Consider the following 72,089-nt stretch of genomic DNA (forward strand, 5'->3'; position numbering starts at 1 on the left):
AGCTGTCACCCAACGTGGAGACAGACATAAAGAGACACTGTACACACAATCACTGTCATGGTCCTGGGCCATGTGGGTCCAGTATTCTTAGTTTCTTGTATTTTTTGTATTTCGTTCCTTATTTAGGCCATGTTTCCTAAGTTGTCCTGTTGTGTTGTTCCCTAAGTGTTTTCCCTTCGTGACTCTTACCCCCTGTGTGCCCCTCTGTGTATTTATGAGCCCTCGTCTCTCTTTGTGTTTATTCCATGTTTCCCCTGCCCGTTATGGCTATGTTCTTCCTGTGCTCTCTCTCTCTCTCCCCTCCTGTCTGAACCCCCGTGTACTTCCTGTTTTACTTTGTGACTCCCGCGCCTGTATACGTCATGTTATGTTCACTCCGCCCTGTCTCGTTATGATTATCAGTGTCACCTGTGTTCCCCATGTGCTCCCACTTCCCTCGTTAACCCTCTGTGTATTTATGTCTGCGTCTCCCTCAGTTCTGTGTCGCGTTCTCCCTCATGCTGTGTGGATCTCCCTGTGTCTCTCTGCGAGTACTTAGTTTGTTGTTCCCAGTTTGGTTTTGTATTTCCTGCGATCTGCCTCTCCAGCATTAAAGCTGTGATTTCTGAGTTCATCCCTTGAGTCTGTGAGTTTTGCACTTTGGGTCCTCATCCTGCCTGCCACACAGCGATCCATGACAATCACACTCCCCAAGCGTACTCTAAGCCCCAGGTCTAGGTACCCTTGCTCCTGGAGGGGGAAACATGCACTCAGACCCAGGTAGTGTTACCCTTTTTCCTGGGGTGGAGAGAAGCTGTGCCAGCTCCCCCGCTGACCCCAGTAGACACCCCCATACTCTGCAACCCACCAGGGAAAGGGGGCCCATGCCCATCCGTGGCCCAGTTCAGCAGCGCCACCCGGCCCCACAGAGCCCGGGACAGCCCACCCGACCCCACCACAAAGAAAACTGCACCCACCCCGTCATCCACTCATCCTTCAGACTACGCAAAACAATAAACATCCAGGCTGAGTTCTTCCTCCACCTCTCCTATATCCCCCATCTCCACCACAAAATGCTTTTGTTTTTTACGATTGGTCCATGGTAAAACAAAATTTAAAAAAAAAGATTTTATTCTTAAAAAAGGACATTTTCTGTGAATTAACTCAAACTTTCTGCTTTAAGCACACTATGACCATGAGCTACAGAGCTATGTTTTCTGTAATTTTCCACATTTATATTTTACAGTTTACACCTAAAGTCTTATGTTGACACATTTCTTTCAGTTACTACATCACTACATTTATTTAGTGTGTGAAAAAACAAAATACTGTTATACCATCACATCTTTTTCTCATATTAAAGCATCTCAACTAAATGTGTAGTTGAAGTTCCTTTCACACTAGAGCAGTTTCACTACTCCAGCACACTAAACAGGCTGTATGTGGCCCCACGATGTAAAATGAATTTAAGTTACCTGGTTTAAGAATTAACCCAGCTGATGCTGAGCGTGTTATGGACTTCTAAAGCAGTTTTTATGGCAATCCCAACTGTGAAGACAGTTCACTGCTGACAATAAATGTTTACTTGTCATATCACTCTGTATACAGCTGACGCATGATGTAATCAGTTTTCCTCACCGGTTGTAGAGTTAACTGTGTCGTAGATTTCCTTTTAAAGGGATGAAGATGCCATTTTTGACCATTTTGTTTGCCTTAGATCAGAGAGTATATTAACTTAACTGTGTGATTCAAAAGGCAGGAATAGTATTACACCAAAAAAAGCTCTTAGCATTCCTCATTTCCAACTATTATTTAGGGTTAGGGCTTGGTTGTGTTTTAGCTGCATGAAAAACAAACACATTTTCAGAAACTAGAAGCAGATTTGCAAAGAATCTCATTTACTGTCCATGTATCTCTAAGCTTTTGCTGCAACTAATCTAATCTAATTCAAACATTTGATACATTTGAAGGATAAAGCTTTATTTGAAATAATTTTTTATCTGTTGTGAATCTTCTTCACCTGATCTTTTTTGGGCCATGTCCTATATTTTTCTGAAGCAGAATCGAAACAAAACAAAACAAGATGTTCACTTTTGTTTTTGGAGAGGAACCATCAATCTCTGGGTCTAAGCTGATAGTGTGCTGTTTCCTGGGCTGCTCTCTCTGGAGACTGTCGCCAAAGAGGGAAAGGTTGATACAATTAATTCACCTCAGACCCTCATCGCCACCTTTGTTTATTTGTCCTTTCTCAGCGTTCTCACCTTACATCCATCCCTCCAACCCCCCTCCCTTCTCTCAGCCTCTCTCTCTCGCTCCCCTCTTCTACTGACCACCTGTTTTCCTTTTCCCCACTGCTACCCGACGCAGAGAGGACCAGCCCACCCCCCCAACCCACTCCTCCTGGTCCCGCAGGTAAACCAGAGACGCCCAAGGCACACCCTGGCCAGGAAAGACCCAGGATCGCCTTACGGCCTAGCTGAAAAGTGCTCTTTCTAAGTAAGTACATCGCGGCCCCACTTTGAACAAAGAGCCAGGGGAGTCAAGGGACCAGACCCTCTTTCAGGGCTTTGTCTCTCTGCCTGCTCTGAGCTCAGAGTCAGACACTGACTTGGACTGAACTCAAGAATTCAGATTGGAGAAAAAAAATCACAAACATGCAGATGAGAAAGTTTAAAGAACTAAGAAAGAGTCTTTAGAGGCCAGGCATTAATTTTACATTTTAATTAATCTGGACATCAGATTCGAAATTCAGGTTTTTAAATACGAAGATTTTAATGGTTGTTTAACAGCTACTGAAACAAATGAAGGATAAATAAAAATTGGAAAATGACAGCACATCACTGAAGAGGAAGCTTTACTAAGGCAGCTATTTCTGTCCTAATGTGGATAGCCAGAAGTTCCCCACATATCAGTGCTTTTAACTAGCTTACAGCGCTAATCTAAGGTCCCACTGACAAACAAAACCCTGCAAAGGGAACCACTTAACACTAGAGGCAGGTAAAATGACCTGACCTCTGTGTGTGTGTGTGTGTGTGTGTGTGTGTGTGTGTGTGTGTGTGTGTGTGTGTGTGTGTGTGTGTGTGTGTGTGTGTGTGTGTGCAGAGCTTAAGTACCTGAAAAACCCTCTCTCTTAACCTTCAGTCTGCTGCTGAACTGCTGCTGACATTCAGTTCAAAATTAAAAAACAGTCACATTGCAGACAACATTCAACTAACTACCACCGTCTTCTTTTTTTTTTTATAATGACACAATAAAGCCACACTGTTTCTGGATTTAATCATGATACATTACAATAACAAAGCATGTAAAAGTCATGTGCACTTTCACTATAACTCAGGTATTATCCATCTATTGTGTAACTTATGGAAACAAATAAATATGTTATAACTTATAGTTATAGCATATTCATAACATACCTTCATACCGTGTACATTGAAACATACCCATAATAGACCCATTTCTGTAATATACCTATATACCTATATTATTGCTAATATATATTTTGTAATATATCTAAATTATGGCTAAAGCACTTCTGGATGGTTGCAAACTGCATTTTGTTGCCCTGTACCTGTGCATGTGCAATGACAATAAAGTTGAATTCTATTCTATTCTATTCAAATGCACACTCAGATATAAATATGCTCTCAGATAGTAAATATGTTCATTTTATTATCTGGCACTGACTTCAATACATGGTGCCTGACAGATGTGTAAGATCAGTGCCACACATCTATTACCATTTGTAATTTGCATTACCATATTTAGGTATTAAGAAATATTTTTAAAAAGAGAAGATTTAGTGAATTTCTGTGAAAAATAAGCAGTGAGTCTGTGATATAGCACTATGTCAGCAGAGGGCGCTACTAAACCTTCTAATAACCATTTCAGGGCTGTGCGCACTTCTGCATACTGAGGGTTGTCAAAGAGGAGCAGGCAATCCAGTGGTGTCATTCCAGTTCTGCCCATCTCCCGCTCAGCTTCCTGTCCTTTAGTCAGTGCCACTATCTCCAAACAATACATCACATCAGACCCAACTATCAGTTTGTAAACCTTCCCTTGTGCTGTTATGCTTCTGTCACAAATCCCCCCTGACACTCATCTCCACCACCTCCACCCTGCCTGCAGCCTCTTCCTCACCTCTCCTCTGCACTATCTGTTGCTTTGGATGGTTGTCTCCAGGTATTTAACCTCACATACCTTCACTATCACACCTCCCTCTCTCTCATTCACACACTTATTCTCTGTTGCTTCGATTGAATTTCATTTCTCTTCTCTCCAGAGCATACCTCCACATCCCCAGGTTTTCTTTCACCTGCTTCCCACTTTCACTGTAGACCGCAGTATCCGGTGTGAACATGATAGTCTATAGAGACCCCTTCCTAACCTCACGTGTTAGCTTGTCCCTTTTTTCTCCATGTCCGCCACAAGCTGTAGTGTTAATAAAACTATTCTGTCTTTGCATAAGCCTCGTGGATGTGCAGAGTGTTGCCAGTAGATGTCACTGCCACCACATTCAACGACTGAACAACTGAAATTCACTGATGGCTGTTGATCTATATTTTAGTTAAAGCTTCTCTTTTTAAAAGGCCTCACAGAAAAATAACCTTTTTTACAAGTTAAAAAATATTTTAACAGATGTTAAAATTTTAGAGGTTTATACTGTTTATATATAATATTTCAGAAAAATTAGAAATGAGTAACATTTATTAACTTTAGAGTTTACAAAGGTAAGCTTAAAAAAACCAAACCAAGTTGGCAAACACATTTTGCTTAGTCTGTGATACTTTGGGCTTTACACAGCTTGATTAATACACCACTGGCAAATCTTACATAGATCAGAAGTGGCCCACACCTGTATCTAACAACAAACAACCTTTATTTGTCACATACACAATTATACAGAGTACAACATGTAGCAAAACTCTTGTGTCCGAGCCGCAGACATAGCCTCGCCATTCCAGGAGTTGGTATTAAGCATGGGGGTCTAGCTAGGACCGGGTGGGAATCGAACTTGTGAACCCAGCGGCAAAGGTGTGTAGTCTTACCACCACACAGGATCCATCGCAGATTGGTTAGAGGGTGCAGACTTGACTTTTTCAATGACAGCTGCAGCTACTGGGGATCGAGCTAGTCTGACTCGCCTCTGGATCTTGGAAGTGACAAGACTTTTGCCCAGTTCTTCCAGGAAAAGCCGACCTTGGTACAATTTGAAAGAACAAGAAACGAAAAAGAAAGGATGACCAGTACTTTGGTCAACACAAAAACTGGAATGGGTCAAACTGATCCTTAACATAAAAGAAGGTCATCCTGAATCACAATCATCAGTTTAGGTTAATTACAGCCCAAGAACAGTATTGATAGGGGCCATATTTAAAGCGAATGTCTATTGCTACTGTGGAAGTGACGTAAAGACATTGATTTTATTTCAAAGGTTTCTGGCATCCTTTGATAAATGGCACTTTACCCAGTAAAAGTTTGCTATTCTGCATCTGTGTGATTTTGAGTGACAATAAAAAACTCCATGTATTAATACTAATTTACACCATACAGCCCTACTCCAAAAAACTGTCATAGATTTAACTGTGAAGTTGGGTTTCAAAAATAAGTGTTTAAGGTTTTTAGAGCATGTTAGCAGTGCCAGCACAGAACAGACCATCATGGTTGCTTCTGATAGACTTGTATAAGTTTATGTTAGCAAACTACTGAAACAAATGATAACTCAGTGTAAAAGAAGGAAACTAAAACAAAAAGGAAGTCTAAGCATGTACATTTTGTTTTAGTTTTATGTTGTTGTTGTTTTAAGTGCTGGATAGCTGCACAGTAATAGGAAAATCCAGCTGTTAGCCCTAATGTTAGGGTTTGTAGAGGACTTTCTTGAACCATAGCTTCCCCTGACTCAAACGGGTTCTCCTCCACACTGTCCTCATTTATAAAATGTTGACAAACTGAAGTATTACGGCTAACAGGTGCATTTTTCCCATTTCAGTGCAGCCAGTATAGGCCTACTGCTAAAGAAACAAACAGTAAAAGTAGATCCTGAGTATTTTCCACTGAGTTAACATAGACCAATTTAAGTCTTTCAGCAGAAACCAACCAACCGGCACAGTGAAGTCATGTTCTGTACTGGAGCAAGATGGTGCTAAATATACTTTGAACACACTTATTTCTTAAAACAGCTTCACAGACGGTGTTAAATCTGTGATAGTTTTTTAGAGTAGGGCTCCTTGGTGTAAGTTAGCTGTAGAGTTTCCTGTCCACCTTAATGCATACATGCCTGTAAGACAATAATCAGGGCACGAGGGTGGCGCTTAAACTAATGGGAGGTATGACATTGCGGAAGGCTATTCCTGTCTGCTTACCACGCCTCTTCACAATAACGTGGAAGTCAGGAAATGCTTGTGTTAATATCAGGAACGGAGTGATCGGGCAGCTCAGAGCCGATCCGGGGAAGTGGACGGAGCCGACCGCTGAGATGGCTCAGGCGAATATCTCGGTGACGGAGAGCCAGTTCAGGTGTCCCATCTGCCTGGACATCTTGAAGGACCCGGTGTCTATCCCCTGTGGACACACCTACTGCATGGCATGCATCAACAGCTACTGGGACCGGGTGGACTCGGGTCAGTTCAGCTGCCCTCAGTGCCGGGACACGTTCAGCCCTCGGCCGGTGCTGCGGAGGAACACTGTGCTCGCCGAGGTTCTCGGCAAACTTAAGCTGAATGAGATTGACACAGCGCCGGAGGTCTACCTGGGGGGAGTCGGGGAAGTTCCCTGCGACTTCTGCACGGCGGAGAGTAAACTGAGGGCGGACAAGTCGTGCCTGGTGTGCCTGGCGTCTTTCTGCAAGCTTCACGTCCTGCCGCACCGTGAGGTCGGTACTTTGCGACGCCACAAGTTGGTGCCAGCGGTAGAATGTGTGGCGGAGAAGCTGTGCGCTCAGCACCGCCTGGGGCTGGAGCCCGAGGGGAGCGGCTCCGAGGCAGGGGCTGCGGTGGAGTGGAGCGGGTACTGCCTGCTGTGCCAGGCCGACCAGGAGGAAGCGCCCAGTGTGGAAGCGCAGAGAGCTAGGAGACAGGTACTGCTGAGAGAAACTCTGAGTATCGTATAATACAGCACAGAGTTAAGACTCTCACATTAAGTCAGGATACCCCGAAAAGTGTGTGTGTGTGTGGGGGGGGGGCCCTCAGTGGGAAAGAGCCACATAAAGTTTCTGTTCACTTCTAAAAAGAAAAACATTGTTCATCAAACAAACAGGAAATACTTTCTTCTTCTCTTTTCTTAAAAATAAACTTAGTAGTGTTGAACTGAACTTACAGAATCCCCACAAAATTTACTGCAGATAATAAGCTGCTAAGTACGACTTTAGTATGTAGGAAGAGTCCAAACAAGAGTGAAATCGATTAACTAAATAGATTTAGATTTATAACTATTGCACTGTAAGGACGCCTTACAGCAGCAGTTGGCTGAGGTGATGCCACAGAAGTTAAATCATGCAAAATTATGTCTCAGTACCTGGACAGAGAAGATAAAACACACTCTGTTCTGTGCCAAACACCATCAGAAATAATAGCTGCACTATTTGTCCTGGCTTCAGATTTAATCATTAAGTTAGACCTTTGCTTGCAGACGGTGCTCACAGCTTCTCTTAATGCTTTCCAACTTTGTGGATAGCAACTACAATAAAATCTTCTTCTTCTTTTTTTGCATTTTAAAATAAGCTGCATCAATGCATCCATAATTTAAAGTTAAACCTGAGCATAATGAGCATACATGTCCTTTCATTATGTCTGCAAATAATTTGATTTGTTAGGTTTAGGAAAATCCTAACAGTATAGTTTGTTGGTTCCCAAACCCAACCCAACCGCACTGAAAACAACCATTATTAATATCAGTTTCACCTTTATCATAGCCATCCATATGATGTTTGTGGGTGTACTGTGGAGTATTTTAGTAGCAATTTCCAAAGCTGCAATTTACAGTAACCATCCAGATAATTTTCAATGGTGGTTTGCAAGCCAACTAATAATTAGTTAGTAATTACCTCTCAGTTTAGCACTTATTAATGATGTTGCTTATGAACAGTTATCAGTCTTTTAAAAGATAAGGCACTTGTATAACAGCTGTGTTATATATGAGATATTTTACGAGCTTTCACCACATGGACAGTAATTCCCCCGAATGCAGTAAAAATGCTCATGCCAAATATCTGAATGGATGTCTTATTCTCTAATTGTTTGTCTGTCCGCCTCCATCTGTTTCTCTGTTTGTCTGTCAGCTCCAGCTCCAGGAGTCTCAGAGGATGGTCCAGGGGAGGATACGGACCGGAGAGAGAGAGCTGCAGGAGTTTCAACAAAACTTGGAGTCTCTCAAGGTGACAAAAACACAAACACACCCAGTATGTCCTGATGATTCTGTGGCCTGTGGGTAGTTCTTGGTACTGGGAAATTAACTGGTACACCAGGAACTTACCTGGAAAATGTTAGCTGTTGTCACCCAATACCTCAGCTTCTCTTACAGAAAGGACAAACTCATAGACACACCTGTGTCACAGATCAGTAGAAAACTGCTCATTGGGTATAGGTAAATGTATGTATCATGGTAATTGGGCTATTAATATCCTTAAAAGATGACTTTTCAAGTAGTAAATGTAATTGTAACAGGACGTCTTTTTAAAGTTAATGACTGGCCGACCAGATGTAACCTAATGTCCATAGATGTCTAGTACTTGTGGTGTATCGCACTAATTAACAGAAACAAACTAATCCATCAGCCTCTAACACGGGCTTGCTGAAACTTTTGACCACTCTTCTGTGATAAATGTCTTCATTTTAGTGGGCTTCAGCTCTCCTGTTCCCACCTTTGGATGATCTAACATGCCTAGGACCATTACCATTGTTGAAAGTTCCACTATAGTCTCAATTTCAAATTTCAGACATGCCTTCAAGCTTTCTTCAAGCAGTTTGATATGATGCCGATAGTTTTCTAGCTCTCCATCCGTTGACATGGCAATGAACTCCAAAGCATGACATTTCCATCACCATGCTTCACAGCAAGTGTGACTTCCACTGGCACATCAGCTCCTGGGCTGAATTTGCTGGAGCAACCAGTCGAATATAAAATTAATGCTGACATCTGTTTGAAATCTATGCAACTTACACTCACTGGACACTTTATTAAGGACACCTTGCCTATAACAGGCTGGACCCACTTTTACCTTCAGAACTGCTCTAGTTCTCCATGGCATAGTTTTGAAAAGCTGCTGCTCTGTTGGCTGCACATCCATGATGTGAATCATCCCAAAAATGCTACAGTTTTCATTGGCTCGACTCATTTTTTTCACACCACCGTGTTGCAGAGCGTAGTGTGAGATGGAAACCTGCTCAGTCCTCTTTGTGTTTTTAACACTGTAATATTTCATGAAACTGACCTTGAAATGAGTGTAGAGAGAGAAAGTTGGAAAGCCATTAAGAGTCAATCAATTCAAAGGGAGACAGGAAACCATTGGAAAGATGCTGAAACAGACACTGTGAAATAACTTGGTGCTCTCCTTTACTTCTTTCTGTTCAGACTTTTGTATAAAAATCCACAATTTTTGTTTGTTTGTTTTTACAAAATCCTGTAAACTAATGATTCATATGTTCTATAATGACACTGAGTCTGCTTTAACTGAGAATTATGTGGGTTTTGAAATTACTAATAATAATTTAATGTCTTTTTTTTTCAATTCCAGCTACTCGTTTGACATTCAGTATTTGTAATGTGTCCTGTTTTTAAAGAAACAGGATATATATATATATATATATATATATATATATATATATATATATATATATATATATATATATATATATGTGTGTACAGTGGGGCAAAAAAGTATTTAGTCAGCCACCGATTGTGCAAGTTCCCCCACCTAAAATGATGACAGAGGTCAGTAATTTGCACCAGAGGTACACTTCAACTGTGAGAGACAGAGTGTGAAAAAAAAAATCCATGAATTCACATGGTAGGATTTGTAAAGAATTTATTCGTAAATCAGGGTGGAAAATAAGTATTTGGTCAATAACAAAAATACAACTCAATACTTTGTAACATAACCTTTGTTGGCAATAACAGAGGTCAAACGTTTACTATAGGTCTTTACCAGGTTTGCACACACAGTAGCTGGTATTTTGGCCCATTCCTCCATGCAGATCTTCTCGAGAGCAGTGATGTTTTGGGGCTGTCGCCGAGCAACACGCACTTTCAACTCCCGCCACAGATTTTCTATGGGGTTGAGGTCTGGAGACTGGCTAGGCCACTCCAGGACTTTCAAATGCTTCTTACGGAGCCACTCCTTTGTTGCCCGGGCGGTGTGTTTTGGATCATTGTCATGTTGGAAGACCCAGCCTCGTTTCATCTTCAAAGTTCTCACTGATGGAAGGAGGTTTTGGCTCAAAATCTCACGATACATGGCCCCATTCATTCTGTCCTTAACACGGATCAGTCGTCCTGTCCCCTTGGCAGAAAAACAGCCCCATAGCATGATGTTTCCACCCCCATGCTTCACAGTAGGTATGGTGTTCTTGGGATGCAACTCAGTATTCTTCGTCCTCCAAACACGACGAGTTGAGTTTATACCAAAAAGTTCTACTTTGGTTTCATCTGACCACATGACATTCTCCCAATCCTCTGCTGTATCATCCATGTGCTCTCTGGCAAACTTCAGACGGGCCTGGACATGCACTGGCTTCAGCAGCGGAACACGTCTGGCACTGCGGGATTTGATTCCCTGCCGTTGTAGTGTGTTACTGATGGTGACCTTTGTTACTTTGGTCCCAGCTCTCTGCAGGTCATTCACCAGGTCCCCCCGTGTGGTTCTGGGATCTTTGCTCACCGTTCTCATGATAATTTTGACCCCACGGGATGAGATCTTGCGTGGAGCCCCAGATCGTGGGAGATTATCAGTGGTCTTGTATGTCTTCCATTTTCTGATGATTGCTCCCACAGTTGATTTTTTCACACCAAGCTGCTTGCCTATTGTAGATTCACTCTTCCCAGTCTGGTGCAGGTCTACAATACTTTTCCTGGTGTCCTTCGAAAGCTCTTTGGTCTTGGCCATGGCGGAGTTTGGAGTCTGACTGTTTGAGGCTGTGGACAGGTGTCTTTTATACAGATGATAAGTTCAAACAGGTGCCATTCATACAGGTAACGAGTGGGGGACAGAAAAGCGTCTTACAGAAGACGTTACAGGTCTGTGAGAGCCAGAGATTTTCCATGTTTGAGGTGTCCAAATACTTATTTTCCAGCCTAATTTACGAATAAATTCTTTACAAATCCTACCATGTGAATTCATGGATTTTTTTTTTCACATTCTGTCTCTCACAGTTGAAGTGTACCTCTGGTGCAAATTACTGACCTCTGTCATCATTTTAAGTGGGGGAACTTGCACAATCGGTGGCTGACTAAATACTTTTTTGCCCCACTGTATATATCAGTTGTATATTTTGAGTTCACTGTGACTGACCAACTCTTTTGTTTTAACGTTAAGTTATTTACAGCTGTAAAAAAAAAAAATACATGCATACGCTCGCTTTTAAATTAGTCAAATGTTATTTTAATTGTTTTTGATTTTCTCTCAGGTCATCATGTTGTTATTGTTATTATGCAATGTAGGCAAGACTCACGCAAATTTTTCCCCTGCACACCAACATCCTGCCCTCTGGGGATCGTGTTAGTTCCAAGTACAGTGCCAATTTGTATTCTAGTTTCTCTAACACCCTTTCAGACTTCCAGGAAAGCTATTTCTCCTCCCTCCCCCGAGCATCGTCTCCTTCCATCCACTCTTGGGAAGTCACTCTATCCGCTCACAGTAACCTCAGACAGATACCCTGCCATCTTGGCTTGTTGCTCTGGAGGTTGAAATTGTAATCGTGTGATTCTGGTTAGTTTGCCTGTTATATTAGCAAATTAAAAAATATTTTTAATTTTAATTTTAATTTTTAAAAATGATAATTTAAATGGTAATGGATCTACTTAAACGTGCAGGATGTTAAATGTTTATATTTAGTGTATTTTTACTCATAAAACCTACAAAGAACTAAATGGGAAAATTTTCCGTTCTGTCCCAAAAGGTTGAAATCTGAACTTCCCACATATCCACAATGTAGTTTTGTAATTTAACAAATATAAAGTGTAATATTCTCTTTAAAGTGCTGAATTGGTCAACATTTTTTGCAGTGAATATATTGGGATAACATTTTCACCATATATAAAGAAAAAAAGAGTCCATAAATTGAGTACTGTGTAATAAAGTGATATGACACAGGGAATAAGAATTGAACATGCTAGCTGAAATGTATTTTATACTTGCTAAAAAAGTCTTTGTTGCTAATGACACCTTCAAGATACCTCCGGTACAGAAAAACTGCACTGCTCCGATGTGATTTTGGTCCATTCTTCCACACAAGCTGTCTTCTGATCTTAAACGTCCACCATCATTTCTTTTTTTTTTTTTTTTTTTTTATTTATTTATTTATTTATTTTTTTTTTATTAATATTTTTGGATGGACAGAAACATTAATAAATAAATATACAACTGCAATAATCATACTGTCAGTTCTCTGTCCGTTTCTAAACAAACAAACAAACTAAGACAAGCAAACAAACAACACACTAACAAAAAAAAAAAAAAAAAAAAAAAAATTACATAAATAAATAAATAAATAAAATAAATAAAACCCAGGAGAAACAAAATAATACACCGCCTCCTGGAAAACATCAGCAAAAACAAAAACGAATAAGGGTAAAACCCCCTGGTGCAAAAAAAAAAAAAAAAAAAAAAAAAAAAGACAACAACCAAAATACCAATGACACATGAAATATCCCTCTAAGAGACCATTTATCATAATGTCTAAGAGACATTGTCAATGTACCGCAAAAAGGGACCCCAGACCTGCTCAAAAATATCTTCTCTTCCCTTCATTCTATACATAACCCGTTCATATGATGCCATCCTAGACATTTGTTCGGTCCATTCCTTGAAAGAACAGGGGCTGGATGACTTCCAATGCCTAAGAATTACCCTGCAACCAGTTATGAAAGCCAGACGCATCCACAATCTCTGTTTTTTTGAGAGAATGTTATCGTCAGGTAGTAGGCCCAGGACGCATATAGCTGGAGATTTAGAAAGATTAAGTTTAAAAATATCATTCACCAAGTTGATGATCCCATCCCACAAATAATCATTTTTCCGACATGTATACAACATATGAACTAGAGTCCCGACTTCCTGCTGACATTTCCAACAAATGTCCTTATCTGCGAGCTTCAACCTGACTAATTTACTGGGTGTCCAATAGTTTCTGTGAAGCAACTTGTACTGGATAAGTTGAGACTGTGTTTCAGGTGAGCAAACATACCATGATGAGATCAGCATCTTCCAACTGTCCTCTGAGATCTGGATACCCAGATCTTTCTCCCAACACCGCCTCAGTCCCCCCAAACTGGGAGCGTGTGCCTCTCTGAAGCTCCCATAAAATTTAGATGCCCTGATTCTGTTATTGTCAGGGGTTGCAAACATCTTCTGAACACTAGATGGAGGGTCTAGATTATTTTTCAAAATGGCTTTAATACAATGTCTTATTTGAAAAAACCTCCAAATTTCCCTTGGATCCAAATTGAATTCTCGTCTGATTTCTGCAAACGATTTCATGCCAGTCTGCCCAAATAGGTCCCCCATCTGATTAATACCTGTCCTAGCCCAGGCCTCCCACCAGACCGGTTTCTTACCTATTAATACTTTCTTATTATACCAAATAGAGGCTCTAGCGGTGAGATAAGGGCTGCTGTTGGTATATTGGTGAGCTCTAAGCCAGGTCTCTTGCATGAAAGACAGTACTGGATCTTTAAACGGTACTGGCCTTCCCTTGTGAGTAAGGAAGGCCTCTAAAGACGAAGGGGCCACAAGACTTTCCTCAATCCCAACCCATGATGGCTTATCAGTAGAGGAATTATGTATCTTAACTAACTGAGAGAGGGAGAAAGCATAATGATACCAGACCATCTTAGACAATGCCAACCCACCACTCTCTTTAGCAGCATATAATTTAGACCGATTGAACAATGGCTTTTTACCTGCCCACACAAAACCCTCTACACATGTATTATAAAGCTTTAGCAAATTATGTGGGACTGCTATCGGTAACATGTGAAGAAAGTACTGAAGTTTAGGGGCAATAATCATCTTCACCAAATTAATTCTGCCCAAAAGGGACAGATTTATTTTAACCCAATTCTGCAACAGCGAACGGATGTTTTGAATCACTGGGGAAATATTTACTTTCATTATGTTGTCTAAACCAGGGGTCAATTTAATCCCCAAATAAGTCAGACCCTCGGGCATCCACTTGAAATGCCATGAACTCCTCATAACAGGCGGACACAATTTAGAAATAGGCATAGCTTCAGACTTAGACCAATTTATAGTGTATCCAGAGATTACAGAGAAAGAATCAATAATTGAGGAAATTGCAGGAACGGCCTGTTCTGGGTTAGTTGAAATCAGTAAAATATCATCTGCATACAAAAAAGTTTTATGTTCTTCTTGACCCAAATCCACCCCTCTAATTTTCTTACATTCACGTAAAGCTATGGCTAAAGGCTCCAAAAACAGAGCAAAAATGAGAGGTGATAAGGGTGAACCTTGTCTAGTACCCCGACTTAACGAAAATGAGGGTGACATTATCCCATTGGTAATAACTGTAGCCATTGGATCTGTGTATACCACCTGAATCCACTGCCTAAAAAAGGGACCGAAACCAAATCTCTTCAAGGTATGAAACAGAAAAGGATACTCAACTTTATCAAAAGCTTTCTCTGCGTCCAAAGAGAAGGCAACGACAGGGTCTAGCTTAGTCCTGCTCTTCCAGAGTATATGCAATAACCTACGTAGATTATCCGCAGAGCTTCTATTTTTCACAAAACCAACCTGATCCCTATGCACCAAATACGGAAGAACTTTTTCAAGCCTAAAAGCTAATATCTTAGAAATAATTTTTTCATCCACATTAATTAATGAAATTGGGCGATAATTCCCACAATGCTGTGGGTCTTTCCCTTTTTTATGTAATAACGTGATCACTGCCGATCGCATACTAAACGGTAGTCTCCCTCTTTGAAACGCATCTTGATATACCGACAGTAGTCTTGGAGCTAGTTCGTCCACAAACACCTTATAAAAATCTGATGGAAATCCATCATTACCTGGAGATTTACCCACTCTAAGGCTGCCGATTGCCTGCTTAACTTCAATTAATGTAATCTTACCTTCTAATATACTTCTTTGATCTTCCGACAGGCTGGGAATTTTAATAGAAGAGAAGAAATCTGACAGCCTCTGTTCCTCCACCAGTCCATTAGAGGTGTACAGTTCCTGATAATATTTAGTAAAAATATCATTTATTTCTTTTTTACTAGTAGTCAACTTATTATTATTACTAGGATCAAAAATAGATGGTATAAGGTTACTAGATTTTATCTGCTTAACCCTGTGTGCCAACATTTTACCTGTTCTCTCCCCTTGTTCAAAGTACTTCTGATTTAGACAAAACATTGCATATTCCACTTTTTTCTCCAATATGCTATTCATCTCAAATTTAAATTTAATTAATTTGTTCCATAAGTCCCTCTCTGGGAGCAACATATGTTGTTTTTCAAGCTCCTTGATATCCTGTTCCAACTTCATCAGCTTATCCCTCTCAGCTTTTTTAATCAAGGAGCAATATTGAATAAGGCGCCCCCTCAAATAGGCCTTAAAAGCATCCCAGGTCATTCCAACGTCGTCAATAGAGCCCTCATTGTACAACCAAAACTCCTTTATCATTTCCCTTATACATTCGCAATGACCCTTATTCTTCAGTATTGAGTTATTCAAGCGCCACCTAGGTGACGGTTTAATATTATCAGTGTCAGTAAGAACAAGGTCAATGGGAGCATGATCCGATATAGCAATGTTACCAATAGAGGACCCAATAGTTTGACTTGCCAAAGAACGGGACACCAAAAAGTAATCTATCCTGGAGTAGGTTGAGTGAGGATGCGAAAAAAAGGTATAATCTCTTTCTTGAGGATGAAGAAGTCTCCATATATCTACTAGACTCAGTTCCTCTGACATCACGTCCACCGCAGCGTTTGTTGGGTCCTTGCTTAGTCCAGTACAAGAAGATTTATCCAATAAGACATCCCTGACCCGGTTAAAATCTCCCCCAATTACAATGTGTGTGTTACCTATAGTCCGCACCATGTTACAGACTTCATGAAAAAATTGTGGCTGAGGAGAATTAGGAGCATATATATTGACCAATGTCATTTTCCGCCCCTGTAAACATGCATCCAAAACCACCCATCTACCCTCCTGATCTGTATAATGCTTAAAGACCTGAAAATCCAAGTTTCTTCTAATCAATATGACCACCCCTCTTTTTCTAGCCGAAAATGCACTAAAATAAACTTGCGCCACCCAGTCTCTTTTAAGCTTTAATGATTCGGCCTCATCAAGATGGGTCTCCTGAATCAGGGCTATATCAGTCTTTTTCTGTTTCAGATATGTGAGGATTTTCTTCCTTTTAATAACATTATGACAACCCGCTATATTCCACGACACAATTTTACATAACTCCATAACACCATGTGAGCCGAATTATTATACAAATTTATCCAGAGGAATATCCCATTTACCCATATAACAACTCTTAGAGCCAGTAACATGAGACAACCCAATGATCCAAAAATTAGGTCTATACAGGACAGTTGGTACCATACCACCATCATTTCATCTTCAGCATCCTGGTTGATGGCAGCAGATTCTTGTCTCTGTACATTGCTCCATTTATCCTTCCTTCAGTTATATGAAGTCTGCCAGTGTCTTATGTTGAAAAACAGCCCCGCACCATGATGTTCCTACCACCAGGCTTCACTGTTGGTGGTTTATGGGTTGATGTGCAGTGCCACAATGCTCTGCGAGTGTAATATGTGGCTACATACTACAGACTGTGTATAAAAGATGGACCTAACCACAGCTGGGCAATGATGGCAACCTTATGTCCATAACAAACCTGTTGGTTTGTGATTTCCACATTATGAAGCCTCAACATTAGATATAAAAGTTACTATAATGGGTGAACTAAGTAATGCTAGCACACTGCATCCGTAAATCGTGCACATTTCATGCACAGTCACAAATAAATGCTAATTGATGCCAAATAACAGACTAATAAAACACTAATTTTACTCACCATGCCCAAGCACTCAGGGAGACACCAACACTAAAATAGACGAGGTCTATTTTCAAATTACCAAAGGTGACGCCTAACTGATGGCTGCTAGCTTCTTCTGGGCGTGCCATCAGTCAAAGCTACCTCGCCTTAGTACGCCCTAAAAAATTCCAAACAAGTGAGTAACACAAAAATTCACTTACCATACAGTTATAGTAAAGGTGAAATTGATATAGATGTTAAATAAAGTGTTTGCACTAGGCCATAGACCTGTCAGTGTCACTGCTAAAGGTGGATATTTTAACATGGGAGTCTCAGTGGATCCACTCTTGGACGAAGCCTCATTTGTTTTTTTGGCGTAATTTTTCGTCACCAAAGTTTTCTGCTTGTTAATTACCCATATAATTGTGTTCATTGTAAGAAAGTTTGTATGCCTGGATGAAACTACAATAAGCATGTCTTAAACACTGTGAAATAAGAATTTTTCTCACTCCTAATGTAGAGAGTGAGGCCATTCGAAATGACATGGGTTTCTTTTTGAAGTATGTCATGAAGATATGTCTGTTAATATATCATAAGGCTGTTGAGGATGCCATCAAAGAGTTTTCCAGAAGATTGCATTCTCTGCTTTATGCCATCTTTAAATACATGCTCTGTTCTACTCTAATGTGCGTCTTTTAGGTGTCGGCGTCTGCTGTTCTGGAGGATGGTGAGGCTCTGTTTGCTGATATGGCACTATGCCTGGAGAAAACCAAGGCGGAGGTGAGTAGCAGGAGCTAGAAGCATAAGTTCTAATATTGCCAGTATTTGCAACAGTAGCAGCTCTGAGGAGAATAATGTGAAACGTTCACAGTTTTGTAAGAGAATTAAATCTTCTGCTTGTGTGCTGTAGGCCCGAGCGAGGCTGGAAGCGAAAGAGCGCGCAATCGTGGCGAGAGCTGAAAGTGACATAGAGCTGATGGAGAAGGACCTGGAGGAGCTGAGGAGGCGAGACGAGGAGATCAGCCAGCTGCTGCAGTCTGAGGATAATGCTCATTTCTTACAGGTGAGGATGAATGCAGTTTGCTGGTTACAAAGGGAAGGAAGTTTGTTACATTATTATATAAGTTTGTTCATGGAAAGACACTAGGTCGGCTTAAAAGTCATTCTTTAATATCACTTACTTATATACTTACTTAAAGGAGACCTGTTATATGTTTCCTTATTTTCTGCCATATGCTGACATTAAACATGGCTAAACTTGACAATCATGAGGGACACATAAATACATGTGATCTTTGTGAGGCAAAAAGATTTCAGACTGCTCTAAACGTTCAGTTCCCGAAATATTTTCCTTTACTTGTGGTCCTCTATGATGTCACTGAGATCAAACATAGTCATCTAAGGCAGCGGTCCCCAATCCCCGGGCCTCGGACCGGTACCGGTCCGTGAGTCGTTTGGTACCGGGCCGCGAGAGTTGAGGCTCAGGTGTGAAATGTCTGGTTTTCAGGGTTTTTATCGGTTTTCAGCGTTATTTTGTTATCGTTTTTTCATTAACTCAGTTTTCCTGGGTCTTTTCACGTGTGTTATGAATAAATCTTCTTTTTTTCTGTACTGGTACTAGTTTTATTTTGTTGTATTTATCCGCGACACCTTAAAGACCGGTCCGTGAAAATATTGTCGGGCATAAACCGGTCCGTGGCGCAAAAAAAGTTGGGGACTGCTGATCTAAGGCACACAGCTCTGGTTATGAGCACAGAAGCCCCTCCCATTACCTACCAAACCTTCTGTTTCTGAGTCTCAACCAATCAAAAAGAAGAAAGCTTAAAAAGAAGGTGGCCACACAGGGAAAGGAGCTTAAACAGACAAGACAGAAACGAATTTGGGTAGCTGCACCAAGGCCTAATATAAGATGTATGTATGTATATATATGTATATATTGTACTATTCTTAGTTAGCATATTGTCTGTCTTGTCTTAATGTTGGTCTAAAATGGAGCACTGTAACAAAAAATAATTTCCCCCAGGGATCAATAAAGTATTCTGATTCTGATTCTGATTCTGAAGATGCATACACTGCTCCCAAAATTAAAAAAAAAAAAAATCAGATTTCAGTGAAGCAAGCAACTCATGATGGATATTCTTACTGATGTGGATTCAATAATGTGTTAGGAATTAGAAGATGCCACATCATTTAAAGGAAATGAAAAGACACATCAAAAATCAAAATGAACAAATAATGAGGTAGGTTAGTCCATTTTGATAAAATTTAATTGCAGCAACTCAAAGTAGTACTCAGTAGTTTGTTAGGCCCTCACATGCTTGTATGCATGTTTTTGGCAACTCCAATACAGTCCTTGCTTATCACCTGTCCTTCACAGCAAACTGAAACAGACGTTGTAGGTCACTGGACACAATCCCATGTGCATCATGAACGTGCAGGTGCAAGTGTTCGGTTTATTGGTGAAGTTGTAGAACTTTGTAATTCCATGACGGGTGAGAACAAACTGATAAAATATTGAACTAACTTCAGAGTAAAAGAAAGAAAAGACTTCATTCTCACATTTGAGACACTGGGGCTATCAGATGTTCTCAATTGTTTCCAGAAAATCATCAATTATCCAAACGGCTGCTGATTGATTATCTGTTATTGGCTCATCAATTACAACAGAATTGGTTGCTGATGTGCTTTAAAGGACGCCTGCACATCGCCCACTTTTACTCTCGATTGTTCTCACTCAGAAAAATCAAATCGTTAGCAGCTCTTGTATTGGATACTCACCCATTACTGTTAATGCATCCTGGAGGACATAAGAACTCACCTGAGTGGGTACTTAGAAAGATCCAGTCAGTGTGTGAACGAGTTATGAGCAGAAAGAACGGATGAAAGGAGAGAATGAGTCAGCAGTGGCTAGTGGAAAAAGACGGCAACTGCCTAAGTGTTATTTTCAAATTTAATTGTACGAGGAATTGAGGGTGGAGGGTGGGGGGGAAGGCGGGCCAAATCTGCAGCGCCTGGAGTATAGTTTCCACTCTTTTCTCATTGGCTCAGGCCACCCAGCTGCTCTGCATGCCTTTCGCCACTGGTCGGCACTCCGGCACCCTCAGCCTGCCCACGGAGGCCTTCAGTGGTGCCAGGAGAGCACTGGGCCACCTCCGTAGCCACATAGAGGAGGTCTGCAGGGAGGAGGTCGACAAGATCACCCCCGCAGGTAGGTAGCACCACCTGGACTCAGGATGAGCTTCAAAGATGCTAACACCGACTCACAGTTAGGGATGGGAATTGATAAGAATTTAGCAATTCATTATCAATATGACTTATCAATTCTCAATGGCTCTCAATGAGAATATCACATTACCATTACATTCATGGGAATTAATAGCATGCCGAGTGGTCAAATGTTTGTGCATGTTGGAGGTATTTCTCCTCTTTGTTGTGATCAGTGTTGGCGTCATTACTCAAAAAAGTAAATAAAAAAAGTTATTGCAGATATTACACAGAGCAATTTTCTAAAAAGTAACAACGCACGTTACTTAATTACACCCAGGAGAAAGACATTTGTTATACTACTCATTACGTTCCTTTCATGTTACTTTGTAAAATGACCTGAAACACTGTCAACAATATAAACCTACAGCCCCACACACCAACACAGATCCCTGTCCTGATGAGCACACACGTGACTCTTAGTATTTTGGTGTCAACACAGAGCTGACAGCACAAATCAAAGATGAAAACCAACACAAAGAGACTTTAGAGCGGTCGACACAGGAGTTCTACTTTAGAAATGTGGACAGGTAGAAACAGGGGCTGCAGCCTGACTGCTCATCAGTTTGTTACCTGTTGAAGTTCACCAGCGGCTGACTTCACAGCAAATGATGGCTCATTTTAGCACAGTGCTGGACTTGGTCAGCATTTACTCAGCTTTAAAGTCAATCTGGGCTCTTGGTTAGCTTAGCGTTGGCATTCTGTCTTTGCAGGCGCTTGCTAAGAGCCAAAGTTGTAATGTAATGTCCATATCCACGCCAAAGACACACGAACTGAAATCAGCTGGTCGTAGCAAGAGTGCAAGAGGAATCGATAGGCAGGAAGATTCCAAGGAACTGGCCTACTGGGAACCGGTTTTTGTAGAGAACCGGTTCTCGATTCCCATCCCTTCCCATGGTCTATATTCGGATCATATCACAAGTCCATTTATGGATTCATATACATATATGAGCTGTATGTGCACTGTATTATTATTATTATTTTTGTTATTATTTCTCTTCCAGTTAATGATAACTACAAATCTGGTGGAGAGCATGTAAAAAGTAAGCACAACAAACACGACACACACAAACATGCACAGTCAAAGCTCAGGGTGACCCGTTTTTACCAGGTTTTCTATGACCTTTAACACCGAGTGGAATTGTTAATCATTGATGCTGAAGAGGACCAGGATGAGCTCCTCTCTATTCTAATCTGTTCATTTTGGTGTCATTTGAAGCAGCACCGTCCACATTATATTAGGGGGTTAGCACAAAGATAGTGGAGCTAATTAAGACATGATGTGATTAAGGGATTGTAGTGTGGATCCATCAGTGTGAGCACTTTCTGCAGTAGTCTCCATATTATAGAAAATATTTCATTGCTGTAAAAAGTGTGAAACAGTTTTCTTGCAGCAAAACCATTACATTAAAATTCAGTGTGTTAAATACGTTGCAGCTGTTTATGGACAAACTTCGGACATTTTATCGTCCCATCCTTTCACTTTTTTATAAGCATGTTAGCACGCTGAGATAGTGGACACTGCATGTTACCATGTTGCTGATAGCATTTTTCTCAAAGCACTGCTGTAACTGCAGCCTCAAAAAGTTGCCGGCATAACTGCAGATTTGTTATTAATTCATTTTTTATATTTTTTTCCTAAGAGCTTTTTTAACCTCCTAAGACCCAAACTCTTCCATGGCAGCATTTTTAATTTCTCTTTGCTATTTGGGCTGATTAGGACCTGATGAATGTAAAAACAAAGAATTACGTGATTTTTTTTTTTTTTTTTTTTTTTTACCTTATTTTTGTTTCTGAGAAAAATGAGATTCACATATGAGGACATTCACATTAAATTTAGATAGAACAGTGGCAGTGTAACGTCCTTGTCAGTGGATATCAGGCCCTTCTGCAGCAAAATTTGGTATTTTGGTCTAGACAACCCAAAATGGGTAGTCAACATATGTGGACACCAGGTCCTAGGAGGTTAAATTGTTTTTTTGTGGGGGTTTTACAGGGAGTGCAGAATTATTTGGCAAATGAGTATTTTGTCCACATAGAATAGAATAGAATAGAATAGAATAGAATAGAATAGAATAGCCTTTATTGTCATTGTACAGAGTACAACGAAATTGGAGTGCCACTCCCTTGGTGCAAGTTTCAATAATAAATATAAATGTAAAATATAAAAAGTACAAAAAAAACAATCATCCTCTTCATGCATGTTGTCTTACTCCAAGCTGTATAGGCTCGAAAGCCTACTACCAATTAAGCATATTAGGTGATGTGCATCTCTGTAATGAGAAGGGGTGTGGTCTAATGACATCAACACCCTATATCAGGTGTGCATAATTATTAGGCAACGTCCTTTCCTTTGTCTGTGAAGGTTCTCAGTCATCCAGGTCATCGTAGTCAAAGGAGCTTGACAATGGGGATGACAATGTTGTTGCGTCTGTCCTTCTTAGGACAGCGAGGGAGGATAAGAAGGACAGACGCAACAACATTGTCATCCCCTATGTAGCCGGTGTATCAGAGAAACTCAGGAGAGTTTTCTCCAAGCATGACATCCCAGTGTATTTCAGACCCAGCAACACACTCAGACAGAAACTGGTTCACCCGAAAGACAAAACGCCAAAACACAGACTTAACAATGTGGTGTATGCTGTACAGTGCAGCGAGGAATGCTCAGACCTCTACATTGGAGAGACCAAACAGCCACTTCACAAGCGCATGGCACAACACAGAAGAGCCACCTCCACAGGACAAGACTCAGCAGTCCATCTGCATCTTAAGGATAAAGGACACTCTTTCGAGGATGCCAATGTTCACATTTTGGACAGAGAGGACAGATGGTTCGAAAGAGGAGTGAAAGAAGCCATCTATGTCCACTGTGAGCGACCATCTTTGAACAGAGGCGGGGGTTTACGACACCAACTCTCTGCCATCTATAATCCAGTTTTGAGATCCCTTCCCAGACGCCTTAACGCCCACTCACATCCTGGGCCATCTGACCTCAGGAATTCACATGATAAGGTGGGGCCAGGTTTCACAATGAACACACCCGAAACTCTGGCTGATTGGGACCCACGCCCAGTTTCACACCTTGGCTCAGGCGATTAGAGGATCATCAGGGGGTCCTTTTGTCCCTCTGTGGGGGGTCACTCCCACTGGGTTTATATCTGGGACTCTCCACCATTTGACCTTAGAACTGAAGAAGCTTCTCGGATGAGAGGTGAAACGTCTTCAAGCAACTTAAAGAAGTCCAGACGCTTTTCTTTCCAAGCTCCTTTGTCCTTTCCTTTGGCAAAATGGGTCAAAAGAAGGACTTGACAGGCTCAGAAAAGTCAAAAATAGTGAGATATCTTGCAGAGGGATGCAGCAGTCTGAAAATTGCAAAGCTTCTGAAGCGTGATCATCGAACAATCAAGCGTTTCATTCAAAATAGTCAACAGGGTCGCAAGAAGCGTGTGGAAAAACCAAGGCGCAAAATAACTGCCCATGAACTGAGAAAAGTCAAGCGTGCAGCTGCCAAGATGCCACTTGCCACCAGTTTGGCCATATTTCAGAGCTGCAACATCACTGGAGTGCCCAAAAGCACAAGGTGTGCAATACTCAGAGACATGGCCAAGGTAAGAAAGGCTGAAAGACGACCACCACTGAACAAGACACACAAGCTGAAATGTCAAGACTGGGCCAAGAAATATCTCAAGACTGGTTTTTCTAAGGTTTTATGGACTGATGAAATGAGAGTGAGTCTTGATGGGTCAGATGGATGGGCCCGTGACTGGATTGGTAAAGGGCAGAGAGCTCCAGTCCGACTCAGATGCCAGCAAGGTGGAGGTGGAGTACTGGCTTGGGCTGGTATCATCAAAGATGAGCTTGTGGGGCCTTTTCGGGTTGAGGATGGAGTCAAGCTCAACTCCCAGTCCTACTGCCAGTTTCTGGAAGACACCTTCTTCAAGCAGTGGTGCAGGAAGAAGTCTGCATCCTTCAAGAAAAACATGATTTTCATGCAGGACAATGCTCCATCACACGCGTCCAAGTACTCCACAGCGTGGCTGGCAAGAAAGGGTATAAAAGAAGAAAAACTAATGACATGGCCACCTTGTTCACCTGATCTGAACCCCATTGAGAACCTGTGGTCCATCATCAAATGTGAGATTTACAAGGAGGGAAAACAGTACACCTCTCTGAACAGTGTCTGGGAGGCTGTGGTTGCTGCTGCACGCAATGTTGATGGTGAACAGATCAAAACACTGACAGAACCCATGGATGGCAGGCTTTTGAGTGTCCTTGCAAAGAAAGGTGGCTATATTGGTCGCTGATTTGTTTTTGTTTTGTTTTTGAATGTCAGAAATGTATATTTGTGAATGTGGAGATGTTATATTGGTTTCACTGGTAAAAATAAATAATTGAAATGGGTATATATTTGTTTTTTGTTAAGTTGCCTAATAATTATGCACAGTAATAGTCACCTGCACACACAGGTATCCCCCTAAAATAGCTAAAACTAAAAACTACTTCCAAAAACATTCAGCTTTGATATTAATGAATTTTTTGGGTTCATTGAGAACATGGTTGTTGTTCAATAATAAAATTATTCCTCAAAAATACAACTTGCCTAATAATTCTGCACTCCCTGTATGTGCTCAGAGGGGATGTTTCTTTCTTTCTTTCTTTCTTTCTTTCTTTCTTTCTTTCTTTCTTTCTTTCTTTCTTTCTTTTAATGGAAACTCTCCAAATTTGTGAATTTGACTGAGTGGCATGTTGTTTGTTGTGACATTATTTCAAACCAAATATCATTCATACCATTCATATCTGTTGTATTGGGGAGGTGGTCGAATTCACAGTGCGGTGAACTCCAAACCTCAGCAAGTGCAACTGTCTACAGGGCAACATGCAACCAGGGGTAAGTGGCAAAAAGATAATGTAATATAATGTAATGTAGTAATACTTACTTCGTGTACAAAAACAGTCTCTCACATTTTTCTGGAGGAATTTTGGCTCACTCTTCTTTACAATGTTGCTTCAGTTCATTACACAGCATTTCAGTCAGGTCGACTTGGCCATCAAAACATCCTGATTCTTTTATTTTGAAGCTGCTGAACATCACTTCAGTTTACTTTGGTATAAAGTGGAGACTGCGAGGTGCTCGGGTCCAGTGGCTGCAAAATGAGCCCAAATCATCACACCTCCACCCCCATGCCTGGCAGTTAGTGTGGGGTGTTTGTACTCATATGCTCTGACTTTTTTCCTCCAAATGTGGTGCTGTGCATTTTGGCCAAACTGTGTGGTCTCATCTATCCACAAGTCTTGTAGTTTGTTCAAATGCAGCTTTACTGTGCTGCCATGTTTTTCAGAGAAAAGAGGTTTTCTCTCAAAAACCTTTTCAAATAAAAAGTCTTGTTCAGTACTTTTTCTAATTGTGCTGTCATAAACTTTTAACATGCTAACTATGCCTTTAAAATCTGCTCACATTTGCTGATGATCAGCAAATCAAGTGATTTGATTAGCAGCGCCTGGCTGCTACTCACCATCCCTATAGAAACAATAAGCATGCACTTAGTTTTTCACCAGGCTGCATAGTGTCATATGAAATGTTTCTTTTCACATGACTATAATTTAATATAATAAATATGATATATCCAAATGACATGAGATCCTGCCTCTCCCGGATCCTGGTTCTGTTGGACGTCTCTTTCTGTTAAAAGTGAGTTTTTCTTTCCCATTGTTGCCAAGCGTTTCCTCATAGGGGATCGCCTTAATTGGGGGGTTCTCTCTGTAATACTGTGGGGAGGAGACTGTTGCTGTGAATTGGTGCTATATGAATAATACTGAACTGAAATTCACTGCTTTGGTGTGCGCTCCCCAGTTTGGGAGATTTCTGTTGCCTCCTCTTGAATATCAAGGGACTTGTCTTGTTTTACTCAGTGCATCAGAGAAATACAATTATAGCCCAGGTACCTGTGAACTGACGTGTGATAAGAGGCTTACTCTCATGACAACAACAGTAAGTTACCGACAAGTAACCAGATCATGATTCAAGAAAAGCGACATTACAAGTCTTATCTCCAGTGTCACTGCATTACAGAGAAGGTCTGCATGAGATTCATAACAAAAGAAAATGTATCACAGTGGGGATTTTAATGACTTACCATTCCACCACCATGCTACGAGGTGGCATGGTGATAGGTTGGATTGCGCTGTTTGAACCCTGCTTGAAGGGTACAATAAGTGCTGTGTGAATGTGTTGTGCTTTTGGAATCAATAAAACTAGAAAGGTACTTTTAAAGGGGCTTTTAAAGTGCACAACATTACATAAGTTTAAATAAGTACAAGGTAGTGTATAGAGTTTAGCAGTGCAGACCGTCCTGCAACGCTTAATTCGATTTTCATTAAATTCTTAGATTGTACCGCCTTACAGAACCTCTAACATGGTTACAGTCTGATTCTGTTTGTTCAGAAATCAAAAATGCGAGTCCCAGAGTCAACCTAATCATGGTGTGTTCATTATTAACACGTTACAAATTTAATAAATGCCAGTAAAGGTTAAGTTATGTGTTCAATAACTACCTTCCAACCAAGCCACCCACTCTTGGTACTGCTGAACCTTGGACAGCGACGGTCAGCCATCATGATAAAGGGCCAACAGCATGAAAACGCTGCCTCTAAGTTACTAAACTGCATGTAAACATGTTTCCTATTTCTGTTTAAGCTGGTTTAAAATACAAAGAAATGTTTCCATTTGTTAACTTGAAAACTTTTGTGGTGTTCCCAACGTGCTATTCAAAATTCATTCAACATTTTGCTCATCATCCCTCTACAGCTTAAGCAAAAGAAGATAAAAAATGTTTTATTGATACAGTTTTGTTCAGCAGGCACTTTTCTGTTTTTTTGTCTCGTTCAAGCAGCACCAGTGTCGTTCCCGCTGTCGTCTCTGTCTCTGCAGGCGCCTGATCAGAGGATGAGGGCAGCTTTCCTCAGGTGTAAGTATATCATCTTTTTTCCCTTAAGTGTGACTCAGAAGCATGCTTTTTTCCTTTTTTAGTGCCTTTTTTAGTCCCTGGTACAACCATTGAGAGCAAGCACCCTAATTGTCATTACCCATCTTTCTCTGCTTTGTCACCTCTTTTCCCTCAGTCTTTGCTTGTTCTGCGTCCTCCTACTTGACCAGATAATAAGAATCCTGCTGGGAAATCTGAAACCTCAGTCTAGATGCTCATTAATGATGGATGGACATCATACTGTATTTATGACTTCCTGGTCTATCATTAAGATCAGCACCATGTTCCAACACGACTGAGCCTGCTGACACAATGACAGCATTACCAGCACCTTGTCAGGGTTTAATAATTCATTTGGTCAGTGTCTGTGTGTCGTTTGTGTCCACTGTGCCAAAAAGTCAACTGAAATACTGCAAGGCTTAAACGTCAGTGGGAAAACCTCTACAACCTGACAGAGTAGACAACAGCTGGTTCAGTTCTCTGCTAAATTAGGAGGATAATAGCAAGTTTTCTCCTGATGCCAACTTTATTCTGACTTTATAAGAGGAGGAAAATCAAATGGAGAGTGGGGAGAATTAGAATGCAGCTGGTTGGTATGGCATCATGACCATCTTGGAGTTTTGAAAACACATTTGATCAGCAAGCAATGGATCTTACAGTGAAACTGTTCTCATTGGCTAGGGACTTGTCAATCACAGGTTGTTAGCTAATGAAAATATCTCCCTTTCTAATAAACAGAATGCCCAAAATTTTTAAGATGAAACTGAAATGAATTGCTCATCAGGAAGTTGTTTACAAAGGTCAGACCTGAGACACCTTTACTTCCAGACTTCTATAGAACGTTTAAATTGTCTTCACGTTTCAGAATTTAAAGTTTTATGCATCAGTTACCCTCAAACACCCACTCCTCTGCTTAACAGAAAAGTGTTCTGTAGTGTTATGGCCACCTGACGAGTTGTAACATTTCAGTCATAAATCCTTAGTGATTTATGACTAAGGATTTAGTCATAAATCCTGGATTGCAAATGACATTGCTAAATGTCATTTGCAATCCAACTGTTTCATTCAGAGCCTTTTTGGTGTTTAACTGTTAGTTTTTTTTTCTTTCTGTTTCCTTGCTCTAGTTTCGTGCCATCTGACCTTTGACCCCGAGACAGCTCATCCTACCTTGGTTCTCCTGGAGGGGCCCCAGGGTGCTCATTGTGGCGAGGAGCCACAGCCCTACCAGCCTCATCCACAGCGCTTTGACTCAGTGGCGCAAGTCCTGTGCAGGGAGGGCCAGTTTGGTGGTGCCAGCTACTGGGAGGTTGAGTGGAGAGGAGGTGGGTGGATTGACATAGGCGTCACCTACCGTGGGATCGGGCGCAAAGGTGGCGGGAAGCCCTGCCTGCTTGGGCGCAACGAGCACTCTTGGCGGCTGAGGTGTAGTCATGCTGGATATGCTGCATGGCACGATAACCGCAAGACCACGGTCGCTGCACCGCCCTCCCCCAGGATCGGCGTGTTTCTGGAGCGCCAGAAAGGAGCTTTGTCCTTTTACAGCATCTCGGACTCCATGGTGCTCCTGCACACTTTCCATTATTCGTTCTCTCAGCCGCTATACCCCGCCTTCCGTTTGGATCTGGACTCAACTCTTGTCATCTGCCCTCATGAGGGAAGCTAACTATGCCCCCATGTTTTTCCAGGACGTCTCATTTATCTTCTGGAGGAAAGGGCTGTTCGCTCTGCCAATCAATATGAGTGAGTGGTGAGGAAATGGCACTTTTCTGTGTAATTCTCTTTGACTGTAATATTCTCTTTGATAACTGCCGGGTTGAGTGGCAGAATTGCATAATTTTTTTAACAGCATGCATGTTTTTTACAGTGTACTTTATTACATAAAAGCCCATGTGTCATCATTTAAACCAGAGACACACAGGTTAATAAATATACACATATACATATATATAAACTGATGCTTTCAGCAAATTGAAAATATACCCTCAAGTTGGATTTTATGCTAGCTTTAAAAGACTGCAAAAGTTGTGTAGTGCTGAAAATCACTTGGTTCCCACAGCTAATTAACTAACTGGTAACAGGCCATAGACCAGGGGTTCATCACATTGTGAAAGACTGTTTGAGCAAATATTTAAACAAGAAAACAGTTTCTCAGAAATGGGAAAGAATTTCTGGTCCATAATAAGCCATTATCATGGGTGATTTCCACATCTGTGAAAGCACCATTATTGTTGGCTGATACATGCAAGTTTGGGGGCAACACATGCTTTCAAAGCCAGTATTTTCAGGGAGGTCTGTGCTTATTTAAAGGTACAGTAAGTGGGTTTTTAATGTTATTTATTAGAAAAATAGTGTACTCAAAAATATACATAGATCAGTCAGTAATTATGCCACCCAACAAATTGATGCATTCTTATAAACTTTAAATGAATCCATTAAAAATACATAGGAGGATGCGTGGGTTTGTGGAAGGCACCATGTTGCCCACCATCTACAGTACAGTAGCTGAGTTGGACATCACCGTTCCACCTAATTGTGTTTCATGTACATGACTATAGACCGGCCAAATACATAATACACCTTACAACTTTGTATTTTACAGTTCCTTCAAACTATATCTGACTATTTAACATTTGAACATGTACATTTTTATCATTTTGTCTTTTTCTTTACCTCTCCTCACTCATTTCTAGCTTATCCTGTTCCTTCTTACCTTAACCTCATCTCCTGAACTGAAGTTAGGGTTCTAAATTAGAACTTCTAATGTGCATAATCATGCTAATTTACGATATTGTCACAATTACTTATTGTTACCAACAAGCCAGCTAAACAACAACTGCCATTTACAAGTTAACATTAGGCCAGCTAATGTTAGGAAAGTGTTTGTCACTTTCCCTGTGATAAACACTTTGTTTCAGAGTATCCCATTGTATCAGAGTTTACTTGCTAGGTGTCAAAGTCCAACATAATGCCAGCTAACAGCAGCTAACAACGGTAAAAACAGCGGTGCTTATCAGCAGCTCACTGAGGTTCGCTTCACTGACTTATCGGCTCGAATCGTAGTCCTTTCACTAAATTTTACAGCATCTACCAGAGCAAACAGCATATTGATAGCTAAATGTCGAACGGCTGTGGTCAGAGGTGATTCGTGTGTCAAAAAAAGTACTGCAAAACTGCAAAACACATATTCATTGTTTAATTCCCGATTTATTGCTAAGTGAAAAGTGTTTGTCCACCAGCAGGCACCGTAGCTGGAATTATTACACTAGAATTGAGATGATAAGTAATCAGAGCTCAGTTGACTGCAATTTACTGACATCTGGTGGTGAGATTTTACACACTCTACCTTTAAATAAGACACTGCCAGACCACATGAGCACTGTTGAACATGAGAGAATATTTGATTATAGAGCAACAGGTCTGGAAAACCGTGATAAATATTCCTCAGTCTTGACTTTGTGTTGCTGGCATCAAATTTAAAAGGACTATTTTTTTTTTACATTTTCTTTTTACTTTTAATTACAAAAATTTATTAGTTTTAACAGGAATGTTTACTTTTTTAAAATTTAATTTAAATATGGGGTTAAAATAACTTTTACAGTGTGCTGACCTTGTTGTAATATCAGGTGGTATTTGTGTTCCAGTAAGACATGGATGAGTTACTATGAGTTAACATACAATTATAAATATGCTCATATTTTGTAATCTTTTTGAACATTTTTTGTGTTTTTGCCTCTGTGACAGATGTTTACTGGGAAAAAGCCATATTCACAGATTTACTGAGCAATGGAGTATAAAAAGAAGAACCATACACTTCAGCGTGTTTGTAGAAATCATTTGACTGGAAACATGTGCGACAGTGTTTCCCACAGATTCTAAATCAGCAACAGAGAAATATTCATTGGTTTCTCCTCCCTTTGTGTTTGATGTTATTTTCATAGGGTTGTACATTTATAGGAGTCAAAGGTTATTTTTTTCCATTATCAGTTATACTAATGTGACATGGGAAACCTCTGGGCATTTTTTCATTTAAACCTGCAGAAGTGACCTCAGCTTCAGATAAATTAAACATTGTTTTGCATTAATCTTAAATTAAATGAAGGAATAGTTTAATATGTTAAAAAAATGCTTACAGAATTCTGTTGGGAAAAGTTGTAGCACAATAAATATGGACGTACAATTTCTTAAGGTACTCAACGGGCAGGTTGTCCCACTTCTTGTTTGTTTAGCCTGAGTTCTGTCTTATCATCCTTGAATGATTCTGTTATGTTGACATTAAGACTCTGTGGAAACCATACTGGCTGTTTATCTTGCTGCTGGAGACAGCTCTTTATGACTTTTGTCAAATATTTAGGGTCAGTGATGTGCTCCAGAGGAAAACTGGGACTAATCATGAGCCTTTCCTTGTGGTACAGTGCGATGGAAAACAATCAAAAGATCCAAGTGCCTCAAACATTTGCACAGAACAACACTTGCTATCATTGCAGCACTTTGATTGCTTCTAAGTCTATGATTATAACTTTTATCTAAGCAACTCAGATTCTATCAAATCACATACATGCCGATCTCATTCATTTTTATTGATGTAGCGCCAAATCACAACAACATTCGGCTCAAGGTACTTTGTACTGTAAGTTAACACCCCACGTTAATACAGAGAAAACCCAACAATCAAATGGTGACAGTGAGAAGGAAAAACTCCCTTTTAACAGGAAGAAATATCCATCATGCAAACCCTTGAGTTGGTTCGGGGTGAGGGGAGGATGACGGAACAAAAAGAAAAAACTGTGGAAGAGAGCCATTCCGTGAAAAAAAATACTTTGTGATTTTAAAACTGTGGGGTGACATAAAGAAGATCATGTCTTCCATCTGAATGGACACCATACTATAGCCACTGCCTTTCTTGACTTGGCAGGGGTGGGGGAACTCCAGGCTTCAATGGGTGGTGTCCTGTAGGTTTTAGATGTGTTCTTGATCCAACAGCTGATTTAAATGGCTAAATTATGTCCTCAACATGTCTTGAAGTTCTCCAGAGGCCTGTTAATGATAATCATTTGATTCAGGTTTGTGGACCCAGGGTGAGATCTAAAACCTACAGGACACTGGCCCTTGAGGCCTGGAGTTCCCCACCCCTGACTTAGAGGGTTGTTTTCTTTTTAAAAGGCACTTTTGCAGAGGATTATGATCACCTGACCAGACACTGTGTAGGGCCTTCAAACCAAACTATGGAAGAACCTCAGAATGCAACACAACCTCACATGTACAGATAAATAAATGTGTATATATATCATTCACAGAGCTATTAGAAAATATTTACATTTTTTTTAACATGGAGTGCACTATTCCACAAGCTGTAGGCCTGTATCATGAAGTCTGTAAAATGAGCATCCTTATGTATGTTTGTCTACCCGCTGTGCTTCTGTTACTGTTATTGTTTATGTTACTTATATTATATATGTTGTCTTACCAAATGAGTTTATTCCTTTCACTCAGCTCACAAAAAAACTGATCGATCAGGGTCTAAACATGCAGTGAGTTTTTCTTAATAGTGAAAGGATTGATAGTACTTGTTAAAATGATTTATTTCAGATGTTTCTTGTATTTTTTTCCCTTGTTGATGTGCAATAAACTCTATATTTTATGATTTTCTTCCCTAATAAAATGGATTGACCTTTACTTGAAACCAAATTTTCACATATTGAGAATTCAATTCAATTTTATTTATATAGCTCCAAATCACAACAGCAGTCACCTCAAGGCGCTTTGTATTGTACAGTAGATCATACAATAATAGATACCGAGAAAGACTCAACAATCATATGACCCCCTATGAGCAAGCACTTTGGCGACAGTGGGAAGGAAAAACTCCCTTTGAACAAGAAGAAAACTCCAGCAGAACCAGGCTCAGGGAGGGGCGGGGCCATCTGCTGCGACCGGTTGGGGTGAGAGAAGGAAGACAGGATAAAGACATGCTGTGGAAGAGAGACAGAGATTAATAACAGATATGATTCAATGCAGAGAGGTTTATTAACACATAGTGAGTGAGAAACTGGTGACTGGAAAGGAAAAACTCAATGCATCATGGGAATCCCCGGCAGCCTACGTCTATTGCAGCATAACTAAGGGTGGCTTCAGCATCACCTGGTCCAGCCCTGTTACGCCCCACTTAAAAACGAAGTGTTGACTGGAGTGAGGGGTAACACAAAGTGAAAGAGAAAACATGAACTACTGGAGAATAGATGTCATTAAACATGATTTATTGCCCGAAACTACTACAGTAAAAATAAACACAGGGAAGCTCTCTTCTTCAGGGTCTCCAAGGCCAAAACAACAAACAAAACACCCCCTTTAGCTAAAAATCAAACCAAGTACTCTCTAACCAAAACAAAATACAATGGCTGAGCTCCCTGTCTAACCAAAACAGGAGAAAACAGTTGAAACAAAAATGGCAGAGAACCCCTACCTGCTTCCACAACGATGAACTAATTAACACAGTAAGGGCACACCTTTGCTTACAATAAAAGAAAGAAAACCAAAGTTTCACGGAGTTTAAGGTGTCTCTCTCTCTCTTGCTCTCACTCACTCACTCACTCACTCACTCACTCACTCACTCAGGCCTGCTGCCCAAAACACTATAGCTCACAGCTCTGGCAAAAATGGGGGAAGTGGCAGCGGTGTGGCAGTTTAGGATGGCAGACTATATGCCGTGGCTGACGAGCTGGAACACACCTCAGCTGTGGCTCATGAGGCAGACCTGCAACACAAGAAAAAGGAGAAAAAAAACTCTTCCACAGAGGGAGAGCCACTAGAGGTCAGCGACCGTAACAAGCCCTAACTATATGCTTTAGCAAAAAGGAAAGTTTTAAGCCTAATCTTAAAAAGATGAGAAGTTAGCTGAAGCAGGGTGGTGCAGGGGCTGGTCAGATATCAAGTGCTGAGAGTGGATCTTTGGTCCTCTGTGCAGCTCTGTCCACTCTCAGCTGTTCCAGGATTGCTAAAGACACTGCCCTGCAAAGCAATAACACAAGAAAGTCGCCATTTTAATACAAAAACAGCATTTCCATTGTTGGTAGCTGTAGTATGTTGTTAAAATGCCCTTTTAAACCCAACATATTTACATTCACATAACTACAAATAAACTTAAATCTACAGTGCTGCTGGCACAGGATGATGATTCATACCAACGGATGGATTTGATCTTCAAGAAAGTTCATAGTCAGTGAGAAGAAACAGGTCAAGTATAAAGAGACAAATGGAACATTCTGCAGCCTTTATATACTCTCGGTTGCTCCTTGGTTAAGTGCATGTGATAGAACTGTACGAGTGAAGTGCAAAGTTAATTTATGGTAATTTATAGTTACTCCTTCTTACTGCCAATAATCTGTGCACTTTCAGGTGAGCTCTTTGTTCTCTCTGTACAATACCACCTTCACCTTCAATAGCACCTTAGAGTATTCTGACTGGCTGCATCACCACCTGGTACGGCAGCTGTAATGCTCTGGACCGCAAAGCTCTGCAGAGGGTGGTGAGATCAGCACAGCGCATCACCAGGACTGAACTGCCAGCCATGCAGGATCTCTACAGACTGCGCTGCATGAAGAAGACACAGCGGATCCTCTCTGATCCTAGCCACCCCAGCCACAGACTTTTCACATTCCTGCTGTCTGGCAGGAAGTTCAGGAGCATTCAGACCCGCACTACCAGACATAGAGACAGCTTTTACCCACAAGCCATCAGGCTTTTGAACTGCTGACATTCTATACACACCATTACACACTCACTACAATTACAGGACTCTACACACTGTCACTTCAACTAATGCCACTAAAATGCTCGTTGCACAAGATCTGCACAAACTGTAAATACCAACTTGTCTGAAATACTCTAAATATTTTATACTATTTTTCTCTCTTTTTTCTCTTTATCATTATTATTAATGATATTTCCTGTTAATTTCTTCTTAATTTAACACTTTCTATATGCTCATGTAAAGCAGAGGAGCACGAGCCAAAGAATTTCATTATGGGTAAATGTGGCTACACTGTTTATCTGTACATGACAATAAAACTTGAAACCATTTTCAGTGTGTATGCAAGTCCACCCAAGCCACATTCCTGAGAACAAAGGAACATTACAAACACTATCAGATTTCAGCACTCGCATATCATCCGTATCAGAAGGTCTGGTTATTAGCTAAAAATGTCCCATTAAATAACTTATTAAGAAAACAACTAAATACACAGAAAATATTATGAAAACTGGTTTATTTTATATCTCCTACTTTGAAGTGAAGCAATAAAAACATGTATAAAACATCACAAACTGTAATATTATACAAATTAGAGATGGCACGATACCACTTTTTTATGTCCGATACCGATACCGATATCATAAATTTGGATATCTGCCGATACCGATATGAATCCGATATAGTGTTTTTTAATCAACAAAACTGTTTTTTTTAAATATCTTGCTGCATTTTGTATAAGTTCATACTCAAGTTTAAAACAACAACTACACTAAAGCTATTCTGTTATACCTGTATGCAAAAAAAATATTTCATAGTTGAGCAATACTGATCAATCTAATCAACTTAAACCTACACCATCCTCCCTATTCTGGTATTTTAAAGAGTACTTAGCGTAAATATTAAGCAACCTAACTAATAGGGTTCCAACTCCCAGCAACAACAAAAATAAATGAATAAAAAATAGGGAACCACCCCTCACGCTCCACCTTATGATGCTTAATCGACGTAATCAACCTTAAGTTGATGCAGTGTGAAATTATTTTTCAAGAAATATTAAATAGATTCAACATCTTTCTTCAACAAAATTGCAGACTGCACAGATGGTACCTTCCCAAAGTAAAAAGTACTATAGCTTACTAGGGTATATATATTAGACTTAATAGTCACTATGTACAGTAATTGACTTCTATTCCTTTTACATCAAATTAAAACTTTGGGTGTAAGATTCAGATAATTATTTATAAAAACCTAGACATTTTAAATGAGAATAAGAAAGAAAAGTATGTCTTTGTGCCCCCTTTTCCCTGTTCATGCCCTATCGGCCCCCCTGGCTAAACTTTGCTAGATCCGCCCCTGCACAGTTACCAGCGTCAGCTACGTAGAAAAAGATCCTGGTGTAGAAAGTAATAATAAATAAATTCTAACAACAGCTTATCAAGCTTAAACGTGCTGCTGTTCTTCAGCCGCTGGTTTCCTCTTTCTGGTGCAAACTGGGCCAAAAACAAACAAGAGAGACGGACTCGCGACAGAAAAGCCGATCAGCTGATCATTAAGCAGTTTCATGATTGAAATAGCAGCAAGAAGAGGCAGTCGCTTGTTAAGCTTAACGCAGGAATGCTTTACAAACATTCAGAGATGGACTTACACACTTGCTTTACTTCTCTCGGGATAACTTTGTCAGAGATGAAATGCCGGGTTGCTAGCGAAGCTCCAAATGCTATCCAGACCACCAACAGGTCCCGCATGCCACAACTGCTCTATCACGTGATGCATACTGCTACGACGTGCTAACGTTCTGAGGTGAGTTACGGCGTGTTGCAAGTTTTGTGAGGTGCTTTTGTGATATTTAATGGGTCGGATTACATTTTTTATTTTTCTCCGATATCCGATCCAGTAATTTAGGTCAGTATCGGACCGATACCGATACGTAATATCGGATCGGTCCATCTCTAATACAAATGCTTCCTGCTGATGCAATGGAGACATCTTCCAGTGACAGTCTTCATCAGTGTGAGTGTGAGGAGGATCCTAAACCAACCGACACAGAAGTGCATGTTCACAACTCCCTCTGTGCAGACGGGGTCAGCACCCTGGGTGAGGAGGGGTGGTGCTGTGGCCAGTCAGGTATGAAGTGCTCAGAGTGGATCTTTGGTCCTCTGTGCAGCTCTGTCCACTCTCAGCTGCTCTGCAAAGCAATAACACGAGAAAGACGTCATTTTAACACAATACAGCATTTTCATTGTTGGCAGCTGCAGTATGTTGTTAAAATGCAATTTTAAACTCAACATATACACACAATAACTATAAATAAACTTAAACCTACAGTACTGTAGGACGATGATTTACACCAGCTATTGGAAGGATTTAGTCTTCAAGACAGTTTGTAGCCAATGTGAGGTGATAACTTACATAGCTGGAACACAGCACCACTCTCCAGTTTGTCATTTGGTCATCCATCCTTCTCATCGGGTTGGGGTAAGGCTGTCTTCTGGGTGGAGTATCTCTCTGTGTTAGCTCCGTCTTGGACGTTGAGTGTCTGAAGTGCTGAATGCTGGGAGAGGACAAGTGTAAAGCACCTGAAGACAAAAAGACAAAGAGAAAAGCATGAATTCACAGATCACAGAGTTCTTCAATTTACTTTTCATCTGTTATGTGTTTTTACCTTACCTCTGATCCCTTAGCCACAGGCTATACCTTATGTAAAAACAAGAGACCACCTTTGCAGATTGAACAAATATTTGAAATTGTGGTGGCAGATTTCTTTTCTCATGTATTAATCACATATTGAATCATATCACATTAGTTATAGTAATATCACTTTCTCACTCCTGTCACTAGTTTACATGCATGTGGAATGTTAACACAGTGAGGCCAATGTAATGGGAAATGTTAAACAGATAGTGGGACTCCATCTGCTTATCAGGGATGTAAATCCTTACATAATGGCCAAGCAGAAAACAAGATCATAATTCTCTCTGTGAGGGACAAAGTATAGCCCCCCTGTGAGAGGGGCCAACATGTGAGTTTGTGGAATGTTCTTTGTCTGTGTGTCTGTATATAAGATGTAAGGGCGGTGGACACAATGCAGAGAAGGTCCTAGTGTTTCACGGGGATGCTCTCTCCACATTGCAATGTGTTTATTAAACTCACTTCAAATCAAGCTCACTGGGTGTGTTGTAGGTTATTGTTAAATTTTCCACAACAAAATAAAGTGCAAGAAAGTTACTTACCAGCATGACAAGACATAATTGCACAAATAAACATTAAAAGACATGAAAAGAAGTCAAGGATATTTGCAATAAACAGATCTCAGTGCAAGAAAGTTACTTACCAGCAATACAAGACATAAATACACACATAAACATTACAAGACATAAATACACACATAAACATTACAAGACATAAATACACACATAAACATTACAATACATAAATACACACATAAACATTATAAGACAAAAAAAACAGATCAAAGATATTTGCAATAAACAGACCTGAGTGCAACAAAGTTAATTACCAGCAATACAAGACATAAATACACACATAAACATTACAAGACATACATACACACATAAACATTATAAGACATAAAAACAGGTCAAAGATATTTGCAATAATCAGACCTCAGTGCAAGAAAGTTACTTACCAGCAATACAAGACATAAATACACACATAAACATTATAAGGAAAAAAAACAGATCAAAGATATTTGCAACAAACAGACCTCAGTGCAAGAAAGTTACTTACCAGCAATACAAGACATAAATACACACATAAACATTACAAGACATAAAAACAAGTCAAAGATATTTGCAATAAACAGACCTCAGTTCAAGAAAGTTACTTACCAGCAATACAAGACATAAATACACACATAAACATTATAAGACATACATACACACATAAACATTATAAGAAATTAAAAAAAAGTCAAAGATATTTGCAATAAAAGGACCTCAGTGCAAGAAAGTTACTTACCAGCAATGCAAGACATAAATACACACATAAACATTATAAGACAAAAAAACAGATCAAAGATATTTGCAATAAACAGACATCAGTTCAAGAAAGTTACTTACCAGCAATACAAGACAAAAATACACACATAAACATTATAAGACATAAAAACAAGTCAAAGATGTTTGCAATAATCAGACCTCAGTGCAAGAAAGTTACTTACCAGAAATACAAGACATAAATACACACATAAACATTACAAGACATAAATACACACATAAACATTACAAGACATAAATACACACATAAACATTATAAGACATAAAAACAAGTCAAAGATGTTTGCAATAAACAGACCTCAGTGCAAGAAAGTTACTTACCAGAAATACAAGACATAAATACACACATAAACATTACAAGACATAAATACACACATAAACATTATAAGACATAAAAACAAGTCAAAGATGTTTGCAACAAACAGACCTCAGTGCAAGAAAGTTACTTACCAGCAATACAAGACATAATTACACATTTGACAGCAATATAAGACATAAATACACACATAAACATTATAAGACATAAAAACAAGTGAAAGATATTTGCAATAAACAGACCTCAGTGCAAGAAAGTTACTTACCAGCAATACAAGACATAATTACACATTTAACAGCAATATAAGACATAAATACACACATAAACATTATAAGACATAAAAACAAGTCAAAGATATGTGCAATAATCAGACCTCAGTGCAAGAAAGTTACTTACCAGAAATACAAGACATAAATACACACATAAACATTATAAGACATAAAAACAAGTCAAAGATATGTGCAATAATCAGACCTCAGTGCAAGAAAGTTACTTACCAGCAATACAAGACATAAATACACACATAAACATTATAAGACATAAAAACAAGTCAAAGATATTTGCAATAAACAGACCTCAGTGCAAGAAAGTTACTTACCAGCAATACAAGACATAAATACACACATAAACATTATAAGACATAAAAACAAGTCAAAGATATTTGCAATAATCAGACCTCAGTGCAAGAAAGTTACTTACCAGAAATACAAGACATAAATACACACATAAACATTATAAGACATAAATACACACATAAACATTATAAGACATAAAAACAAGTCAAAGATATTTGCAATAAACAGACCTCAGTGTAAGAAAGTTACTTACCAGCAATACAAGACATAAATACACACATAAACATTACAAGACAAAAAAACAGATCAAAGATACTTGCAATAAACAGACCTCAGTGCAAGAAAGTTACTTAACAGCAATACAAGACACAATTACACACATAAACATTATAAGAGATAAAAACAATTCAAAGATATTTGCAATAATCAGACCTCAGTGCAAGAAAGTTACTTACCAGCAATACAAGACATAAATACACACATAAACATTGTAAGACATAAAAACAAGTCAAAGATATTTGCAATAATCAGACCTCAGTGCAAGAAAGTTACTTACCAGCAATACAAGACATAAATACACACATAAACATTATAAGACATAAAAACAAGTCAAAGATGTTTGCAACAAACAGGCTCAGTGCAAGAAAGTTACTTACCGGCAATACAAGACATAAATACACACATAAATATTATAAGACATAAAAACAGGTCAAAGATATTTGCAATAAACAGACCTCAGTGCAAGAAAGTTACTTACCAGCGACACAAGACATAAATACACACATAAACATTATAAGAAACGAAAACAGATCAAAGATATTTGCAACAAACAGACCTCAGTGCAAGAAAGTTACTTACCGGCAATACAAGACATAAATACACACATAAACATTATAAGACATAAAAACAAGTCAAAGATATTTGCAATAAACAGACCTCAGTGCAAGAAAGTTACTTACCAGCAATACAAGACATAAATACACACATAAACATTATAAGACATAAAAACAAGTCAAAGATATTTGCAATAATCAGACCTCAGTGCAAGAAAGTTACTTACCAGCAATACAAGACATAAATACACATATAAACATTATAAGACATAAAAACAAGTCAAAGATATTTGCAATAACCAGACCTCAGTGCAAGGAAGTTTCTTACCAGCAATACAAGACATAAATACACACATAAACATTATAAGACATACATACACACATAAACATTATAAGAAATTAAAAAAAAGTCAAAGATATTTGCAATAAAAGGACCTCAGTGCAAGAAAGTTACTTACCAGCAATGCAAGACATAAATACACACATAAACATTATAAGACAAAAAAACAGATCAAAGATATTTGCAATAAACAGACATCAGTTCAAGAAAGTTACTTACCAGCAATACAAGACAAAAATACACACATAAACATTATAAGACATAAAAACAAGTCAAAGATGTTTGCAATAATCAGACCTCAGTGCAAGAAAGTTACTTATCAGAAATACAAGACATAAATACACACATAAACATTACAAGACATAAATACACACATAAACATTACAAGACATAAATACACACATAAACATTATAAGACATAAAAACAAGTCAAAGATGTTTGCAATAAACAGACCTCAGTGCAAGAAAGTTACTTACCAGAAATACAAGACATAAATACACACATAAACATTACAAGACATAAATACACACATAAACATTATAAGACATAAAAACAAGTCAAAGATGTTTGCAACAAACAGACCTCAGTGCAAGAAAGTTACTTACCAGCAATACAAGACATAATTACACATTTGACAGCAATATAAGACATAAATACACACATAAACATTATAAGACATAAAAACAAGTGAAAGATATTTGCAATAAACAGACCTCAGTGCAAGAAAGTTACTTACCAGCAATACAAGACATAATTACACATTTAACAGCAATATAAGACATAAATACACACATAAACATTATAAGACATAAAAACAAGTCAAAGATATGTGCAATAATCAGACCTCAGTGCAAGAAAGTTACTTACCAGAAATACAAGACATAAATACACACATAAACATTATAAGACATAAAAACAAGTCAAAGATATGTGCAATAATCAGACCTCAGTGCAAGAAAGTTACTTACCAGCAATACAAGACATAAATACACACATAAACATTATAAGACATAAAAACAAGTCAAAGATATTTGCAATAAACAGACCTCAGTGCAAGAAAGTTACTTACCAGCAATACAAGACATAAATACACACATAAACATTATAAGACATAAAAACAAGTCAAAGATATTTGCAATAATCAGACCTCAGTGCAAGAAAGTTACTTACCAGAAATACAAGACATAAATACACACATAAACATTATAAGACATAAATACACACATAAACATTATAAGACATAAAAACAAGTCAAAGATATTTGCAATAAACAGACCTCAGTGTAAGAAAGTTACTTACCAGCAATACAAGACATAAATACACACATAAACATTACAAGACAAAAAAACAGATCAAAGATACTTGCAATAAACAGACCTCAGTGCAAGAAAGTTACTTAACAGCAATACAAGACACAATTACACACATAAACATTATAAGACATAAAAACAAGTCAAAGATATTTGCAATAATCAGACCTCAGTGCAAGAAAGTTAATTACCAGCAATACAAGACATAAATACACACATAAACATTATAAGACATAAAAACAAGTCAAAGATGTTTGCAACAAACAGGCTCAGTGCAAGAAAGTTACTTACCGGCAATACAAGACATAAATACACACATAAATATTATAAGACATAAAAACAGGTCAAAGATATTTGCAATAAACAGACCTCAGTGCAAGAAAGTTACTTACCAGCGACACAAGACATAAATACACACATAAACATTATAAGAAACGAAAACAGATCAAAGATATTTGCAACAAACAGACCTCAGTGCAAGAAAGTTACTTACCGGCAATACAAGACATAAATACACACATAAACATTATAAGACATAAAAACAAGTCAAAGATATTTGCAATAAACAGACCTCAGTGCAAGAAAGTTACTTACCAGCAATACAAGACATAAATACACACATAAACATTATAAGACATAAAAACAAGTCAAAGATATTTGCAATAATCAGACCTCAGTGCAAGAAAGTTACTTACCAGCAATACAAGACATAAATACACATATAAACATTATAAGACATAAAAACAAGTCAAAGATATTTGCAATAACCAGACCTCAGTGCAAGGAAGTTTCTTACCAGCAATACAAGACATAAATACACACATAAACACTATAAGACATAAAAACAAGTCAAAGATATTTGCAATAATCAGACCTCAGTGCAAGAAAGTTACTTACCAGCAATACAAGACATAAATACACACATAAACATTATAAGACATAAAAACAAGTCAAAGATATTTGCAATAAACAGACCTCAGTGCAAGAAAGTTACTTACCAGCAATACAAGACATAAATACACATATAAACATTATAAGACATAAAAACAAGTCAAAGATATTTGCAATAAACAGACCTCAGTGCAAGAAAGTTACTTACCAGCAATACAAGACATAAATACACACATAAACACTATAAGACATAAAAACAAGTCAAAGATATTTGCAATAATCAGACCTCAGTGCAAGAAAGTTACTTACCAGCAATACAAGACATAAATACACATATACACATTATAAGACATAAAAACAAGTCAAAGATATTTGCAATAAACAGACCTCAGTGCAAGAAAGTTACTTACCAGCAATACAAGACATAAATACACATATAAACATTATAAGACATAAAAACAAGTCAAAGATATTTGCAATAAACAGACCTCAGTGCAAGAAAGTTACTTACCAGCAATACAAGACATAATTACACATTTAACAGCAATATAAGACATAAATACACACATAAACATTATAAGACATAAAAACAAGTCAAAGATATGTGCAATAATCAGACCTCAGTGCAAGAAAGTTACTTACCAGAAATACAAGACATAAATACACACATAAACATTATAAGACATAAAAACAAGTCAAAGATGTTTGCAATAATCAGACCTCAGTGCAAGAAAGTTACTTACCAGAAATACAAGACATAAATACACACATAAACATTACAAGACATAAATACACACATAAACATTACAAGACATAAATACACACATAAACATTATAAGACATAAAAACAAGTCAAAGATGTTTGCAATAAACAGACCTCAGTGCAAGAAAGTTACTTACCAGCAATACAAGACATAATTACACATTTGACAGCAATATAAGACATAAATACACACATAAACATTATAAGACATAAAAACAAGTGAAAGATATTTGCAATAAACAGACCTCAGTGCAAGAAAGTTACTTACCAGAAATACAAGACATAAATACACACATAAACATTATAAGACATAAAAACAAGTCAAAGATATTTGCAATAATCAGACCTCAGTGCAAGAAAGTTACTTACCAGAAATACAAGACATAAAAACACACATAAACATTATAAGACATAAATACACACATAAACATTATAAGACATAAAAACAAGTCAAAGATATTTGCAATAAACAGACCTCAGTGTAAGAAAGTTACTTACCAGCAATACAAGACATAAATACACACATAAACATTACAAGACAAAAAAACAGATCAAAGATACTTGCAATAAACAGACCTCAGTGCAAGAAAGTTACTTAACAGCAATACAAGACACAATTACACACAAAAACATTATAAGACATAAAAACAAGTCAAAGATATTTGCAATAATCAGACCTCAGTGCAAGAAAGTTACTTACCAGCAATACAAGACATAAATACACACATAAACATTATAAGACATAAAAACAAGTCAAAGATATTTGCAATAATCAGACCTCAGTGCAAGAAAGTTACTTACCAGAAATACAAGACATAAATACACACATAAACATTACAAGACATAAATACACACATAAACATTACAAGACATAAATACACACATAAACATTATAAGACATAAAAACAAGTCAAAGATGTTTGCAACAAACAGACCTCAGTGCAAGAAAGTTACTTACCAGCAATACAAGACATAATTACACATTTGACAGCAATATAAGACATAAATACACACATAAACATTATAAGACATAAAAACAAGTGAAAGATATTTGCAATAAACAGACCTCAGTGCAAGAAAGTTACTTACCAGCAATACAAGACATAATTACACATTTAACAGCAATATAAGACATAAATACACACATAAACATTATAAGACATAAAAACAAGTCAAAGATATGTGCAATAATCAGACCTCAGTGCAAGAAAGTTACTTACCAGCAATACAAGACATAAATACACACATAAACATTATAAGACATAAAAACAAGTCAAAGATATTTGCAATAAACAGACCTCAGTGCAAGAAAGTTACTTACCAGCAATACAAGACATAAATACACACATAAACATTATAAGACATAAAAACAAGTCAAAGATATTTGCAATAATCAGACCTCAGTGCAAGAAAGTTACTTACCAGAAATACAAGACATAAATACACACATAAACATTATAAGACATAAATACACACATAAACATTATAAGACATAAAAACAAGTCAAAGATATTTGCAATAAACAGACCTCAGTGTAAGAAAGTTACTTACCAGCAATACAAGACATAAATACACACATAAACATTACAAGACAAAAAAACAGATCAAAGATACTTGCAATAAACAGACCTCAGTGCAAGAAAGTTACTTAACAGCAATACAAGACACAATTACACACATAAACATTATAAGACATAAAAACAAGTCAAAGATATTTGCAATAATCAGACCTCAGTGCAAGAAAGTTACTTACCAGCAATACAAGACATAAATACACACATAAACATTGTAAGACATAAAAACAAGTCAAAGATATTTGCAATAATCAGACCTCAGTGCAAGAAAGTTACTTACCAGCAATACAAGACATAAATACACACATAAACATTATAAGACATAAAAACAAGTCAAAGATGTTTGCAACAAACAGGCTCAGTGCAAGAAAGTTACTTACCGGCAATACAAGACATAAATACACACATAAATATTATAAGACATAAAAACAGGTCAAAGATATTTGCAATAAACAGACCTCAGTGCAAGAAAGTTACTTACCAGCGACACAAGACATAAATACACACATAAACATTATAAGAAACGAAAACAGATCAAAGATATTTGCAACAAACAGACCTCAGTGCAAGAAAGTTACTTACCGGCAATACAAGACATAAATACACACATAAACATTATAAGACATAAAAACAAGTCAAAGATATTTGCAATAAACAGACCTCAGTGCAAGAAAGTTACTTACCAGCAATACAAGACATAAATACACACATAAACATTATAAGACATAAAAACAAGTCAAAGATATTTGCAATAATCAGACCTCAGTGCAAGAAAGTTACTTACCAGCAATACAAGACATAAATACACATATAAACATTATAAGACATAAAAACAAGTCAAAGATATTTGCAATAACCAGACCTCAGTGCAAGGAAGTTTCTTACCAGCAATACAAGACATAAATACACACATAAACACTATAAGACATAAAAACAAGTCAAAGATATTTGCAATAATCAGACCTCAGTGCAAGAAAGTTACTTACCAGCAATACAAGACATAAATACACACATAAACATTATAAGACATAAAAACAAGTCAAAGATATTTGCAATAAACAGACCTCAGTGCAAGAAAGTTACTTACCAGCAATACAAGACATAAATACACATATAAACATTATAAGACATAAAAACAAGTCAAAGATATTTGCAATAAACAGACCTCAGTGCAAGAAAGTTACTTACCAGCAATACAAGACATAAATACACACATAAACACTATAAGACATAAAAACAAGTCAAAGATATTTGCAATAATCAGACCTCAGTGCAAGAAAGTTACTTACCAGCAATACAAGACATAAATACACATATAAACATTATAAGACATAAAAACAAGTCAAAGATATTTGCAATAAACAGACCTCAGTGCAAAAAAGTTACTTACCAGCAATACAAGACATAAATACACATATAAACATTATAAGACATAAAAACAAGTCAAAGATATTTGCAATAAACAGACCTCAGTGCAAGAAAGTTACTTACCAGCAATACAAGACATAATTACACATTTAACAGCAATATAAGACATAAATACACACATAAACATTATAAGACATAAAAACAAGTCAAAGATATGTGCAATAATCAGACCTCAGTGCAAGAAAGTTACTTACCAGAAATACAAGACATAAATACACACATAAACATTATAAGACATAAAAACAAGTCAAAGATATGTGCAATAATCAGACCTCAGTGCAAGAAAGTTACTTACCAGAAATACAAGACATAAATACACACATAAACATTACAAGACATAAATACACACATAAACATTACAAGACATAAATACACACATAAACATTATAAGACATAAAAACAAGTCAAAGATGTTTGCAATAAACAGACCTCAGTGCAAGAAAGTTACTTACCAGCAATACAAGACATAATTACACATTTGACAGCAATATAAGACATAAATACACACATAAACATTATAAGACATAAAAACAAGTGAAAGATATTTGCAATAAACAGACCTCAGTGCAAGAAAGTTACTTACCAGAAATACAAGACATAAATACACACATAAACATTATAAGACATAAAAACAAGTCAAAGATATTTGCAATAATCAGACCTCAGTGCAAGAAAGTTACTTACCAGAAATACAAGACATAAATACACACATAAACATTATAAGACATAAATACACACATAAACATTATAAGACATAAAAACAAGTCAAAGATATTTGCAATAAACAGACCTCAGTGTAAGAAAGTTACTTACCAGCAATACAAGACATAAATACACACATAAACATTACAAGACAAAAAAACAGATCAAAGATACTTGCAATAAACAGACCTCAGTGAAAGAAAGTTACTTAACAGCAATACAAGACACAATTACACACAAAAACATTATAAGACATAAAAACAAGTCAAAGATATTTGCAATAATCAGACCTCAGTGCAAGAAAGTTACTTACCAGCAATACAAGACATAAATACACACATAAACATTATAAGACATAAAAACAAGTCAAAGATATTTGCAATAATCAGACCTCAGTGCAAGAAAGTTACTTACCAGCAATACAAGACATAAATACACACATAAACATTATAAGACATAAAAACAAGTCAAAGATGTTTGCAACAAACAGGCTCAGTGCAAGAAAGTTACTTACCGGAAATACAAGACATAAATACACACATAAATATTATAAGACATAAAAACAAGTCAAAGATATTTGCAATAAACAGACCTCAGTGCAAGAAAGTTACTTACCAGCAATACAAGACATAAATACACACATAAACATTATAAGACATAAAAACAAGTCAAAGATATTTGCAATAATCAGACCTCAGTGCAAGAAAGTTACTTACCAGCAATACAAGACATAAATACACATATAAACATTATAAGACATAAAAACAAGTCAAAGATATTTGCAATAATCAGACCTCAGTGCAAGGAAGTTTCTTACCAGCAATACAAGACATAAATACACACATAAACACTATAAGACATAAAAAAAAGTCAAAGATATTTGCAATAATCAGACCTCAGTGCAAGAAAGTTACTTACCAGCAATACAAGACATAAATACACATATAAACATTATAAGACATAAAAACAAGTCAAAGATATTTGCAATTAACAGACCTCAGTGCAAGAAAGTTACTTACCAGCAATACAAGACATAAATACACATATAAACATTATAAGACATAAAAACAAGTCAAAGATATTTGCAATAAACAGACCTCAGTGCAAGAAAGTTACTTACCAGCAATACAAGACATAAATACACACATAAACACTATAAGACATAAAAACAAGTCAAAGATATTTGCAATAATCAGACCTCAGTGCAAGAAAGTTACTTACCAGCAATACAAGACATAAATACACATATAAACATTATAAGACATAAAAACAAGTCAAAGATATTTGCAATAAACAAACCTCAGTGCAAGAAAGTTACTTACCAGCAATACAAGACATAAATACACATATAAACATTATAAGACATAAAAACAAGTCAAAGATATTTGCAATAAACAGACCTCAGTGTAAGAAAGTTACTTACCAGCAATACAAGACATAAATACACACATAAACATTATAAGACATAAAAACAAGTCAAAGATATTTGCAATAATCAGACCTCAGTGCAAGAAAGTTACTTAACACCAATACAAGACATAAATACACACATAAACATTACAAGACGTAAATACACACATAAACATTATAAGACAAAAAAAAGCAGATCAAAGATATTTGCAACAAACAGACCTCGGTGCAAGAAAGTTACTTACCAGCAATACAAGACATAAATACACACATAAACATTATAAGAAACGAAAACAGATCAAAGATATTTGCAACAAACAGACCTCGGTGCAAGAAAGTTACTTACCAGCAATACCAGACATAAATACACACATAAACATTATAAGACATAAAAACAAGTCAAAGATATTTGCAATAATCAGACCTCAGTGCAAGAAAGTTACTTACCAGCAATACAAGACATAAATACACACATAAACATTATAAGAAACGAAAACAGATCGAAGATATTTGCAATAAACAGACCTCAGTGCAAGAAAGTTACTTACCAGCAATACAAGACATAAATACACATATAAACATTATAAGACATAAAAACAAGTCAAAGATATTTGCAATAACCAGACTTTAGTGCAAGGAAGTTTCTTACCAGCAATACAAGACATAAATACACACATAAACACTATAAGACATAAAAACAAGTCAAAGATATTTGCAATAATCAGACCTCAGTGCAAGAAAGTTACTTACCAGCAATACAAGACATAAATACACACATAAACATTATAAGACATAAAAACAAGTCAAAGATATTTGCAATAATCAGACCTAAGTGCAAGAAAGTTACTTACCAGAAATACAAGACATAAATACACACATAAACATTATAAGACATAAAAACAAGTCAAAGATATTTGCAACAACAAGACCTCAGTGCAAGAAAGTTACTTACCAGAAATACAAGACATAAATACACACATAAACATTATAAGAAACGAAAACAGATCAAAGATATTTGCAACAAACAGACCTCGGTGCAAGAAAGTTACTTACCAGCAATACCAGACATAAATACACACATAAACATTATAAGACATAAAAACAAGTCAAAGATATTTGCAATAATCAGACCTCAGTGCAAGAAAGTTACTTACCAGCAATACAAGACATAAATACACACATAAACATTATAAGAAACGAAAACAGATCAAAGATATTTGCAATAAACAGACCTCAGTGCAAGAAAGTTACTTACCAGCAATACAAGACATAAATACACATATAAACATTATAAGACATAAAAACAAGTCAAAGATATTTGCAATAACCAGACTTTAGTGCAAGGAAGTTTCTTACCAGCAATACAAGACATAAATACACACATAAACACTATAAGACATAAAAACAAGTCAAAGATATTTGCAATAATCAGACCTCAGTGCAAGAAAGTTACTTACCAGCAATACAAGACATAAATACACACATAAACATTATAAGACATAAAAACAAGTCAAAGATATTTGCAATAATCAGACCTAAGTGCAAGAAAGTTACTTACCAGAAATACAAGACATAAATACACACATAAACATTACAAGACATAAATACACACATAAACATTATAAGACAAAAAAAACAGATCAAAGATATTTGCAACAAACAGACCTCAGTGCAAGAAAGTTACTTACCAGCAACACAAGACATAATTACACATTTAACAGCAATATAAGACATAAATACACACATAAACATTATAAGACATAAAAACAAGTGAAAGATATTTGCAACAAACAGACCTCAGTGCAAGAAAGTTACTTACCAGCAATACAAGACATAATTACACATTTAACAGCAATATAAGACATAAATACACACATAAACATTATAAGACATAAAAACAAGTCAAAGATATTTGCAACAACAAGACCTCAGTGCAAGAAAGTTACTTACCAGAAATACAAGACATAAATACACACATAAACATTATAAGACATAAAAACAAGTCAAAGATATGTGCAATAATCAGACCTCAGTGCAAGAAAGTTACTTACCAGCAATACAAGACATAAATACACACATAAACATTATAAGACATAAAAACAAGTCAAAGATATTTGCAATAAACAGACCTCAGTGCAAGAAAGTTACTTACCAGCAATACAAGACATAAATACACACATAAACATTATAAGACATAAAAACAAGTCAAAGATATTTGCAATAATCAGACCTCAGTGCAAGAAAGTTACTTACCAGAAATACAAGACATAAATACACACATAAACATTATAAGACATAAATACACACATAAACATTATAAGACATAAAAACAAGTCAAAGATATTTGCAATAAACAGACCTCAGTGTAAGAAAGTTACTTACCAGCAATACAAGACACAATTACACACATAAACATTATGAGACATAAAAACAAGTCAAAGATATTTGCAATAATCAGACCTCAGTGCAAGAAAGTTACTTACCAGCAATACAAGACATAAATACACACATAAACATTATAAGACATAAAAACAAGTCAAAGATATTTGCAATAATCAGACCTCAGTGCAAGAAAGTTACTTACCAGCAATACAAGACATAAATACACACATAAACATTATAAGACATAAAAACAAGTCAAAGATGTTTGCAACAAACAGGCTCAGTGCAAGAAAGTTACTTACCGGCAATACAAGACATAAATACACACATAAATATTATAAGACATAAAAACAGGTCAAAGATATTTGCAATAAACAGACCTCAGTGCAAGAAAGTTACTTACCAGCAATACAAGACATAAATACACATATAAACATTATAAGACATAAAAACAAGTCAAAGATATTTGCAATAACCAGACCTTAGTGCAAGGAAGTTTCTTACCAGCAATACAAGACATAAATACACACATAAACACTATAAGACATAAAAACAAGTCAAAGATATTTGCAATAAACAGACCTCAGTGCAAGAAAGTTACTTACCAGCAATACAAGACATAAATACACATATAAACATTATAAGACATAAAAACAAGTCAAAGATATTTGCAATAAACAGACCTCAGTGCAAGAAAGTTACTTACCAGCAATACAAGACATAAATACACATATAAACATTATAAGACATAAAAACAAGTCAAAGATATTTGCAATAACCAGACCTCAGTGCAAGAAAGTTACTTACCAGAAATACAAGACATAAATACACACATAAACATTACAAGACATAAATACACACATAAACATTATAAGACAAAAAAAGCAGATCAAAAATATTTGCAACAAACAGACCTCAGTGCAAGAAAGTTACTTACCAGAAATACAAGACATAAATACACACATAAACATTATAAGACATACATACACACATAAACATTATAAGATATAAAAACAAGTCAAAGATATTTGTAATAAACAGACCTCAGTGCAAGAAAGTTACTTACCAGCAATACAAGACATAAATACACACATAAACATTATAAGACATAAAAACAAGTCAAAGATATTTGCAATAATCAGACCTCAGTGCAAGAAAGTTACTTACCAGAAATACAAGACATAAATACACACATAAACATTATAAGACATAAATACACACATAAACATTATAAGACATAAAAACAAGTCAAAGATATTTGCAATAATCAGACCTCAGTGCAAGAAAGTTACTTACCAGCAATACAAGACATAAATACACACATAAACATTATAAGACATACATACACACATAAACATTATAAGACATAAAAACAAGTCAAAGATATTTGCAATAATCAGACCTCAGTGCAAGAAAGTTACTTACCAGCAATACAAGACATAAATACACACATAAACACTATAAGACATAAAAACAAGTCAAAGATATTTGCAATAATCAGACCTCAGTGCAAGAAACTTACTTACCAGCAATACAAGACATAAATACACACATAAACATTATAAGACATAAAAACAAGTCAAAGATATTTGCAATAATCAGACCTCAGTGCAAGAAAGTTACTTACCAGAAATACAAGACATAAATACATACATAAACATTACAAGACAAAAAAACAAGTCAAAGATATTTGCAATAATCAGACCTCAGTGCAAGAAAGTTACTTACCAGCAATACAAGACATAAATACACACATAAACATTACAAGACATAAATACACACATAAACATTATAAGACAAAAAAAACAGATCAAAGATATTTGCAACAAACAGACCTCAGTACAAGAAAGTTACTTACCAGCAATACAAGACATAATTACACATTTAACAGCAATATAAGACATAAATACACACATAAACATTATAAGACATAAAAACAAGTGAAAGATATTTGCAATAAACAGACCTCAGTGCAAGAAAGTTACTTACCAGCAATACAAGACATAATTACACATTTAACAGCAATATAAGACATAAATACACACATAAACATTATAAGACATAAAAACAAGTCAAAGATATGTGCAATAATCAGACCTCAGTGCAAGAAAGTTACTTACCAGCAATACAAGACATAAATACACACATAAACATTATAAGACATAAAAACAAGTCAAAGATATTTGCAATAAACAGACCTCAGTGCAAGAAAGTTACTTACCAGCAATACAAGACATAAATACACACATAAACATTATAAGACATAAAAACAAGTCAAAGATATTTGCAATAATCAGACCTCAGTGCAAGAAAGTTACTTACCAGAAATACAAGACATAAATACACACATAAACATTATAAGACATAAATACACACATAAACATTATAAGACATAAAAACAAGTCAAAGATATTTGCAATAAACAGACCTCAGTGTAAGAAAGTTACTTACCAGCAATACAAGACACAATTACACACATAAACATTATGAGACATAAAAACAAGTCAAAGATATTTGCAATAATCAGACCTCAGTGCAAGAAAGTTACTTACCAGCAATACAAGACATAAATACACACATAAACATTATAAGACATAAAAACAAGTCAAAGATATTTGCAATAATCAGACCTCAGTGCAAGAAAGTTACTTACCAGCAATACAAGACATAAATACACACATAAACATTATAAGACATAAAAACAAGTCAAAGATGTTTGCAACAAACAGGCTCAGTGCAAGAAAGTTACTTACCGGCAATACAAGACATAAATACACACATAAATATTATAAGACATAAAAACAGGTCAAAGATATTTGCAATAAACAGACCTCAGTGCAAGAAAGTTACTTACCAGCAATACAAGACATAAATACACATATAAACATTATAAGACATAAAAACAAGTCAAAGATATTTGCAATAATCAGACCTCAGTGCAAGGAAGTTTCTTACCAGCAATACAAGACATAAATACACACATAAACACTATAAGACATAAAAAAAAGTCAAAGATATTTGCAATAATCAGACCTCAGTGCAAGAAAGTTACTTACCAGCAATACAAGACATAAATACACATATAAACATTATAAGACATAAAAACAAGTCAAAGATATTTGCAATTAACAGACCTCAGTGCAAGAAAGTTACTTACCAGCAATACAAGACATAAATACACATATAAACATTATAAGACATAAAAACAAGTCAAAGATATTTGCAATAAACAGACCTCAGTGCAAGAAAGTTACTTACCAGCAATACAAGACATAAATACACACATAAACACTATAAGACATAAAAACAAGTCAAAGATATTTGCAATAATCAGACCTCAGTGCAAGAAAGTTACTTACCAGCAATACAAGACATAAATACACATATAAACATTATAAGACATAAAAACAAGTCAAAGATATTTGCAATAAACAGACCTCAGTGCAAGAAAGTTACTTACCAGCAATACAAGACATAAATACACATATAAACATTATAAGACATAAAAACAAGTCAAAGATATTTGCAATAAACAGACCTCAGTGTAAGAAAGTTACTTACCAGCAATACAAGACATAAATACACACATAAACATTATAAGACATAAAAACAAGTCAAAGATATTTGCAATAATCAGACCTCAGTGCAAGAAAGTTACTTAACACCAATACAAGACATAAATACACACATAAACATTACAAGACGTAAATACACACATAAACATTATAAGACAAAAAAAAGCAGATCAAAGATATTTGCAACAAACAGACCTCGGTGCAAGAAAGTTACTTACCAGCAATACCAGACATAAATACACACATAAACATTATAAGACATAAAAACAAGTCAAAGATATTTGCAATAATCAGACCTCAGTGCAAGAAAGTTACTTACCAGCAATACAAGACATAAATACACACATAAACATTATAAGAAACGAAAACAGATCGAAGATATTTGCAATAAACAGACCTCAGTGCAAGAAAGTTACTTACCAGCAATACAAGACATAAATACACATATAAACATTATAAGACATAAAAACAAGTCAAAGATATTTGCAATAATCAGACCTCAGTGCAAGAAAGTTACTTACCAGCAATACAAGACATAAATACACATATAAACATTATAAGACATAAAAACAAGTCAAAGATATTTGCAATAACCAGACCTTAGTGCAAGGAAGTTTCTTACCAGCAATACAAGACATAAATACACACATAAACAGTATAAGACATAAAAACAAGTCAAAGATATTTGCAATAAACAGACCTCAGTGCAAGAAAGTTACTTACCAGCAATACAAGACATAAATACACACATAAACACTATAAGACATAAAAAACAAGTCAAAGATATTTGTAATAATCAGACCTCAGTGCAAGAAAGTTACTTACCAGCAATACAAGACATAAATACACATATAAACATTATAAGACATAAAAACAAGTCAAAGATATTTGCAATAAACAGACCTCAGTGCAAGAAAGTTACTTACCAGCAATACAAGACATAAATACACACATAAACACTATAAGACATAAAAACAAGTCAAAGATATTTGCAATAAACAGACCTCAGTGCAAGAAAGTTACTTACCAGCAATACAAGACATAAATACACATATAAACATTATAAGACATAAAAACAAGTCAAAGATATTTGCAATAAACAGACCTCAGTGCAAGAAAGTTACTTACCAGCAATACAAGACATAAATACACATATAAACATTATAAGACATAAAAACAAGTCAAAGATATTTGCAATAAACAGACCTCAGTGTAAGAAAGTTACTTAACAACAATACAAGACATAAATACACACATAAACATTACAAGACATAAATACACACATAAACATTATAAGACAAAAAAAAGCAGATCAAAGATATTTGCAACAAACAGACCTCGGTGCAAGAAAGTTACTTACCAGCAATACAAGACATAAATACACACATAAACATTATAAGAAACGAAAACAGATCAAAGATATTTGCAACAAACAGACCTCGGTGCAAGAAAGTTACTTACCAGCAATACAAGACATAAATACACACATAAACATTATAAGACATAAAAACAAGTCAAAGATATTTGCAATAATCAGACCTCAGTGCAAGAAAGTTACTTACCAGCAATACAAGACATAAATACACACATAAACATTATAAGAAACGAAAACAGATCAAAGATATTTGCAATAAACAGACCTCAGTGCAAGAAAGTTACTTAACACCAATACAAGACATAAATACACACATAAACATTACAAGACATACATACACACATAAACATTATAAGACATAAAAACAAGTCAAAAATATTTGCAATAACCAGACCTCAGTGCAAGAAAGTTACTTAACACCAATACAAGACATAAATACACACATAAACATTACAAGACATAAATACACACATAAACATTATAAGACAAAAAAAAGCAGATCAAAGATATTTGCAACAAACAGACCTCGGTGCAAGAAAGTTACTTACCAGCAATACCAGACATAAATACACACATAAACATTATAAGACATAAAAAGAAGTCAAAGATATTTGCAATAATCAGACCTCAGTGCAAGAAAGTTACTTACCAGCAATACAAGAGATAAATACACATATAAACATTATAAGACATAAAAACAAGTCAAAGATATTTGCAATAACCAGACCTTAGTGCAAGGAAGTTTCTTACCAGCAATACAAGACATAAATACACACATAAACACTATAAGACATAAAAACAAGTCAAAGATATTTGCAATAATCAGACCTCAGTGCAAGAAAGTTACTTACCAGCAATACAAGACATAAATACACATATAAACATTATAAGACATAAAAACAAGTCAAAGATATTTGCAATAAACAGACCTCAGTGCAAGAAAGTTACTTACCAGCAATGCAAGACATAAATACACACATAAACATTATAAGACAAAAAAACAGATCAAAGATATTTGCAATAAACAGACCTCAGTTCAAGAAAGTTACTTACCAGCAATACAAGACATAAATACACACATAAACATTATAAGACATAAAAACAAGTCAAAGATATTTGCAATAATCAGACCTAAGTGCAAGAAAGTTACTTACCAGAAATACAAGACATAAATACACACATAAACATTACAAGACATAAATACACACATAAACAGTATAAGACAAAAAAAACAGATCAAAGATATTTGCAACAAACAGACCTCAGTGCAAGAAAGTTACTTACCAGCAACACAAGACATAATTACACATTTAACAGCAATATAAGACATAAATACACACATAAACATTATAAGACATAAAAACAAGTGAAAGATATTTGCAATAAACAGACCTCAGTGCAAGAAAGTTACTTACCAGCAATACAAGACATAATTACACATTTAACAGCAATATAAGACATAAATACACACATAAACATTACAAGACAAAAAAACAGATCAAAGATACTTGCAATAAACAGACCTCAGTGCAAGAAAGTTACTTAACAGCAATACAAGACACAATTACACACAAAAACATTATAAGACATAAAAACAAGTCAAAGATATTTGCAATAATCAGACCTCAGTGCAAGAAAGTTACTTACCAGCAATACAAGACATAAATACACACATAAACATTATAAGACATAAAAACAAGTCAAAGATATTTGCAATAATCAGACCTCAGTGCAAGAAAGTTACTTACCAGAAATACAAGACATAAATACACACATAAACATTACAAGACATAAATACACACATAAACATTACAAGACATAAATACACACATAAACATTATAAGACATAAAAACAAGTCAAAGATGTTTGCAATAAACAGACCTCAGTGCAAGAAAGTTACTTACCAGCAATACAAGACATAAATACACACATAAACATTACAAGACATAAAAACAAGTCAAAGATATTTGCAATAACCAGACCTTAGTGCAAGGAAGTTACTTACCAGCAATACAAGACATAAATACACACATAAACATTATAAGACATACATACACACATAAACATTATAAGACATAAAAACAAGTCAAAGATATTTGCAATATCCAGACCTTAGTGCAAGGAAGTTTCTTACCAGCAATACAAGACATAAATACACACATAAACAGTATAAGACATAAAAACAAGTGAAAGATATTTGCAATAATCAGACCTCAGTGCAAGAAAGTTACTTACCAGCAATACAAGACATAAATACACATATAAACATTATAAGACATAAAAACAAGTCAAAGATATTTTCAATAAACAGACCTCAGTGCAAGAAAGTTACTTACCAGCAATACAAGACATAAATACACACATAAACACTATAAGACATAAAAACAAGTCAAAGATATTTGCAATAATCAGACCTCAGTACAAGAAAGTTACTTACCAGCAATACAAGACATAAATACACATATAAACATTATAAGACATAAAAACAAGTCAAAGATATTTGCAATAACCAGACCTTAGTGCAAGGAAGTTTCTTACCAGCAATACAAGACATATATACACACATAAACATTATAAGACATACATACACACATAAACATTATAAGACATAAAAACAAGTCAAAAATATTTGCAATAAACAGACCTCAGTGTAAGAAAGTTACTTAACACCAATACAAGACATAAATAAACACATAAACATTACAAGACATAAATACACACATAAACATTATAAGACAAAAAAAAGCAGATCAAAGATATTTGCAACAAACAGACCTCAGTGCAAGAAAGTTACTTACCAGCAATACAAGACATAAATACACACATAAACATTATAAGACATAAAAACAAGTCAAAGATATTTGCAATAATCAGACCTCAGTGCAAGAAAGTTACTTACCAGCAATACAAGACATAAATACACACATAAACATTATAAGAAACGAAAACAGATCAAAGATATTTGCAACAAACAGACCTCAGTGCAAGAAAGTTACTTACCAGCAATACAAGATATAAATACACACACAAACATTATAAGACATAAAAACAAGTCAAAGATATTTGCAATAACCAGACCTTAGTGTAAGGAAGTTACTCACCAGCAATACAAGACATAAATACACACATAAACATTACAAGACATAAATACACACATAAACATTACAAGACAAAAAAACAGGTCAAAGATATTTGCAATAAACAGACCTCAGTTCAAGAAAGTTACTTACCAGCAATACAAGACATAAATACACACATAAACATTATAGGACATACATACACACATAAACATTATAAGACAAAAAAACAGATCAAAGATATTTGCAATAAACAGACCTCAGTGCAAGAAAGTTACTTACCAGCAATACAAGACATAAATACACACATAAACATTATAGGACATACATACACACATAAACATTATAAGACAAAAAAACAGATCAAAGATATTTGCAATAAACAGACCTCAGTTCAAGAAAGTTACTTACCAGCAATACAAGACATAAATACACACATAAACATTATAAGACATAAAAACAAGTCAAAGATATTTGCAATAATCAGACCTCAGTGCAAGAAAGTTACTTACCAGAAATACAAGACATAAATACACACATAAACATTATAAGACATAAAAACAAGTCAAAGATATTTGTAATAATCAGACCTCAGTGCAAGAAAGTTACTTACCAGCAATACAAGACATAAATACACACATAAACATTATAAGACATACATACACACATAAACATTATAAGACATAAAAACAAGTCAAAGATATTTGCAATAATCAGACCTCAGTGCAAGAAAGTTACTTACCAGCAATACAAGACATAAATACACACATAAACATTATAAGACATAAAAACAAGTCAAAGATATTTGCAATAATCAGACCTCAGTGCAAGAAAGTTACTTACCAGAAATACAAGACATAAATACACACATAAACATTATAAGACATAAAAACAAGTCAAAGATATTTGCAATAATCAGACCTCAGTGCAAGAAAGTTACTTACCAGCAATACAAGACATAAATACACACATAAACATTATAAGACATAAAAACAAGTCAAAGATGTTTGCAACAAACAGGCTCAGTGCAAGAAAGTTACTTACCGGCAATACAAGACATAAATACACACATAAACATTATAAGACATAAAAACAGGTCAAAGATATTTGCAATAAACAGACCTCAGTGCAAGAAAGTTGCTTACCAGCGACACAAGACATAAATACACACATAAACATTATAAGAAACGAAAACAGATCAAAGATATTTGCAACAAACAGACCTCAGTGCAAGAAAGTTACTTACCAGCAATACAACATATAAATACACACACAAACATTATAAGACATAAAAACAAGTCAAAGATATTTGCAATAACCAGACCTTAGTGTAAGGAAGTTACTCACCAGCAATACAAGACATAAATAAACACATAAACATTACAAGACATAAATACACACATAAACATTATAAGACAAAAAAAAACAGATCAAAGATATTTGCAATAAACAGACCTCAGTGCAACAAAGTTAATTACCAGCAATACAAGACATAAATACACACATAAACATTACAAGACATAAAAACAGGTCAAAGATATTTGCAATAAACAGACCTCAGTGCAAGAAAGTTACTTACCAGCAATAAAAGACATAAATACACACACAAACATTATAAGACATAAAAACAAGTCAAAGATATTTGCAATAACCAGACTTTAGTGCAAGGAAGTTACTTACCAGCAATACAAGACATAAATACACACATAAACATTACAAGACATAAATACACACATAAACATTATAAGACATAAAAACAAGTCAAAAATATTTGCAATAAACAGACCTCAGTTCAAGAAAGTTACTTACCAGCAATACAAGACATAAATACACACATAAACATTATAAGAAATATATACACACATAAACATTATAAGACATAAAAAAAAAAGTCAAAGATATTTGCAATAAACAGACCTCAGTGCAAGAAAATTTCTTACCAGCAATGCAAGACATAAATACACACATAAACATTATAAGACATAAAAACAAGTCAAAGATATTTGCAATAATCAGACCTCAGTGCAAGAAAGTTACTTACCAGCAATACAAGACATAAATGCACACATAAACATTATAAGACAAAAAAAACAGATCAAAGAAATTTGCAACAAACAGACCTCAGTGCAAGAAAGTTACTTACCAGCAATACAAGACATACATGCACACATAAACATTACAAGACATAAAAACAAGTCAAAGATATTTGCAATAACCAGACCTTAGTGTAAGGAAGTTACTCACCAGCAATACAAGACATAAATACACACATAAACATTACAAGACATAAATACACACATAAACATTACAAGACATAAATACACACATAAACATTATAAGACAAAAAAAACAGATCAAAGATATTTGCAACAAACAGACCTCAGTGCAAGAAAGTTACTTACCAGCAATACAAGACATACATGCACACATAAACATTACAAGACATAAAAACAAGTCAAAGATATTTGCAATAACCAGACCTTAGTGTAAGGAAGTTACTCACCAGCAATACAAGACATAAATACACACATAAACATTACAAGACATACATACACACATAAACATTACAAGACATAAAAACAAGTCAAAGACATTTGCAATAAACAGACCTCAGTGCAAGAAAGTTACTTACCAGCAATAAAAGACATAAATACATACATAAACATTATAAGACATAAAAACAAGTCAAAGATATTTGCAATAACCAGACTTTAGTGCAAGGAAGTTACTTACCAGCAATACAAGAAATAAATACACACATAAACATTACAAGACATAAAAACAAGTCAAAGATATTTGCAATAACCAGACCTTAGTGTAAGGAAGTTACTTACCAGCAATACAACATATAAATACACACACAAACATTATAAGACATAAAAACAAGTCAAAGATATTTGCAATAACCAGACCTTAGTGTAAGGAAGTTACTCACCAGCAATACAAGACATAAATAAACACATAAACATTACAAGACATAAATACACACATAAACATTATAAGACAAAAAAAACAGATCAAAGATATTTGCAATAAACAGACCTCAGTGCAACAAAGTTAATTACCAGCAATGCAAGACATAAATACACACATAAACATTACAAGACATAAAAACAGGTCAAAGATATTTGCAATAAACAGACCTCAGTGCAAGAAAGTTACTTACCAGCAATAAAAGACATAAATACATACACAAACATTATAAGACATAAAAACAAGTCAAAGATATTTGCAATAACCAGACTTTAGTGCAAGGAAGTTACTTACCAGCAATACAAGACATAAATAGACACATAAACATTACAAGACATAAATACACACATAAACATTATAAGACATAAAAACAAGTCAAAAATATTTGCAATAAACAGACCTCAGTTCAAGAAAGTTACTTACCAGCAATACAAGACATAAATACACAAATAAACATTATAAGAAATACATACACACATAAACATTATACGACATAAAAAAAAAGTCAAAGATATTTGCAATAAACAGACCTCAGTGCAAGAAAATTTCTTACCAGCAATGCAAGACATAAATACACACATAAACATTATAAGACATAAAAACAAGTCAAAGATATTTGCAATAATCAGACCTCAGTGCAAGAAAGTTACTTACCAGAAATACAAGACATAAATACACACATAAACATTATAAGACATAAAAACAAGTCAAAGATATTTGCAATAATCAGACCTCAGTGCAAGAAAGTTACTTACCAGCAATACAAGACATAAATACACACATAAACATTACAAGACATAAATACACACATAAACATTATAAGACAAAAAAAACAGATCAAAGATATTTGCAACAAACAGACCTCAGTGCAAGAAAGTTACTTACCAGCAATACAAGACATACATGCACACATAAACATTACAAGACATAAAAACAAGTGAAAGATATTTGCAATAAACAGACCTCAGTGCAAGAAAGTTACTTACCAGCAATACAAGACATAATTACACATTTAACAGCAATATAAGACATAAATACACACATAAACATTATAAGACATAAAAACAAGTCAAAGATATGTGCAATAATCAGACCTCAGTGCAAGAAAGTTACTTACCAGCAATACAAGACATAAATACACACATAAACATTATAAGACATAAAAACAAGTCAAAGATATGTGCAATAATCAGACCTCAGTGCAAGAAAGTTACTTACCAGCAATAAAAGACATAAATACACACATAAACATTATAAGACATAAAAACAAGTCAAAGATATGTGCAATAATCAGACCTCAGTGCAACAAAGTTACTTACCAGCAATACAAGACATAAATACACACATAAACATTATAAGACATAAAAACAAGTCAAAGATATGTGCAATAATCAGACCTCAGTGCAAGAAAGTTACTTACCAGCAATACAAGACATAAATACACACATAAACATTATAAGACATAAAAACAAGTCAAAGATATGTGCAATAATCAGACCTCAGTGCAAGAAAGTTACTTACCAGAAATACAAGACATAAATACACACATAAACATTATAAGACATAAAAACAAGTCAAAGATATGTGCAATAATCAGACCTTAGTGCAAGGAAGTTTCTTACCAGCAATACAAGACATAAATACACACATAAAGATTATAAGACATAAATACACACATAAACATTATAAGACATAAAAACAAGTCAAAAATATTTGCAATAAACAGACCTCAGTGTAAGAAAGTTACTTAACACCAATACAAGACATAAATACACACATAAACATTACAAGACATAAATACACACATAAACATTATAAGACAAAAAAAAGCAGATCAAAGATATTTGCAACAAACAGACCTCGGTGCAAGAAAGTTACTTACCAGCAATACAAGACATAAATACACACATAAACATTATAAGAAACGAAAACAGATCAAAGATATTTGCAACAAACAGACCTCAGTGCAAGAAAGTTACTTACCAGCAATACAAGACATAAATACACACATAAACATTACAAGACATAAATACACACATAAACATTATAAGACATAAAAACAGATCAAAGATATTTGCAACAAACAGACCTCAGTGCAAGAAAGTTACTTACCAGCAATACAAGACATAAATACACATATAAACATTATAAGACATAAAAACAAGTCAAAGATATTTGCAATAAACAGACCTCAGTGCAAGAAAGTTACTTGCCAGCAATACAAGACATAAATACACACATAAACACTATAAGACATAAAAACAAGTCAAAGATATTTGCAATAATCAGACCTCAGTGCAAGAAAGTTACTTACCAGCAATACAAGACATAAATACACATATAAACATTATAAGACATAAAAACAAGCCAAAGATATTTGCAATAAACAGACCTCAGTGCAAGAAAGTTACTTACCAGCAATACAAGACATAAATACACACATAAACATTATAAGACATACATACACACATAAACATTATAAGACAAAAAAACAGATCAAAGATATTTGCAATAAACAGACCTCAGTGCAAGAAAGTTACTTACCAGCAATACAAGACATAAATACACATATAAACATTATAAGACATAAAAACAAGTCAAAGATATTTGTAATAAACAGACCTCAGTGCAAGAAAGTTACTTACCAGCAATACAAGACATAAATACACATATAAACATTATAAGACATAAAAACAAGTCAAAGATATTTGCAATAAACAGACCTCAGTGCAAGAAAGTTACTTACCAGCAATACAAGACATAAATACACACATAAACATTATAAGACATACATACACACATAAACATTATAAGACAAAAAAACAGATCAAAGATATTTGCAATAAACAGACCTCAGTGCAAGAAAGTTACTTACCAGCAATACAAGACATAAATACACACATAAACATTATAAGACATACATACACACATAAACATTATAAGACAAAAAAACAGATCAAAGATATTTGCAATAAACAGACCTCAGTGCAAGAAAGTTACTTACCAGCAATACAAGACATAAATACACATATAAACATTATAAGACATAAAAACAAGTCAAAGATATTTGTAATAATCAGACCTCAGTGCAAGAAAGTTACTTACCAGCAATACAAGACATAAATACACACATAAACATTATAAGACATAAAAACAGGTCAAAGATATTTGCAATAATCAGACCTCAGTGCAAGAAAGTTACTTACCAGAAATACAAGACATAAATACACACATAAACATTATAAGACATAAAAACAAGTCAAAAATATTTGCAATAAACAGACCTCAGTGTAAGAAAGTTACTTAACACCAATACAAGACATAAATACACACATAAACATTACAAGACATAAATACACACATAAACATTATAAGACATAAAAACAAGTCAAAGATATTTGCAATAATCAGACCTCAGTGCAAGAAAGTTACTTACCAGCAATACAAGACATAAATACACATATAAACATTATAAGACATAAAAACAAGTCAACGATATTTGCAATAAACAGACCTCAGTGCAAGAAAGTTACTTACCAGCAATACAAGACATAAATACACATATAAACATTATAAGACATAAAAACAAGCCAAAGATATTTGCAATAAACAGACCTCAGTGCAAGAAAGTTACTTACCAGCAATACAAGACATAAATACACACATAAACATTATAAGACATACATACACACATAAACATTATAAGACAAAAAAACAGATCAAAGATATTTGCAATAAACAGACCTCAGTGCAAGAAAGTTACTTACCAGCAATACAAGACATAAATACACATATAAACATTATAAGACATAAAAACAAGTCAAAGATATTTGTAATAAACAGACCTCAGTGCAAGAAAGTTACTTACCAGCAATACAAGACATAAATACACATATAAACATTATAAGACATAAAAACAAGTCAAAGATATTTGCAATAAACAGACCTCAGTGCAAGAAAGTTACTTACCAGCAATACAAGACATAAATACACACATAAACATTATAAGACATACATACACACATAAACATTATAAGACAAAAAAACAGATCAAAGATATTTGCAATAAACAGACCTCAGTGCAAGAAAGTTACTTACCAGCAATACAAGACATAAATACACACATAAACATTATAAGACATACATACACACATAAACATTATAGGACAAAAAAACAGATCAAAGATATTTGCAATAAACAGACCTCAGTGCAAGAAAGTTACTTACCAGCAATACAAGACATAAATACACACATAAACATTATAAGACATACATACACACATAAACATTATAAGACAAAAAAACAGATCAAAGATATTTGCAATAAACAGACCTCAGTTCAAGAAAGTTACTTACCAGCAATACAAGACATAAATACACACATAAACATTATAAGACATAAAAACAAGTCAAAGATATTTGCAATAATCAGACCTCAGTGCAAGAAAGTTACTTACCAGAAATACAAGACATAAATACACACATAAACATTATAAGACATAAAAACAAGTCAAAGATATTTGTAATAATCAGACCTCAGTGCAAGAAAGTTACTTACCAGCAATACAAGACATAAATACACACATAAACATTATAAGACATACATACACACATAAACATTATAAGACATAAAAACAAGTCAAAGATATTTGCAATAATCAGACCTCAGTGCAAGAAAGTTACTTACCAGCAATACAAGACATAAATACACACATAAACATTATAAGACATAAAAACAAGTCAAAGATATTTGCAATAATCAGACCTCAGTGCAAGAAAGTTACTTACCAGAAATACAAGACATAAATACACACATAAACATTATAAGACATAAAAACAAGTCAAAGATATTTGCAATAATCAGACCTCAGTGCAAGAAAGTTACTTACCAGCAATACAAGACATAAATACACACATAAACATTATAAGACATAAAAACAAGTCAAAGATGTTTGCAACAAACAGGCTCAGTGCAAGAAAGTTACTTACCGGCAATACAAGACATAAATACACACATAAACATTATAAGACATAAAAACAGGTCAAAGATATTTGCAATAAACAGACCTCAGTGCAAGAAAGTTACTTACCAGCGACACAAGACATAAATACACACATAAACATTATAAGAAACGAAAACAGATCAAAGATATTTGCAACAAACAGACCTCAGTGCAAGAAAGTTACTTACCAGCAATACAACATATAAATACACACACAAACATTATAAGACATAAAAACAAGTCAAAGATATTTGCAATAACCAGACCTTAGTGTAAGGAAGTTACTCACCAGCAATACAAGACATAAATAAACACATAAACATTACAAGACATAAATACACACATAAACATTATAAGACAAAAAAAACAGATCAAAGATATTTGCAATAAACAGACCTCAGTGCAACAAAGTTAATTACCAGCAATACAAGACATAAATACACACATAAACATTACAAGACATAAAAACAGGTCAAAGATATTTGCAATAAACAGACCTCAGTGCAAGAAAGTTACTTACCAGCAATAAAAGACATAAATACACACACAAACATTATAAGACATAAAAACAAGTCAAAGATATTTGCAATAACCAGACTTTAGTGCAAGGAAGTTACTTACCAGCAATACAAGACATAAATACACACATAAACATTACAAGACATAAATACACACATAAACATTATAAGACATAAAAACAAGTCAAAAATATTTGCAATAAACAGACCTCAGTTCAAGAAAGTTACTTACCAGCAATACAAGACATAAATACACACATAAACATTATAAGAAATATATACACACATAAACATTATAAGACATAAAAAAAAAAGTCAAAGATATTTGCAATAAACAGACCTCAGTGCAAGAAAATTTCTTACCAGCAATGCAAGACATAAATACACACATAAACATTATAAGACATAAAAACAAGTCAAAGATATTTGCAATAATCAGACCTCAGTGCAAGAAAGTTACTTACCAGCAATACAAGACATAAATGCACACATAAACATTATAAGACAAAAAAAACAGATCAAAGATATTTGCAACAAACAGACCTCAGTGCAAGAAAGTTACTTACCAGCAATACAAGACATACATGCACACATAAACATTACAAGACATAAAAACAAGTCAAAGATATTTGCAATAACCAGACCTTAGTGTAAGGAAGTTACTCACCAGCAATACAAGACATAAATACACACATAAACATTACAAGACATAAATACACACATAAACATTACAAGACATAAATACACACATAAACATTATAAGACAAAAAAAACAGATCAAAGATATTTGCAACAAACAGACCTCAGTGCAAGAAAGTTACTTACCAGCAATACAAGACATACATGCACACATAAACATTACAAGACATAAAAACAAGTCAAAGATATTTGCAATAACCAGACCTTAGTGTAAGGAAGTTACTCACCAGCAATACAAGACATAAATACACACATAAACATTACAAGACATACATACACACATAAACATTACAAGACATAAAAACAAGTCAAAGACATTTGCAATAAACAGACCTCAGTGCAAGAAAGTTACTTACCAGCAATAAAAGACATAAATACATACATAAACATTATAAGACATAAAAACAAGTCAAAGATATTTGCAATAACCAGACTTTAGTGCAAGGAAGTTACTTACCAGCAATACAAGAAATAAATACACACATAAACATTACAAGACATAAAAACAAGTCAAAGATATTTGCAATAACCAGACCTTAGTGTAAGGAAGTTACTTACCAGCAATACAACATATAAATACACACACAAACATTATAAGACATAAAAACAAGTCAAAGATATTTGCAATAAACAGACCTTAGTGTAAGGAAGTTACTCACCAGCAATACAAGACATAAATAAACACATAAACATTACAAGACATAAATACACACATAAACATTATAAGACAAAAAAAACAGATCAAAGATATTTGCAATAAACAGACCTCAGTGCAACAAAGTTAATTACCAGCAATGCAAGACATAAATACACACATAAACATTACAAGACATAAAAACAGGTCAAAGATATTTGCAATAATCAGACCTCAGTGCAAGAAAGTTACTTACCAGAAATACAAGACATAAATACACACATAAACATTATAAGACATAAAAACAAGTCAAAAATATTTGCAATAAACAGACCTCAGTTCAAGAAAGTTACTTACCAGCAATACAAGACATAAATACACAAATAAACATTATAAGAAATACATACACACATAAACATTATAAGACATAAAAAAAAAGTCAAAGATATTTGCAATAAACAGACCTCAGTGCAAGAAAATTTCTTACCAGCAATGCAAGACATAAATACACACATAAACATTATAAGACATAAAAACAAGTCAAAGATATTTGCAATAATCAGACCTCAGTGCAAGAAAGTTACTTACCAGAAATACAAGACATAAATACACACATAAACATTATAAGACATAAAAACAAGTCAAAGATATTTGCAATAATCAGACCTCAGTGCAAGAAAGTTACTTACCAGAAATACAAGACATAAATACACACATAAACATTATAAGACATAAAAACAAGTCAAAGATATTTGCAATAATCAGACCTCAGTGCAAGAAAGTTACTTACCAGCAATACAAGACATAAATACACACATAAACATTACAAGACATAAATACACACATAAACATTATAAGACAAAAAAAACAGATCAAAGATATTTGCAACAAACAGACCTCAGTGCAAGAAAGTTACTTACCAGCAATACAAGACATACATGCACACATAAACATTACAAGACATAAAAACAAGTGAAAGATATTTGCAATAAACAGACCTCAGTGCAAGAAAGTTACTTACCAGCAATACAAGACATAATTACACATTTAACAGCAATATAAGACATAAATACACACATAAACATTATAAGACATAAAAACAAGTCAAAGATATGTGCAATAATCAGACCTCAGTGCAAGAAAGTTACTTACCAGCAATACAAGACATAAATACACACATAAACATTATAAGACATAAAAACAAGTCAAAGATATGTGCAATAATCAGACCTCAGTGCAAGAAAGTTACTTACCAGCAATACAAGACATAAATACACACATAAACATTATAAGACATAAAAACAAGTCAAAGATATGTGCAATAATCAGACCTCAGTGCAACAAAGTTACTTACCAGCAATACAAGACATAAATACACACATAAACATTATAAGACATAAAAACAAGTCAAAGATATGTGCAATAATCAGACCTCAGTGCAAGAAAGTTACTTACCAGCAATACAAGACATAAATACACACATAAACATTATAAGACATAAAAACAAGTCAAAGATATGTGCAATAATCAGACCTCAGTGCAAGAAAGTTACTTACCAGAAATACAAGACATAAATACACACATAAACATTATAAGACATAAAAACAAGTCAAAGATATGTGCAATAATCAGACCTTAGTGCAAGGAAGTTTCTTACCAGCAATACAAGACATAAATACACACATAAACATTATAAGACATAAATACACACATAAACATTATAAGACATAAAAACAAGTCAAAAATATTTGCAATAAACAGACCTCAGTGTAAGAAAGTTACTTAACACCAATACAAGACATAAATACACACATAAACATTACAAGACATAAATACACACATAAACATTATAAGACAAAAAAAAGCAGATCAAAGATATTTGCAACAAACAGACCTCGGTGCAAGAAAGTTACTTACCAGCAATACAAGACATAAATACACACATAAACATTATAAGAAACGAAAACAGATCAAAGATATTTGCAACAAACAGACCTCAGTGCAAGAAAGTTACTTACCAGCAATACAAGACATAAATACACACATAAACATTACAAGACATAAAAACAAGTCAAAGATATTTGCAATAAACAGACCTCAGTGCAAGAAAGTTACTTGCCAGCAATACAAGACATAAATACACACATAAACACTATAAGACATAAAAACAAGTCAAAGATATTTGCAATAATCAGACCTCAGTGCAAGAAAGTTACTTACCAGAAATACAAGACATAAATACACATATAAACATTATAAGACATAAAAACAAGCCAAAGATATTTGCAATAAACAGACCTCAGTGCAAGAAAGTTACTTACCAGCAATACAAGACATAAATACACACATAAACATTATAAGACATACATACACACATAAACATTATAAGACAAAAAAACAGATCAAAGATATTTGCAATAAACAGACCTCAGTGCAAGAAAGTTACTTACCAGCAATACAAGACATAAATACACACATAAACATTATAA

General features: G+C 35.4%; 1 protein-coding gene and 1 long non-coding RNA gene across 3 annotated transcripts; one reads left to right on the forward strand and one right to left on the reverse strand.

Moving 5' to 3' along the window:
• The first annotated feature begins 6,228 nt into the window (after nucleotides 1-6,228).
• Nucleotides 6,229-33,142, forward strand: LOC113024653 (E3 ubiquitin/ISG15 ligase TRIM25-like). 2 transcript variants are annotated; one of them, XM_026171874.2, is made up of 9 exons: nucleotides 6,229-7,054; nucleotides 8,255-8,350; nucleotides 17,910-17,990; nucleotides 18,121-18,273; nucleotides 20,259-20,418; nucleotides 21,479-21,517; nucleotides 25,288-25,362; nucleotides 27,362-27,439; nucleotides 28,582-33,142. In XM_026171874.2, the coding sequence occupies exons 1-9, from the start codon at nucleotides 6,299-6,301 to the stop codon at nucleotides 29,118-29,120; spliced, it is 1,977 nt and encodes a 658-aa protein (XP_026027659.2). In that variant the 5' UTR covers nucleotides 6,229-6,298; the 3' UTR covers nucleotides 29,121-33,142. The 2 variants fall into 2 exon arrangements, with proteins under 2 accessions (XP_026027659.2, XP_026027660.2); XM_026171875.2 differs by having other exon boundaries at nucleotides 6,230-7,054; nucleotides 27,365-27,439.
• Nucleotides 33,143-35,701: 2,559 nt separating this feature from the next.
• Nucleotides 35,702-38,868, reverse strand: LOC145429589 (uncharacterized). Its single transcript, XR_013909834.1, has 2 exons — nucleotides 37,614-38,868; nucleotides 35,702-37,389 (listed from the first exon to the last, which is right to left on the reverse strand). It is a non-coding gene; the product is annotated as an uncharacterized LOC145429589 (long non-coding RNA).
• Between the last annotated feature and the right edge of the window lie 33,221 nt (nucleotides 38,869-72,089).

The sequence above is a fragment of the Astatotilapia calliptera genome, chromosome 6 (genome assembly GCF_964374335.1).
Source record: "Astatotilapia calliptera chromosome 6, fAstCal68.1, whole genome shotgun sequence".
In the NCBI taxonomy this organism is placed as follows: domain Eukaryota; kingdom Metazoa; phylum Chordata; class Actinopteri; order Cichliformes; family Cichlidae; genus Astatotilapia; species Astatotilapia calliptera.

Bases quoted from the DNA above. Each gene is read 5' to 3' on its own strand.
- LOC113024653 (XM_026171874.2), top strand. From the start codon at position 6,299: ATGGGAGGTATGACATTGCGGAAGGCTATTCCTGTCTGCTTACCACGC. The intron at 21,518-25,287 runs GTAAGCACAACA...TGTATTGGGGAG, and splicing joins TGGTGGAGAGCATGTAAAAA to GTGGTCGAATTCACAGTGCG. The intron at 27,440-28,581 runs GTAAGTATATCA...TCCTTGCTCTAG, and splicing joins GAGGGCAGCTTTCCTCAGGT to TTTCGTGCCATCTGACCTTT.